The 60,948-nt window shown below is 37.7% G+C and overlaps 1 protein-coding gene and 1 pseudogene across 1 annotated transcript; one reads left to right on the top strand and one right to left on the bottom strand.

Annotated features, from left to right (window-relative positions):
• Positions 1-1,537: 1,537 nt before the first annotated feature.
• Positions 1,538-32,921, top strand: ZNF326 (zinc finger protein 326). Its single transcript, XM_049879842.1, has 13 exons — positions 1,538-1,754; positions 4,226-4,270; positions 6,878-6,913; positions 7,007-7,118; positions 9,208-9,613; positions 11,926-12,124; positions 16,755-16,866; positions 20,895-21,042; positions 22,200-22,299; positions 25,795-25,925; positions 27,279-27,374; positions 30,232-30,441; positions 30,541-32,921. Exons 1-13 carry the CDS (start codon positions 1,739-1,741, stop codon positions 30,664-30,666), a joined length of 1,737 nt encoding a protein of 578 aa, XP_049735799.1. The 5' UTR covers positions 1,538-1,738; the 3' UTR covers positions 30,667-32,921.
• Positions 32,922-57,353: 24,432 nt separating this feature from the next.
• The window catches only part of LOC126071372 (derlin-2-like), a 6,686-nt pseudogene continuing 3,091 nt past the window's right edge, over positions 57,354-60,948 (bottom strand).

The raw sequence follows: 60,948 nt of genomic DNA, 5'->3' as shown, positions 1-60,948 counted from the left end.
GAGAATGAGAATCTGAACTCAGGGAGTGGCCCTGGGGAAGAAGGACAGGTGGCGGGTTTAAGAAGTTTTAGGAGGTAATAAGCGGATGAAAGAAAAGACTTTAGTATAGATTTGGGGGTGGAGGTTGAGGGAGTTTTGACTGGATGAGCCCATGGTTTCTGGCTTGAATTACTGGGTGATTGCTCATGATGCCACCAGTGGAGATGAAAGAATACAGGAGGATGAGCAGGCTTGAGGAGGGAAATTATGAGTTCAGCATTCAACATGTTCAGTTCAGATGAACAGAAGACACATAAAGGAGAGAAAAAAGAAGGAAACAAGAAAAGGGTGGTGAATTAGAGTGGAGAAGACAGGTCAAAATCAAACCAAACCCATTGCCAAGAAGCAGATCACCAGGTCTTTTCTCTGTTGGAGCAGCTGGTGGGTTCCAACTGTTGACCCTTGGGTTAGCAGCCCAGTGCTTAACCACTGTGCAGTAATATGTGTACTATATCCAGTGAGTTTTTCTTCCCATTGTATCTCCAGGGGATGCCTTTTTGAAACTTAGTTCCAGCAACTTATGGGACTCAGAAGAGCAAGTAGTTGATTCATGTTTCCTTTCCAGTGATCAAATTATTGTCAACATCATTAGCGTCCTGGGTGGCACTAATGGCTAAGCTACTTAACTAAAATTTGGTCGCTCAAACCCACCCAGAGGCAGCTTGGAAGAAAGGCCTGGCATAAGGACAGCAGTTCAGTTCTACTCTGTAACACATAACTTTGCCAGGAGACAGAGTTGAGTAGATGGCAACTATTTTTTTTTTTTAAATCATCTGATGATCAATTAATTGTTGACACATTTGGTCTACTAATTTTTTTTTTTTTAACCTTTGGTTTTAGCTACTCCAGGGTCATATTGCCCTTTGGGTGAATAACTTTGCCCACTGTCCCCAACGCTATTTCCAAAGTGCCAGTAATACAGAGGCAGTATGTGTGTGTGTTCGTGCGTGGTCATCCTTCAAGTACTTAATGACTCTTGCTCCCACGTATCTCCCCTATCCGTGAATTTTTACAGTACTTTATCTTGCACTTTTAGAACATGGTAATAGCCTGTCTTGCATCATTCCCATGAGTGTTTCTTATTTAGCAATCTGTTCTCTGCTCACAGAGTTCTAAAAACGCCCGGACTTCCGTGTCTCCACCGCAGAAACTCCACAGTACTTTTTTCATTTTCTGAGCAGTCATTACTAGCCAATAAAAACCGAATGGTCGGCACTTGGTTTACTAGTTTGAGCAGGAGGAAGATATTCAAAATAGATCCTTTAGCTCTTGCCAGGATCAAACATGGCGGGTCGCAGCCAAACCTTTCAGAGCACTCGGCTCTCACTTTCCTCCTAGCCCTGCCAATCTTTAGCTCTATCAGGCTACCTTTACTAATCTTTGGCTTTCCTTCCTGTACCTTTCTTCCCCCTCGGTGGTCATGAGAGTCAGCACCCGGGAGAGTGACAGGCGCCCAGCTTCCCGCCTCCACGCGAAGGCCCGCCCACTAGCTCGCGCCAGCCAATCGCAGGCAGCGCTAGGGCGGCAGGCAGCGCCGGTCGGCCCCGCCCCCCAGCGTCTCTGTGGCCTGTGGCTTCCGAGCCCGTAGCGCAGCTGTCGGTCGTCCCGGCTGATCGTGTGGCAGTGCGGTTCGCAGGCTCTCGCCACCGGCCAGAACTCAGACCAGCGCCGCCAAGGCCGTCGGCTCCAAGCCTTCGCCATGGACTTTGAGGACGGTAAGCGCTGCCTCTGGCTGGTCGCCGTGTCGAGTGGGAGGTGGGCTGGCCTGCGCCGGGGGTCTGTTTACCGTCCCAAAATGGCCGCGTGGGCTTTGTTCTGCGGGCCCGAGGCCGCCCGCCCGCCGCGGGCCCGGCGCCCGGAGTCTGCCTCTTTGGGGACCTCCAAGCCCGGGTTTGTGCCGGCTGGGCCGGGGAGTTCAGTGCTGACCTCAGTGCGGGGAGGGACGCGCCCAGAAGGTGTAGGGCCTCCGGCCTCGGTGCCCGGACTCGCCCCTGGCGCCAGTGCGTGGAAATTACCCTCCTTCCCCCGCCACCAACTTCCCGGTCTCGGGCAGAGAGGCGAGCAGGGGCCTCCTCTGCCTTGTCTCTCTTCGCCCCTCTGGAGTGACCCAGGTCATCCATTTAGTTAATTAGTTAATCCTCAACCACAGATTACTTCTTGAAGGATTTCAAAGGCTTGGCCACAATGTTTCTGGTTTTCTTAGTTTAAGATGAGTTTAAAGGGCGTCTGTAAATAGTATGTATAGACAAGTATCTGTACAAAATGGAAAGCAAAATATTTCTGGTTAGCCAACTGGAATATTTATCTACCAAATTTACCTTGTCGTTAATCCCTATTTTGTAATACTTTTGTGAACCAAAGCATTTTTCTATGGGCTGTGTATGGATGGGACTTAAGTTAGTCTGAATTCTTGCACAGCAAGCGCGAAATGTCCTTCAAATTCAGAACAGTATGCAGCCGACCGGGCTGTACTTAGTGATTAAACAAACTGTATTTTTTTCAGTCGTGTCTCACACCAGCTCTTTAAGCCATTCTCACAGGCTCACAAAGTAAAATTAACTTCGTCTTCGCCTGCTCAACTTTTATAGGAATTGGTGTCAATGTAAAATGGTATGTAGTGACAGCATTAGAGAGACTTGGAAAAGGGCTTGAATGATTAAACTGGATTTAATCCTGAGTAACCAGACGTTTCTAAATAAAACCAGTTCACTAATTACCTGTAAGCCTCTAACCCCCACCAAAACAATTATCTTTAACGTTGAACGAGGTGTGATCTCAGCATGGGAGTCTTACTAAATGATCTGTTGGTCTTTGATTTGATTTCATGCCACAAAAAGTTAAAGCTGCCAAATATATGGGACTGGAATAATCTTTTTGTAGATATTTTTAAATTACTTTAAAGTAGGAGGAGACCTGGTACAGTGGTTAAGAGCTTGGCTGCCAACCAAAAGGTTGGCAGTTCGAATTCACCAGCAGCTCCTTGGAAACCCCATGGGGCAGTTCTGCTCTGTTCTATAGGGTCACTATGAGTCGGACAGCAACGAGTTTGGTTTTTGAAGTAGGAAGTTCAGCTATTAGCAGTAGCACTCTGGTGTTGTTGTTTGTTTTAGTTGGACTTTGTATCATTTTGATGTAGATAACCTTTAAACTACAAATATTTCAAGTGGCCAGAGTTGAGAGTGAACTTAAGAAATATATTGTTGTGTTTTCATGTTACAGTTTGATGACAGGACCAATACCTAAGGTATAGCAGACTCTGTCAAGGGATCTGGGGTCAGTGGGAGCCAGTCTTCTCCCACCCAGGCAATAACGGAATCCATAGTAGATAAATGAAAAACAATAACAAAACTTAGTATTGTTTGCTTTTATTACCACTAAAAAATTACTATGTGCTCACAATTCTCAGTAGTGTCAATGATAAAATTCTAAACAGTGTCAGTGATAAAATAGTCCCTCTCATTGCCCATCCCAGTCCCCACTGCTGTATTTGGGAGATGGAATTTGACTAACAACGTATCTAAATCTAATCCTGTGTAGTGTTGTTGGGTTCTGTTGTATCCAAATGACCACTGTATTAAGTTCCCTTTTTTTTTTTTTTTTTTAAGGATTTATTTGTAAAACCAAGTCCTTTATATTAACATTTATTAAATTAGTTTTGATGAGGAAATTGGCAATATTAGGTCTTCAGCTGTGCTACATCTTGAATCCATACCACACGTACATGTATGCACATGCATTTCTCCGATAAGATCTTGACATTTTCTAGAGGACAAATTAAGTAGTAAAAGAAACATTAACTTAAAAAAAGTAATATATTACATAGAATTGATTCTCAGCTGTCTGCTTTTTGCATTATTTGATACATAATTTAATCTATTTTGCTTTTGTTACTCTGTGTAAATCTGTACTGGGTCCCCTCTTTTAGTTGTTATTATTTATCAGGCGTTATCAATTAATCTTTATATTACCACAATTTGAATGATAAACCTGCCATTTGGAGAAGTGGTGAAGAACGGAGATGTATGTCTCCTCAAATGGAGTATTAATTGGTAATTTTTTGTACCCCATTTTTGCAGATAATTGAGTTACTGATGTTAAAATTTTTTTTTTTTCAGTAAATGGATTTATAGTTTTAGATACTTGGTAATATTGCACTGATTGTTTTCTGTTAAATGTGTTTTCATAGATTATACACATTCTGCTTGCAGAAATACCTATCAGGGCTTTAATGGTAAGTATCCTCTTTCATTTGCTCTTAAATTTGTCGAGGGAATATATTTCAGCTCTTCTCTTCACATCCATAATAATAAGGCACCAGTGTAAAAAACTAGTTCCTTCTTGTTTCAGTCATTGTTTTGGCTCTTGATATATCACTTCTCACTGCTAATGTTGTCGTGCTGTATATAGTGTTTGCACTGGGAATTTGGGATCCAAAAAAGTTAGGAGTAATTACAATTTGTTTGACTCTTGTCTGTTTTGTTTGGATTGATTTATTCCAAAAGTCGCTGACTACGTTCTGAGTGATGGATTACAAGAAACTGGCTGAGTTCTTTTTGTTGGTTAGAGATTTTGATACTGAATAATGTAAGTTAAGTGGAATATCAGCTTGGTTCTATGTTGTTTCTACCATAATACATTATTTTTTAAATTATTTTTTTATTGTGGTTTAGGTGAAAGTTTACAGAGCCCATTAATTTCTCATTAAACCATTAATACACAAATTGTTTTGTGACATTGATTACCAACCCCTCAATGTATCAACACTCTCCTCTTGCCCACCCCAGGCTCCCTGTTTCCATTCCTCCTGCCTTCTTGTCTTTGCTTTTGGGCTAGTGTGCCCATTAGTTTCCTATACATGACTGAACTACGAAGCACGTTCCTTACACGTGTTGTTGTTGGCCCTATACAAAAAAAAAAAAAACCTGTTGCTGTTGAGTTGATTCCAACTCAAAGCAATCCTGTGAGTTGGCTCTATAGACCTGTCTGATCTGGCTGAAGGGTGAACCTCAGGAGTAACTTCATTACTGAGTTAAAAGTGTGTCCGGGGGCCGTGTTCTCGGGGTTTCTCCAGTCTCTGTTGGACCAACAAGCCTGTTTTTTTTTTTTTTTTTGAATTTGAATTGATTCCTGAAGAGAAGTTGAACTTTGTTCTGTATTTCTTCTGCTCTGTCCAGGACCCTCTATTGTGATCCCTGCCAGAGCAGTAAGTGGCGGTAACCAACACCGTCTAGTTTTTCTGGGCTGAGTCGGGTGGAGGCTGTGGTAGTTGTGGTCCATTAGTCATCAGTCCTTGGGATCTACTGTAAGAATATTAAATGAATGCTGAAGAAAGGGAGCCATTTATATTTTTGAGCAGGAGAGTGACATGATAAAATTACCAAAGGAAGTTTAATTTTCATCTACGGGTAGGTTAGATTGAAAACTAGAAATTTACCTAAATAAGCTGTTTCATAAATTTAGGTATAAGGATTTAAGACTCCGAATTTGGGAGATGACAATAATAATAAAAGATGAAGATGTTTCCTAGAGAAAATAAGCAGAACTTGCAGGCGGACTAGTAATAGTTAGAAAAGTAAGAGGGATGAGTAAAAATGAATCTAGGATTTTAAGCTAGAGTAGATGGGACAGTGCTGTTGCCAAAGAGAGAGCAATTTGGAATAGTAGAAGGCCATGATCTCCACTGGGCTTTACTAGAGGGCTGGATTTAATATCAGAAGTTTATTTTGTTATTAGTGTGCAGTGTGGCAAAAACATCTTCAGAAATTTCTGTCATTAATGTTATTGATTTTTATTAATGTTTTCTCTTAAGGTTTGTGGTTCTCATCTGGGGTTGATTGTTAGAATCCCCTTGGGAACTTTTTCAAAGTGTATCTGTTCAGCTCATACCCTAGGCCTTCTTGAATCTTAATCTGAGGACCAATGATCCCTGGCTGTGTATGTTGTGAAAAATACTCGTTTGGGTTGCACCTCTGGTTAAAAGCCACTGCTTGATTACGCTGACGTCTGGGTGATTGTCTAAATTTTACAAATGAGGAACTTATGTAATTTCAGGGATATAATTTGATTTCATTCATTCAAATTTCTGTTGAGTGTTTGCTGTGTATCAGATATTCCAGGAGCTGAGAATACAGCAGTGAATAAAATTGACAATTTATCCTGTCGTATGAAATTTACAAGATAACTGCCCATTTTGTTCACTGCTGTATTCCCAGCTCCTAGAGTATCTGATACACAGCAAAAACTCAGTAGATATTTGAATAAATGAAATCAAATTATATCCCTGATTTTCCTTTTTAGAAATACCTATTTTGTTTACTGTGAACATGGCTAATTGAAAATGGCTATTTCTGAAATTTTTTGACAGTTTGAGAGCAATTAGATGCAGAAAAACAATACTTAATGACAAAAATTTTTCCTTTTGAAATTATGAAATGCTGACTCTTCTTGAGAATTGGGATTATGTTAATTATTTCTATATACCATGTGGTTCCTAGTACTTATTGCTAGTTCCATTGAGTTGGCTCTAACTCATAGCATCCTTATGCATAACACTTGTAGTTATCCCTTTGTTGAATAAATACTGGTTAAATTGAAAATAATTTAATATAGAGCTTTTTAGCTGGTGATATGGTATTCTTTAAAATTAGGTTTTATTAGCAAATTTTTCAGTACCTTGTCTTCTGTGTGCTTTTCCTTTATTGTTTAGAGTGAGTTTAACATAAATATTAATGATAAATTATTATCTCAAGTGAGTTATTTGAATATCTAGCTGTTTTACGCAAAGATTCCTGAAGGGAATGGTATGTTTTACACACTCTTTTTTTTGACTCTTTTTTAGGAATGGATCGTGATTATGGCCCTGGATCTTATGGAGGTCTGGCATTCAAGGATATTTATCTAAAAATTCTTCTTTTGAATGCCAGTAGAGGTGAGCATCATTTAATTTTTTTCTTTTTAAATCTTATAGGGATGGATCGTGACTATGGCCATGGATCCTATGGGGGTCAAAGATCCATGGACTCCTACCTAAACCAGTCATATGGCATGGACAGTCACGGTGGTGGTGGTGGGGGTAACAGGTAAATTGCTTCATTACTTGGCCAAGTAATTAGACACTTTTTTAAGATTGCGAGTATATTTTTTTAAGTGTTCCTTAGATATGTTATGATACTTGAACTTCGCTATTTGACATCGAATGATCACCTTAAATATTTGAAGGTATTAATTAAGGGGTATAAAAATTATCTCAAAATTACTGGGAGACATTATTTTACTAAAACCTCAGATAAAAGAAAGTATTCACTCTAGAAGTGAACTTTTTTTTTTTTAACTTCTTTTTGTCTCACCTTATCAATCAGAATGTCCTGACCACCAAATAATATGTAAATATGTTATTGGAAATATTATTTGTGAAGCTTTTTAAAAATGATTTAAAAAAAATTGCTAGATGTGGGGTAGTATGTAAAACAGCAAAGCAGTTTTTGACTAGAATGGGTTTAACTGCACTAGCCTAGCAATATTCAGTTTCTAAGAGACATTTAAGATAGATATTCTTTTAATTTTAAAGTGAGCTGGAAGAACATATTGTAATAATAAAAATGTTCTTTAAATCATGTCCAGGTTACTTATTGGTGGGTACTGCTTACACCAAAAGTGTGTTTTCTAGGCTAAGAGCATTGTATTAAAACCATGAATAATAATACCTTTGCTTATTTTAATGCACTGTAAATTGCATTTATATTTCACCGTCGATACTTTGTAAGGCTTACAGGCTTTAGTGTTGACCACATTTCAGGCGAAGGAGTTCTTTTTGAGGCACAGAGAATCCTACTGAATATAAGTAGCACTAGTTAGACATTTGAAGCTGTTGTACTTGTTCAGTAAATTGAAGGATCCGGATTCCTTAATGATGGACTGGATGATGCTTACTTTACTTCCTTCTGCTTCAAGTGTGCCACTGTGGTTTATGGTAGAGAAAAAATAAACAGTTATACTCTTGTGATATTTTGAAAACTGTAGTTGGAAAGAGGGATAATTTTTATATGGTTATTTAGGATTCAGAAGTAAATACTACCTTCTATTTAGTAATCTGTAAATAATTGAAGTGATATAATACATTTAAATGTTTTAACATATTCATTATTACCCTATTTCTTTGTAAATGTAATGTACATAAACTTTTTCTGTAGATGTTATTGCTTATATTTCATGTGTAATTGTGGGCCTTTATAAAATTTTGTCGTAAGATACCAAGCAAGTTTTGTAATTCATGGTTTCGATTTGTGAGAAATAAGATAATTTGTTTATTTTGTTGACTATAAAAACCATAAGGAGACTGTGTGCTCCTTTTTTTTTTTTTAGAATGGTTTTATGTGATAATTTCCTGCCAGGAAATAATGTTTCAAATAATTAAGGACGTTATAAAATGTATTCTTTGTCATCTGCCTTGAAAATTCATATGCAGAGGATATGTTGGTGATTTTTTACTTTTATGTTTAATTTTATGTGTTTATTCTTCTAGATTTGTTAGATTTAGTAGTTTATAAGTGAGAAGTAACTAAGAATTGATTATTGAACTTGACCAAAGTTTGGCAGTTTGTCACATCTTATAAGCAGAGATAATTCCCTAAATTTTGACTACTACACACTCAATGAAGCAGTTTTATGATATAGATTATTTGGGATGCAAAAGGATCTCCTCTGTTCTGTGTCACAAATAGCCTACATCTATGTAGTCTTCAATTTGTGTCCCTATCGAAAGCCAAACTATTGTAAATATTTTGTGTTTTGATATTAGAGGTGGATTCAAAGAAAGTTTCAGTAGCTCATGAACTTTAGCAAATGACCTTTTCCAAGACTAGCGCTGGGCTTAAATAATGATAAATTTTTTAAATTTTTAATTAAATAGAAAAGCTGCCAGAAAGCAGATTTTTAAGCTAAGATTTATAAAACTCAATTAATATATAGAAACTGACTCAGATAGCTTTCTATCTGGTCAAATGTTGAACCGCCCAGCCCTAATCAAGCGTGAATAGAATTAGAATTGTGCAAAGCAGTATGGTATAAATGAATTTTAGTTGGTAAATGTCAACTGATAATTTGTCTTTTGAATTGTCTAACACTAGTAAGCTTACTTTTGTTTTTTCCCTCACTGTGCAACTTTTCCAGGTTTGGACCTTATGAGTCTTACGACTCCAGGTCTTCTCTGGGTGGGCGAGATCTGTACAGATCTGGCTATGGTTATAATGAACCCGAACAAAGCCGCTTCGGAGGTAGTTATGGTGGTCGATATGAGAGCTCCTACCGGAATAGCCTTGACTCTTTCGGAGGTAGAAACCAGGGCGGGTCTAGCTGGGAAGCACCTTACTCCCGTTCAAAATTGAGGCCTGGGTTTATGGAGGACAGAGGAAGAGAGAATTACTCTTCCTACAGCAGTTTTTCTTCACCCCATATGAAGCCTGCGCCTGTAGGCTCTCGGGGGAGAGGAACGCCTGCTTATCCTGAAAATACGTTTGGAAGCAGAAACTATGATGCTTTTGGAGGACCATCAACAGGCAGAGGCCGAGGCCGAGGAGTAAGTACAACAGAATCTTTTCAGATTCTTTTCACTAGTCACTCTTTTAAACCCTTTCAAGACCATGGTTTTCAACTAGAATAAACACTGTTCATCCCAGTGTATTTTGAAGCAAAATCTTGAGTCATAAACATAATTTTAAGGTTGGCTAAAAGTTTTTCCAGCACCTCAGAAAATAAGTGGCGGTTTGAGATGATTGTTCGTGAAGTTTTGCCAAATCTCCCTTTATTATAAAGGTGTGGCTATTAGGTTTGGTCTAAAAGGGGTTAAAAGGAGTTGCATCTTTTTCTTGTGAACACTAGCAGTTTTGCTGGTGGGCAGTTCTTAGATTATTGTAAAAGGTAACTGAACCCTTTGAGCTTTTGAGTAGGTTAAAGGTGCAATGTATGATAAACGTTTATACTTTGCTGCTAAACTCTAGCAAGTAGGATTTCTTCAAAGCTCCGTATTTCATTAAACACAAGAGACTAAAAGTTGGTGATAGTTCAGGGTAGCTTAACCATGTTTACATGGTAAAGAGGTTGTATATAGCAGGTTGTAGATGTGTATAGCAGGTTGTAAAATGATTTTTTTCCATTTGATTTTGCTACCTCACCCTCTTGCAATATGTCCTATTACAGATTGTTTTATTTTTTCTTGTGTCACTAGCTTTACTATTGAGGAATAATTTTTTACCTGTACAAACACGTTCATGGCCTCTTCCTAGGAAGTAATATTTTGCAAATTATCGCTTAAATGAATACATATACTAGTTCTTAAGTGTTTAATTTCAGATTATATAGTGTGAAGATTATGCCCTATGTTCTTAGGTAACTCGACTGATAGGAAATTTTACCTAGTAGGTGTATGTAGTTTGTGAGGATACTATGTAGTTTGATTATATAAAGAATATTGTATCTTTGCTATAATGTAAGAAATTTTTTTTAAGTCAGTGGCTCTTAATATTCTCTTTGTAGAGGAAAGTACTTCTGATAAAAATGTAGTTGAGCACATGTTTTTGTTTGTTAACCTGTGTTACATCAGTGTAGTTTTTATACTTGTGTAGAAATTTTGCAGTTACTCTTATGTAAAATGCATTGCACCTTTAATGGATAGTTAATGAAGATTTTTCTCATTTGACTATATATATTACCAGGAAACATTTATTAAGGCCTACTAGATTTGATAGGTATTCGTAGGCATGATATACAAATACAAGCAACTGATATGTTGCTTCCCACCGTACTTTATTATTTATTGTAGGTTTATCAAAAAATTGTGGGGCAGTAGACTTTGGATTTAGAAATTGAAAACCCATCCCAGTTTAAGCATGTGGAAAACATTTTCCATACTGTGTATTATTTTAGGCAGAGGCTTTTTTCTTAATGAGACTTTATCAGTTTTGTTTTCATGATGGTAAAATAGGTTTTCCTTTACCTTGTATTCACAACTCTAGTCTGAATGGATTTTTCTTTATTTCTTCCTATTAATGAAGTAGATGAACTGGTAGGACTTTCTTTTTAATCTTCACTTGTACAATTTCCATTGGATCCTTCTCTTCAGATTACTTCTGAATCTTTATCTCCTAAAAGTAAGGTTAGCACAGTAAATTTCTGTGGACACGTGGCCTCTTGGTGTAGTGGTTTTGTTAATGACGAGAGAAGATGAAGGGACACAAAGTGGTTTGGTTGCATGACTCTTCATCTGTAAACTTTTGCTTCTTGAGCTTATGGCTCAGTATGTTTCCGTAGGTAAGAATGTGAATGGAACGGCAGATGCAATTATATAATCTGAAGTGTGTCTTGGAAGTTGATGCATGGTTATGTTTTAACTCTCCTATTTCATGCTAATGTTCCATCTAGCCTTCTTATTCCCTTTTCAACAGGCAGAAATCGTTTTTACTTTACAGATACAGTCTTCTTTGTGTATCTTGGTTTTAAGCCAGGTTTTAGTAAAATAAAGATTTCTTTTAAGGTCTTTTTCATGAGAAAACATCAATTAGGAACTCTGAAGAGGAGTTGTAAGAGAGTTGTACAAGTGGTAATATTTTGAGAGGCACATACGTTGTTTATGATCTCAAGTAATTTTGAATTGTAAAAATAAAATGTAGAAAATATGCATATTTGCTCTACTGGAAACGAAAATACTGATTCACTGGATTTGAGTTATGTAACGTACAAAGTTTTTCAACGTGTTTGTTCAGAGTGGACATGTAAAATTAAAGTCATCTGGGAATTCTCAGGTGAAAATTAATAGATAAGGTAAATTTTATATAAATTCATATTTTAACTTTGGAAAATATGCTAATCTTTTTTGATTTCACAAATTTACAGCATATGGGAGATTTTGGAAACGTTCATAGACCTGGAATTGTTATTGACTATCAAAACAAACCCACCAATGTGGCAGTTGCTGCTGCAAGAGGAATAAAGAGAAAAATGATACAGCCATTTAATAAGCCCGGTGGAACCTTTATCAAGAAGCCCAAGCTAGCAAAACCTGTGGAGAAGACGAACCCCAGCAAATCACCCAGTAAGTAAGAAGACATAATTATACTTGTTCAGGAATTTTTTTAAATTCAGTTCTTTTAGGTAATATTTTTCCTAAGTTTATATAGAAAAACTGTAAAATAATTGTAATTGTAAAAATTAGATCTGAATGAAATTTAGTGAGAACATTGAAGAGCTGTAAAATTTCTGGTTCGGTATCCAAAACTTCAGATGAAAAATTCAGGGCTTTCAGTTCTGCATCAATCTTGCAGGAGGATGTAATAACCATCTTGTTTCTAATTGTATTTTAATTTGTAGATAGTATCAAACACTGAATTTTTCAGCTACATTTGGAATACCAATTTATTTATTTACTGCTGTGTTACGGTTAATTTTTTGTATTGTGGTCAAAAGCAAGGGTCTGTGCTCCAAATCCAGCCCTGGCCTGTATTTGTACTGGCTTTCAAGCTAGTAATGGCTTTTATATTTTTACAGGATTATAACACAATAAAATGAGTATGTAACAAAGACCATATGTGACCTGCAAAGCCTAAAATATTTATTATCTGTTCCTTTACAGGAAAAATTTGCCAACTCTTGGTCTAAAGTGCTAGTTGAGAACGAAGGTGCAGTTTCATGGTTGTTTAGAATTCTGAATGATTAAAATTTTAATGTTATCGAAGGTCTGGTTTCTCTTTTCAAGCCTAAAGAATGGTTTGAAATGGTTTCTTTAATGAACTTATTTTTTGAACAAATATTTTTGAAGCATAACTCTTTAATAGTCAGCAGATAACTTCTAGAAATATATGTCTTAATGTCCAAACATTTGTAATGTTGTGTTTTAATTTGCACATTCCTCTTAAAATGCTAAATCTTTTAACAGTTTAAACACATATATGAGTTTTTATATAATTGAAAAGTCTTTCATTTCATTGCTCTAGTGTATATTGAGTTGTTACTAAGGATTCTGCTTTCTGGCACACAAGAATTGTGACATCAGTTTTTTAAGACAACCTGAAAGCTTAACTAACTTTACTTCTGTGTGTTTGCCTTTACTTTTTTCCTTTTCCCTTTGTTTGGTACAAGGGTTATTTACCTGGGATTCATGACTCCTCTAGTGCAGTGATTAAATTAGTTGTGAATATCAAAATTACCCAAAGAAGCTTTACAAGATCACATGCTCTGGTCACCCCTCGTCTTTTAATTCTGATACAGGGTGGGGACAAAACATCTACATTTTTAAAAAGTCTTTGTATATGATTTTAATTCAGACCTCTTTCTTGGGGTGTTGTATTTATCATTGGAGGTATTGTTGAAGGAGTATGTTCCATAAAATCCCTTTATGAAGACTCAGGGAAGAAATTTTTCATGGTCATTGTTATTGGTAGCTGTTGTTGAGTTGGCCCCTGAATCATGGTGAACCTGTGCACGATGGGACATAATGCAGCCCCATCCTGAGCCATTTCCATGATCGGTTGGGGATTGGATGTTGTGATCGTTAGAGTTTTTATTGGCTGATTTTCAGAAGTAGATCACCAGGCCTTTCTGCCTAGTCTGCTTAGTCTGGAAGCTCCCCTGAAATCTATTCGCAGTCATAGCAACGTGCAGGCCTCTACTGACAGACGTGTGGTGATTGTGCATGAGGTGCTTTGGCTGGGAATTGAGCCTGCATCTCCTGCATGGACGGGGAGACTTCTACCACTGAACCAAAAGCCTCAGAAAACAGGATGGCAAACACTGTTGTGTTTGATTGGCATCTTATGGTTTACAGATAAACTCCATGTATATTACAACATTAACCGGTGTAACAGTCTTGTGAAATGGTCAAAGCAGGGCTACAAATGCCAAATTATAAAAGAGGATACTAAGTGCAGATAGAATCCACTAAAAAAAAGAAAGAAAACTATTTCATTCACAATAGCATCAAATGAGTAAAATGGTTAGGAATAAATTTAATAAGAGAAGTGTAAAATGTATACCCTGAAAGCTCTAAAACAGTGGCAAAAGAAATTAAAAAGATCTAAACAAATGGAAAAATATCCATGTTCATCATTTGGAAGACAACATTGTTAAGATGGCAGTACTCACCAGCCTGATCTACAGAGTCAATGAAATCAGTCAGAATCCCAGATGACTTTTTTTTTAGTCAAGCTTGAGTCTAAGCAGATAAACTGATTCTAAAATGCACGTTGAGTTATAAGGTATCCAAAATAGCTAGTTGTGAAAAAGAAGAATAACGTAGAAGAATGACTTTGTGACTTCAGGATATACTACAAAACAATAATAGTCAAGTGCACTGCTGTTTATTGCAGTGCCATTCACAGTAGCTCTGGCAGCAAAGCTGAGCCGGCCCTTGACAGGCATATGCTATTAAAGCACATGGATATGACCACCCCGCCCCCTTTTTTTTTGTTTTTAACAGAACTTGAGAATCGCGTAACGTAGCTAAGGATGAAGCCAAAATTCTTTACGTCAGTGAGGCTATCACTGTCAGATATGAAATGGGCATTTTGAAGGATTCCTGCTAGTTTTTCAGGAAAAGACGTTTTGCTATACTGTAGTATTTTAGACTATTTGATTTGAAGAAAATTAGTAGGAAAAGAACCATATTCTGCCATTTGACTGGAGAGGTACAACATACATACAATTCTGGTTTTAGCATTTGAAAGGGAAATGAAGTCACTTCCTGTTTGAGGCAGTGTATAAATGGGTATTCTGCACACTCAGAGTTTGAATGAAACCTGTGAATGAGGATATTAAAAATGGTTAGTAAAATAAGAATATACATTTAAGCCCTTATAAAATAATGAAAAATAGTGTAGATACTATGTTTTAATGTATTGATTTTGTATAATTTTGGAACTCGTTCCCTTGTATACATTTAAAAGAAAAAAACCCCATCGTTTTTGAGTCAGTTGTGACCAATGGTGTCCCCGTATGTGTACATACCCAAAACCAAATCCATTACCATCGAGTCAGTTTCAACTCAGCGACCCTATAGGACAGAATAGAACTGCCCCATAGGGTTTCCAAGGAGCAGCTTGTGGATTTGAACTGCTCACTTTTTGGTTAGGGGCCAAGCTCTTAACCACTATGCCCCCAGCAGCCTTGGAAACCCTACGGGCAGTTCTGTTCTATTCTGTTGGGTGCTATGAGCTGGAATCAACTTGATGGAAGTGGGTTTTTTTTTTTTTTTTAATTTTTGCAGAAGCGGACTGCCAAATTTTTCTTCTGCAGAGCTGTCAGTGGGTTTGAACCACTGACCTTTTGGTTAGCAGCTGCGTGCTTAACCATCGTGCTGCCGGGGCTCGTATATGTATATGTAACCAAAAAAACCATTGCTGTCAAGTCAGTTCCAGCTCACAGCAACCCTGTATTTACTGTTGAGTTTTTTAGTTCCCAGGAATGATTTTGTACTAGGTATTTTTCCAGCAATAATCCAAAAATAATGTGTTACAAGAAAGAGCCAGCTCACTGTGAGATACTACTTCACAGCCAGTATGATGGTCATAATTAAAAAAAAAAAAAATAGGAAATAAATGTTAGTGAGGATGTAGAGAAATTGGAACCTCATATGTTGTCGGTAAGAATGTAAAATGGTGCACCTGCTGTGGGAAACAGTTTGGTGGTTCCTCAGTAAGTTAAACAGAATTATCATATGGCTCAGCAATTCCACTCCTAGGTATATATCTCCAAAACTTGAAAACATATGCAAACAAATACTTGTACACAATGTCTGTAGTATTATTCACAGTAGTCAAAAGGTAGCAACAATCCATATGTCAGTCAACAGATAAATGGATAAACAAAAAGTGGTATATCCATATCATGGAACGTTATTCAACCATAAAAATAAATGAAGCATCAGTACATGCTACAACATGAATGAACTTTGAAAACATTATGCTAAGTGAAAGGATCCAGCCTCAAAAGGCCACATGTAGTATAATGATTAGTTATATGAAGTATTCAGGATAGGCAAATCATAGAAACAGAAAACAGATTAGTGGTTATTTAGGGGCTGGGGGAAGGGGAATGAGTGTTGCTAAATGGGCATGGGGTTTCCATTTGGGTAATGAAAAAGTTCTGGAACTAGAGAGCGGTGGTGGTTGCAAAGCATTTTGAGTGTGCTTAATGCCACTGAATTGTATACTTCAAAATGGTTAAAGTGGTAAATTTTATGATACACGTATTTTAGCACAATAAAAAAACATTAAAAGAACCCACTCTTTTGGGGGAGGTGTTTATACATTTTAAGAGAGCTTTTACTAGAAATACATGAATTCCTTGCACCCAGGGCTCCAGTATTCATTGAACTTCCATTTTCATGCAGAGTCAGGTTACTTTAGTGTTCCTCAAGGTGTGATATGCGAGATGATTTTAGGTGATATGGATGTTAGTGCTTAAAATGAGGGTAAGAAAAATGTAGATTTAAAGAAAAATATGTAATAATCACAGATGAGAAGCAAATATGGCTAAATTCATGGTGGTGGTATTCAAATCAGTGAAGTTTTGGAATACTGGGTAATGTCAAATTCAGGTTTTCTGGTGAATTCACTTTGAATCATGATTACCAAGTAAATCCTATATGTCTGTAATTTATGAACTGGTGGTTTGAAAAGGAGAATGGGAAATTGATTTTTATTTCTGATCTTTAATTTGTCTTTTATCAGCAAAAACTGATTCTAAAATGGAAGAAAAAGAAAAACGACGAATTGAGGCTCGGCGAGAGAAACAGAGGCGCAGAAGAGAAAAAAATAACGAGAAATATGGAGATGGCTACAGGTTTGTGCTTATTAAAGTCAGAAAATTAGGCTCATTAAAAAATAATTTCCTAGACACATCTAGCTCAATTGGCATAACATAGTTTATAAAGGAAATCTTCTTCATTGTACTTTGGTGAGAAGTGTCTGGGGTTTTAAAAGCTTGTGAGCAGCCGTCTGGGATACTCCACTGGCCTCACCCTGTCGGGACAAGGGAGAATGAAGAGTAGAACTGTGCTCCATAAAGTTTTCTTTCATTCTTTTTTTTTTAAAACAATATTTTACTGTGTTTTCAGTGAAAGTTTACACAATGTTTAGGCTCCCATGCAACTATTTCTGGTTGTTGAGTGACACTGGTTATGTTCTTCACAAAGCGTGAACGTTGCACGTTATTTCCATTCTGATTGTCCCCTTTCCATTCATCTAGTTTCTCTGCCACCTTATATTTTCATCTTTGTTGTATAGTAATTGTTGACCGTTTGGTCTCGTATAGGTGATTTTTTTAAAGGAGCACAGCACGTATGGGTGATACTATTTTCTGAGCCAGTTTGTTATTTAGCTACAAGGTGATCTTCGGTTAATTTCGGTTCAAGGTTTGAAGAACATTCAGAAAAAGAAGAGTAAATGAGTAGGTACTAGCTTTTCTAGATATTGAAGTACGAGAAAACTATGATAGTTAAAAATATGTGTTAGTAGACAAAGCTAATCTGTAACAAAATTATTACCGTAGAAACAGATTGCATTATATGTAAAAATTAATATATGATTAAGAAGATATTACAGACAAAAAGGGAATTGCTTGAATGGCTGACCAATAATAACATGAAAATAATCAGTTTAAGATACTCTTCCCAACATCAGCTAAAATGAATTCACATGAATTAAAAAATCAAAAAAGGGAAAATTACAGAAAAATAAAGTGCAATTATTTTGACATCTGCAAAGAGATTTCTTTTTCCAAGTGTAAGAGTTACACAGTAAATTACAAAGGAAATGATGGGCAGATTTGGCTAAGTAAAAGCTTAAAACTTAAAAGGAGAGCAAACATGCTTGGAAAATATTATGAGAAACGATTAATGTCTAAATTAGATAAGTATCGCCCAATCAAATTTTTTTTTTAAAGTAAGAAAATGAAGATTCCCAATACATAATTTGGTGAAGGAATGCAGCTAGTTAATAGATTTGGGAGAAAATGTTCAAACTCACCAAGGTAAACTGAAAAGTTAGGCAATTAAATGCCATTTCATTAGCAAGGAGAAAAAAAATTGTTTTACTAACCAAGGTGCGATCAAAGGATACTTACGGTGTTCAGGAGACAATATATTGGAGAACAATTAAGCAGCTTTTTTTTTTTTTATGTGCCTTAACTTTTTTTATACTCATGATCTCCAAGAAAATAATAGAATAATAATATAGAAGAGTTTTATCTAAAAAGGTGCCCATTAAAACCAAACCAAACCCAGTGCTGTCAAGTCGATTCCGACTCATAGCAGCCCTTTAGGACAGAGTAGAACTGCCCCATAGAGTTTCCAAGGAGCGCCTGGTGGATTTGAACTGCCGGCCCTTTGTTTTGCAGCCGTAGCACTTAACCACTACGCCACCAGGGTTTCCAAGGTGCCCATTACAACCTTATTTATAATAGTTCCAAATGGAAAACAAATGGCAGCTGTAGAGAGTGATCAGCTTGACACATCCGTTTATGGGCTCTTAACCTATTGCCGTCAAGTCAATTGCAATTCTTAGCGACACCATAGGACAGAGTAGAACTGCCCCATAGGGTTTCCAAGGAGCAACTGGTGAATTTGAGCTGCCGACCTTTTGGTTAGCAGCCAAACGCTTCACCACTGTGTCACCAGGGGCCCCTATGAGCTCTTAGGCCACTGTGAAAAATGAAGATTATAAAACTTGATGTAACATGAAGGAAATGCAAGTAAAATAGAAAAGCATATATGTAAAGTATAAAAATACGTGTAAGGAAAAAAAAAAAAAGACTGCCTGGAAATATAACAACAACAAAATAATAGGGCTATAAATTGATAACATTTTTTGGTCTTTTTCTCTGAAATTTGCCCAGGTACTACCTTTGCAAAAAAAAAACCAATGTATTTCCTATTCATTATGTTTTTTGCTCTTTAAAAGTTAACTTGTTTTTGTAGCAAAAAGGGAATGAAATGTTTCACGTAAGTGAATTTTCTAGGTAACCATAACTTTATATTACTTCAAAAGATTTTCAGAGAAGAATTTTTAATCCCTTTGTTGGAGATGTTTTTAAAATGTATGAGTTTCCTTCCATATTAAGCAGATACTTTTTGTTATTACTTGGCCTTGATAGGCATGTCGATATTGTTTTATATAAAATGTAGTAAAAAAAAATTCAGTTGCATCTGAATTCCCATTATGTCTTGCTTGTTTGGTCTGTCTTCTTTGATTTTAGTCTGTTAAGTATTACTTGCGTAATATTTGTGTCTTACTTTAATAACTTCAGTACCCTTTCTGGTTTGTTGCTTCTAATTTGCTGGGATCTGAGAAACAATAGGATTAAGTTTATTATGAATCTTCCTGTAGATAGGGGTTCATTTTTAAGAGAGCAGCTATTTTCGGTCCTTGAGAGTGTATCTCCCACTCTTGATCTGATACAATTACTTTATTTGGGTAGGGATAAGAGGCTTAGTTACTTTGGTGTGGAAATAAAGTTTATTTCATTTGCGAAGTTTATTTAATTAACACTTTATATCAAATGTGCTAGGAATCTAAGGTGAAATTACATTATAGGACTCATTTTTCCATTTAGTTAACCTATGAATACTTTTCCCATTAAAAATTACAGATTTGGTTATGATATATCCATGTTGATATAATAAATGTTATTTGTAGTAAATGGAAGAACAGAATTTTCATGTAATGGTTTTCTCCATAACTCAAAATAGAAACTTGATGACAATAATCGAACATCAGTTCTACTAAATATTTTAGGATAAGAATTCTTTAAAATAGTCTAAAATTATTTCAGTATACAGAGCAATTTTGTTTTGCATTTGCAGGATAAGAGGTTGATAGCTGACTGTTGGGATGTGTTCCTTTTGGACCTTAGAAAACATTTAACATAATAAAGAGGGTGGAAAGGTCTATTGGGGGGCAGGACTTTGATCACCTAAAAGCTCTAAGGGAGTGAATTATACTTGTTTAGTGTGGTGCAGTGGTTCAGTGTTTGGCTGCTAACCAGAAGGTCAGCAGTTTGAATCCACCAGCCGCTCCTTGGGAACCTTATGGGGCAGTTTACTGTGTCCTGTAGGATCTCTGGAAGTCGGAATCGACTTGACGGCAATGAGTATGTATGCAGTGTTGTATCTGGTTTTCTTGATGCTACCGTAGTGGTTTGTTAACTTGAGGATGGAATAGTGTAAAATAAGTAGTGGAATTTTGGAATTTGATGTATCTCAAAGTTTTCCGTGGCTTTGTAGTCTAGGCTAGAAGTGGAGAACTCAGGACTAGATTATGTAGATCCACTTATTCCACCTTAAATGCCCAGAAGCTCTGGGATGGGCTAGAAATGCAAGGTGATGTAATGACTAAAAAAACCCCAGCTTTGTGAAGTCGATTTCAACTCATGCTGACCCCATGTGTTGCAGATTAGAGCTGCACTCCGTAGGTTTTTCAAAGCTGTGACTTTTCAGAAGCAGATAGCCAGGCCCTCCAAGGTGCTTGTGGGTGGGATTGAACCGCCAACCTTTCGTTTAATAGTCGAGTGCTTAACCTTTTGCACCACTCAAAAACCAAAAAAAAAAAAAAAAAAAAAACAAACCCATTGCTGTTGAGTTGATTCTGACTCAGAACACCACTCAGTGACTCCAGTACAATGACAGTGCTGCTTAAATCGGTATTTAACAGTTTTTCTGACTTAAGTGAAATTGAAATCAACCATAAGACAGAAAAAAGAATTATTTATGTTGGTAAACTCAGTTTTATTGGTATATTCTCATGATTTCTTTCTAAATAAATAATCTAGTGTATTATTCTAAATGGATGAAAAACTTCTATTTCACCTCACAGAACGGCATTCACATGTTCATTCTGTAAATTTCGAACATTTGAAGAAAAAGATATTGAACTGCATCTGGAAAGTTCTTCACACCAGGCGACATTAGATCATATTCAGAAACAAACCAAATTTGACAAAATAGTTATGGATTTTTTGCATGTAAGTATGTTTCTGAAGTGAGAAGTACCTTATAATTTTGTTTTTTCACAATTCCCCATCCCTCTTCCATTTTGTTTCTAAAATTTTAATTTACCATTTATTTAAGGGAAGAATTGTTTTAAAATAAGGCCAGTATTAGATGTGAATTCCTCTATGATAGAAATTGGATTTGTTATTTGAGAATACGTTTTACATTTTTCGGTGATTTCTGACAGAGATGTCAAAGAGGGAATTATTTAATAACTATTTAGTGATGCAGATTCAGCTGTCATCTTTTGAGAGTCTACTGGGTATCAGATTTTGTGCTAGATACTTTCATTTATTATTTCATTTGATCTGCCTAACAACTCATTTTTATGATCAAAGAATATGCTCAGAGAAGTTAAAGGACTCTGTCACTAAGTGGTAGAGTCTGAATTTAGAGCAAGGGAGCCTGGTGTCTGTTTCAGTGCCCTTTCAGTTATGGATGTGTGGCCATCAGTTCAACAGTTTTTTTTGAGTACCTGCAAAAGGTACTATGCCAGACTCTGAAGACACAGATACTACCCTCAGTGAACTAACAATAATTGGAAATAGGCTACATTCACACATAACACAGGTGACACTATTAAGTGCAGATGCCAAAGATGCATGGTACATACAGACATAATACGAGTTTGGGGAAGGAGAAGATCATTGAGACCAGAAATGCTTGAAGGAAGGGGCTTGAGCTAGATTGCTCATTGTGTGTGTACTTAATGTGGGCAGAAGAGATGGATTTATTAGACGGTAAGAACCATACTGTGATCGTTCACACCTTTATCCTTGCAGAATTGTATTTCCTAACTGAGATTTCTTTCTGTAATTTCCTTAACTGGTTCCTATCTGTCATTTAGAATTTAAACACCCACTTATCCTAAGAAAACCTATTGACTATTCCAGCTCTTGTAAATCTATCTTTCTCTACATGCCTAAAGTACATTTTGAAAAGTGAATATTTTTTACACTTTCCTAGTTTTTTATGATGGTCTTTTCAGTTAAACTGTAGGCTCCTTGAGAGTAGATACTAGTTTTTATACTGTATTTTCCATAGAACCAGCACGGTGCTAAGCATATCCTAAGCCCTCATTGAAACTTTTGGATTCTGATCTGTGAAATCTTATTATTTTGTTTTCTAGGAATGTATGGTGAATAAATTTAAGAGAACATCTATCCGTAAACAACAGACGAATAGTCTAACAGAAGCAGGCAAGATAATTGATAAAGATGCTATGGAAGGTAAATATTTAAACAAACTGCTTTAGAAATCACATGGGTATTTTACATAATACAACCTATTGCAATGTAAATGGTACTGCCTAGAGTCACATGTAATAGCCCTGAGTGGATAGCAGAAATTAACTCCTTTGACTTCCTGTTTTTGTGCTTACAAATTTGTCCCTACCTACCCTTGTCTCCTCCACTTCAGTTTTAGAGGAAAATTCATCCCTCCTGTTTTCCTCTGCCTCATCCCTTCTCATCTCCTTACGGATTTTTGCTCAAATGGTAAACTTGTCTATTCTGTTTTTCAGTCTTTCTTTCTCTCTTGGTTCCTTCTCTGAAGCATATGAGAAACTGGTTGCTGTCAAGTCAGTTCTGACTCACGGCAACCTCGTGTATCAAAATAAACTGTGCTGCATAGGGTTCTCAGTGGCTAACTTCTTGGAAGTAGATCACTAGGCCTTTCTTTCCAGGTGCCGCTGGGTGGACTTGAACCTCTAACCTTTTGGTTAGCAGCTGACTGTGTTAACTGTTTGCACTATCCAGGGACTCCCCAAAGCCTATAAACGTGCTCTTATTTAAAAAAACAAAATAAAAGGAAAAAAAAAGCAGACACTAGTTTTCCTAAAAACTCTGCTTTTTTCTTTTTTTCGGTAAACAACCAAGTTTCTTCAAATGTAGTCCACACTGGTTTCTGCTTCCTCACCATTTACTACTTTACCTACAATAGACAATCTTCGGCTACCATCAGTCTGCTCTGACAGAGGTTACCAACACTGACTTGAATAGGTTCCTTTGAATCATCTTTCTTCTGCAACAATTTTCACTGACAGCTGCATGCTTTGTGAATCTCTTTACTTTCTTGGTTTCTGTGTCTCCTCTCTGTCCTGATATTCTCTTTATTCCCTTGTCAGTTTAGTCTTTTGGCTTTTTTCTATACCAGTCTTTAAAAGTTGGTATCTACCAGTACTCTGTCATTAGCCTAGTCATCATCTCTTTCCTGATTAATTCATCCTTCATGATTAATTCATTTACTTGTAGTAATACGTATATGTTTACTACTTATATGATTATACTTATGTGTATACTTATATACTTATATGATTACTTATACTCACGTGTTGATTACTTACATCTTAGCACAGATCTTTTTCTTTTTTTTTAAATTTTCTTGTGCTTTAGGTGAAGTTCATTTCTCATTCAAAAACTTACACTGTTTCATGATACTCTGCAATTCCTGCAATGTCACAGCATGCTCTCCCTTTGCACTCTGGGTTCTCTGTGTCCATTCGTCTAGTTCCTGTCCCTTCCTGCCTTCTTGTCTTGCTTTTGGACAGGAGCTGCCCATTTGGTCTCATGTGTGTTATTTTTTGTTTTATAGCTTGTCTAATCTTTGAAAAGTGGGCCTTGGGGATGGTTTCATTTCTGGGTTAGCTGAGTGTCCAGGGGCCATAGTCTTATGGGTCCCTCCAGTCTTCTGTCAGACCAGTAAGTCTGGTCTTTTTTTGTGAATTTGACTATGTTCTGCATTTTTCACCTATTCTGCTCAGGGCTGTCTGTGGTGATCCCTGTTAGAGCGGTCGTTGGTGATAGCCAGGCACCATCTAATTCTTCTGGTCACAGGCTAGTGGAGACTCTGGTCATGTGGTCCTTTAGTCCTTTGGGCTAATATTTTCCTTATGTGTTTGGTTTTCTTTATTTTCCTTTGCTATGGGTGGGATGGGACCAATAGATGTATCTTAGATGGCTGCTCCCAACCTTTTGAGCCCCCAGATGCTACTCTCCAAAGTGGGATATAGAAAATTTTCTCTGTGAATTATGTTATGCCAGTTGACATAGGTGTCCTCTAAGACTGGTCCCTAGCCTGAGCTCCTCAGTTCCTTAGAGTGTTTGGATGTGTCTAGGAAACTTCTATGCTTTTGCTTTGGTCCAGTTGTGCTGACTTGCCCTGTATTGTGTGTTGTCCTTCCCTTCACCGAAGTTGACACTTGTCTACTATCTAGTTAGTGATTCCCCCGCCCCCTACCCTCGTAACCATGCAAGAATGGTTTTTCTGTGTGTAAACCTTTTCTTGAGTTCTTATAATAGTGGTCTCATATAATATTTGCCCTTTTGTGACCGACTGACTTCACTGAGAATAATGCCCTCTAGATTCGTCTGTGTCGTGAGATATTTTGCGGATTCATCATTGTTCTTTATCATTGTGTAGTATTCTATTATGAGAATGTACCATAATTTGTTTATCCATTCATCTGTTGATGGGGATTTAGGTTAGCACAGATGTCTTTTAAACTCTGGTCCCATACATCCAACTGCCTACTGACGTCTTTTCTATAGTCCCATAAAATCAACATATCAGAAAAATTTATCATCTTGAATGCTCCCCACCTTCTTAAAGAAAAAACAACAACTCAGCAAATATTTCCTCCATTTACCTTGAAAGGTGGCCCCACCATCTACCAAAGCCAGAAGTACGGAATTATTCTAGGTACAGAGTCAGTTCAGAAGACAGGCCTGGCGATCTGCTTTTCAAAGGTCCCAGCTTTGAAAACCCTACGGAGCAGTCCTACTCTGCGCTCATGGGGTCAATATGAGTTGGTGTCGACAGCTAACAACAGCATATCTGTAGCACTGTATGCTATCAATTCTCTTTTTAAAATATTTACCAAATTTATTTGTCTTCATTTTAATATTGCATTTGTTCACATCCATATCGTTTCTCTTGACAATTGTGTTTTCATAATTAGTTTCCTTATTTCCAGTCTTTATCTCCAATTCTACATGATCTTATTACTTAGAGTTTTGAATGGCTTCCCCATCACCTACAGGATAAAGTACAGTATGCACATTATCATCCTTTGTCCTTTCTTTATACTCCAGCCATACTGAATTACTTGCAGTTACCAATAAGTGTCATTTTCTTTCATACCTTTTTCCTTGCATGTATTAATATCTTTGCCTGTAATAAACCGCCGTCTCTTAAGATCCAACACATATTTTGTTCTTTACGAACCCAATTTTGACATCTTTTCCCCATTTCCTACCTACTTTTATTCATAATTATGAAAGTTCTTATTTTACTGTAAAATAATCCAACATTTCTTTTATGTTATATTTTTGGGGAAATAGACTTAAGCGTTAGAGCATGATAGTATAACATTACTAGGAAATATAGTGTCATTGCACCTTATGACTTCTAATCTGCTATCTGTATATCTTTATATGTGCAGATTTACGAGATGTGGTAGAAAAACTTAAACCTGTATTTTTACACAAACAACGCACAAATATGTTTGTGTGCCAACTGTGCCCTCCTCCCCATGAGGTATTTTCCTAAATGTGCTATGCTAATTTTTTTGTCCAGCAAAAATAAAAATATGGTAAATACTCTGGCGCTGTTTTTTAGAAGAAGGGTTGTATATAACTGTGGAAACTTCAGTAGTAAAAACACAGTCTGTCAGAAACAAGAATACGTAAATCTACTTTTTTTTAATAATAGGCTTTCTTATTTAGGTGTTACTGCAGATGATCACATGATGAAGGTAGAGACTATTCACTGCAATGCCTGCAGCGTGTATATCCCTGCTTTGCATAGTTTAATTCAACAACACTTAAAATCTCCTGATCATATCAAAGCAAAGCAGGTAAGTTTTGATCTGTCTTAATAAAATCATTGACTTATCCATCAGTCCTCTATTATCCTTTGGCCATTGTTTCACACCTACGTACTTGCATATAATTTCTCTTAATCTCAGATAACTATAAGGATATTCAGAGGAAGTGTAGCATTAGTGATTAACATCCTGGGTTCTGGAACAAGACTTCCTGGGTTGAATCCTGGTGCAGTACGTAACGTGTTAAACAAGTAAATTAACCCTTCTAAGTTTCAGTTTTCATATCTGTAAAATGGGGATGGATAATTATTGTATTCTTTTATGTGATTATTTAAGGACTAGATTAGTTAAAAAAACGCATAACCACCCAGTGCCATCGAGTTGATTCCGACTCATAGCGACCCTGTAGGACAGAGTAGAACTGCCCCATAGACACTTAAAATAATACTGGCACATAGTGAGCATTTAGGCAATCATAACTGTTGCTATCATTTTTTTTAAGTTGGTATAAAATGGTTTTGTGGGTATTTGTGTTTAAGAGCATAAATAAAGATTTGATTATAACTGTTACATTTTTCTGATGGTCTCGAAAAATATGAAAACTAAGATTACTGGTTACCATCTATTTTCACGTTTTTTTTGAGTAAAATATCACTGGAAAATTTACTATTTTCTTTTTGATTGGCATATTTTTGCTTCTATATTGGTTGGTTTTATTTAGTCAAATTTATTTTAAACAATATACTTGTTTATATTATTGGGGGTTAGTTTGTTTGAAATGAAAAATTTTAAACTTCAAAATTAAAGACTTAGGTTTTTAAACAGAGCATATACCTGAGTCTTAAATTCCTATTTTATGCTGAAGTGAAGCTCATTTAGCTCAGACTTTGGGCACTTCCAGCACATACAGTCTTTTCTTAGTCTTTGTTTTTTCCTCTTTCCTTTTTGATAGTTACTTGCCACCTTTTTGGCAACTAGACATTCCATATTATTACCTTTTCTCCTTTGCATAATAAAATGTTGTGATAATGACAGCCCAGAGGAAGACTCGTTACTCTTACAGTATGAAAATTATTCTTTCTTTTTTGATAGCATGAAAATTAGTAGTTGAAATAGTTGGGGCCTGGGGGGAAAGAAGAGAAAGCAACTCTCTAGTAGACCTTCACTTCTGTTATTTGGGAACTGGGTATTTTTTATTGAAGCTGATTGGTTTATAGTATTGTCATTGTTTTAATCCATAGATAATTTAGTTTGTGGTAACTGTAGCTTAATTTGCCAGAAAATAAATCATTTAAATCTAAGGGATTTGAGCATAAAAATGCTGTTTTAATTATATAAATATTTTTTACGGCAAGTACTATCAATGTGTCCTATTTTTCACAGGCTTATAAGGAACAAATAAAAAGAGAGAGTGTCTTGACTGCTACAAGCATTTTAAATAATCCAATTGTGAAAGCGCGATATGAACGTTTTGTTAAGGTAAGAGTTTAGGGTAAAGCCTTTTAGGTAATATTTTGGTATTGCAATAATTAAATTGTGACATAGTAGATCTTTGTTGTATTTAAATATGGTATACCATACTAGGAAGATCTTTTTCTGGAGACCTTGCATATAGGTAAAACATCTCTTTTCCTAATTGCTGGGATTTGGTTGAAGGGAGGAGGGGGGGCAATAAATGAGTCCTCTGTCTCCTTTCCTTTCCTGTAACTCAATGGAGAGATAACAGTGGAGTCGGATACTAGATGAAAATGGCAGCTTTATTCTTGATTTTAAAAAAAAAGAATAGCTTGGAAAATATGTCTTAGATGTACAGTTAACTGTGGGCTTTCTAATGTTTTACGCCTGTATAGATAGACTAACTTCCACCCACCCCTGTCGTGGATCCAGCTGTTCAGAACAGACTTCCCCTAGTTTACCACATGGCATAGAACAGACTAGAAGGTAATCTTTCTGTGGTTAGGAATTCACAAAAGAGAAGCCAAGGAACTGACGTCCACATGCCTAATTTCTTCTTTCAAGTACACTAATTGAATAAATCGTTTATCTTTCTTGGGTAAAAGTTGGAGGGGAGGCAGGAGGCACAAGGTCAGATACGTTGTTCCAGAAAAATCTCCCTCATGGAATCAGGAACCAGAAGAAAGGAGGTTTGCCCCTAATGTTAGGAAACCCAGGTTTGAACCATTAGGTATGCCTGGCTCATCACTCCTCAGGATTTTTCGCCATGTATTACTGCTTTAATCCTTCTTTACGCAATATTTATTATGAACATTTATTGCACAAACAAGAGCTTAGGAAATACACAGAAATAAATTTTAGAGGTTTTTGAGTCTTCGTAAAATAATACCTTACTTAAAATCATTTCTATACTGAAGAGAGCTCTTATGTCGAAGATGTACAAAAGTCTGTTAAACACATTAGTAACTGAATCTTTAAAATGAGATTGAAGTAGTTTTGTTTATTTTGGCTATTGTATCATAATAACTACTCTGTGAAGAAGCTTGTCATATTTAATGACCATTCAGTTAGCCCTAAACGAAGTGATCTCCATGTTGAATAATCTCATTTCTTTCAGCTTGTTCCTCAGGGGTCTGTTTTCTAATTTGTTCATCATATTTCTCACCATTTACTCCATTTTTGACACTACTTTTAAAGAATAATGCACCCCTGAATTAAATCTGGTTTTATGGGAGGTATGGAATCAAAATGAGGCACTGGCAGTTTAGTGGTAGAATTCTTGCCTTCCATGTGGGAAACCCAGGTTAGATTCCTGGCTCACGTACCCCATGCAGAGCCGCTCTGCCAGTGATGGCTTGCATGTTGCTATGATGCTGGGTAGGTTTCAGTGGAGCTTTCAGACTAAGATGCATTAGGAAGAAAGGCCTGGTGATCTACTTCTAAAAATTTAGCCACAAGGAAGCCCTGTGGATCACAGTGGTTCGATCTGCAACCGATCATGGGGATGGCACAGAAACAGGCAGTGTTCTGTTCCATGGGGTCACCATGGGTCGGGGGCCAACTCAACGGCAACTAATGACAACATGGCATAAAAAGATAAGAGCATCATAGCTGAAATCCAAAAATTAGATTTACATCTTGCTTTATCACAACCTTTTTAGAAGTTACAGTTTCTGCTGACATAGGAAAGTAGTTTTTAGTCAGAGAAGAATACAAATTAGAATTTCTATGTAAGGTTTTTAATCTACACATGAAAGTCACTTTGTGGATGGAGTGACATCTCTGATGTATTTTGCTCATGTGCATATTGTGGAGAATACTTGGACTGAGGAATACTCCTCTAGAACCTTGTTACTCTGCAAGTGAGACATGGCCTACAACAATGGTATCACCTGGGAGCTCAATAGGATTGCAGAATGTCAGGTCATACCCAGGCTTACTGAATACAAATCTTAATTTTAACAAGATGACAGTTGATTCATGTGCATGTTAAAATTCAAGAATCACTGATACAGAACATTCTGTCACATTACCCAGTGATTTTTCTTTGTTCAGCATTCCTGTCCACTCTGTCCTCTGCAGTCATTCCTCATCACATCCTCTGCTTCTGGTCAGCTCTGGTCATAACTTAAAACTCTTCTACCTTCAAGCTCTAAAACTCCTTACTCATTTGTTCTCCCACCACTTCCCAGTCCCTGGCACTGTGCCGTCTGTGTTTAGAGCTTTATTAACTGTGAATTTTGCCACTCCAGTTCATCCTGCATGTTCCTGCCGGGTTCATCTTAAAGTGTAGCACCAGTCTTAATACTTTCCTGCTTAAAAACTTTTACTGCCTCATATTTTTACTACATTAATATAGCGGTTCAGTTTATTTGAGATTTAATCTAGATATATATAATTTAAATATTAAAATAAAATGTTACCTATGAATGCTTAGTGAGTAAAAGATTTGTGTGCTTTTTAGAAGTACAAGTATAGGTATAACAAAGCACCTGGTTTTCATTTGTGTTTTAGAGAGATCTTAAAACAGTTGTGCATTGACTACTTGGGTAATCAAGTAGAACGTAAGTCTTTGCATCATCTACTTTGCTCCTACCAAAAATCATATATTTACTTTCTTATTATGTATATGATTTTAGAAGCTTAGTTAAGAAAATGAGGTCTTTAAGTAATCCAGTTTATGGAGTATAAGGTAATGACTTCAGTAATTGATATATCTGCATTGGTATGAAATAGGTACTCGCTAAATATTTTATGGGTATGTCATAGTTAAAATAAAAGGCTTCAAATAGCATTTATTCTTAATGATGTAGCAAATAAAAAGTTCACTGATAAAAAAAATGGATGTACCAATTTTAAAAGTTATTCCTCACGTTTTTAGGGTGAGAATCCTTTCGAAATGCAAGATCATTCTCAGGATCAGCTAATAGAAGGAGATGAGGAAGAAGAAGAAAAGATCGATGAAGCTATTGAAGAAGAGGATGATGAAGATGAGGAAGAAGAAGAAGAAGTGGAGGAAGTAGAGGAAGTGGAAGAAGCAGAGGAAGTTGGAGGAGTAGAAGGAGGGAGGGATGTAGTGGGAGTGGGGGAGGTAGGGGGAGCTGAGGAAATAGGGGGAGCTGGGGAAGATGGGGCAGTTGAGGAAGCAGGGGGAACTGGAGAGGTAGAGGAAGCTGCTGGGGAAGTAGAGGGAGCTGCTGGGGAAGTAGGGGGAGCAGGAGAAGTAGGGGAAGTAGAGGCAGTGAGGGAAATAGAAGAAGAAGCAGCGAAGGAAGAGCCTGTCAACTTCTCTGTTGACCAGCCTGAAGAAAATTAATTAGATTTAAATGGAGCTTTAAGTTTCTTTTGTGTTCTAATGTGGAAAAGAGTTAAGAATTTTAATAGCTTAAAATGAGTCAACACCCATGTTGCATGCCTTCCACACATTAAAATTTGTTTTATATAATTTCTAAATGTTTGGCATTTGTTTAATAAGATAAAGGTAGGACAGTTTTAGTTTGATTTTTATAGCTACAAAACTTAGATCTGAATAATTGTTTATATAATTTTTAAGCTTAATTTTGATTATTGCTGTTAAGGATAACGTGTATTGTTAGTATATCTATTCTAATCATTTGAACTTAAATGCTGCTCTTGGGAGTAAATATTCAAGTGTGCATTAATTTTTTTCAATACTTAGATAAATTGGGCAAGTGTTTTGTGCTCTGAGTGTGTATTTTTTTACCGCGTTGGACATTGAATAGTAATTTGCGTTAAGATACGCTTAAAGGCTTTTTGTGACCATGTTTCCCTTTGTAGCAATAAAATGTTTTTTATAAAAACTTTCTTCCTGGATTAGCAATTTTAAATGAAACAAGTTCAACAATTGAATGAGTATTAAAAAGAATTATTTCTCTCTTCTGTCTTAGTTTTATGGCTCATATGCTTACATACTCAGAAGAGAAATGAGATTGATAGATGGTCTTCTCTTAAGTCATTTATATTCAGATGACCATCCAGCTATGTCACTGAAAAGCAGTGCTTTTATTTCTTTAAATCTTTACTCTGGCTGAGGTGTGGTTGACCTTTTGAGAGGAAGACTTAAAATTTTTATTGTGCTTTAGATGAAAGTTTATAAATCAAGTCAGTCTCTCCTCCAAAAATTTATATACACCTTTTGCTATGTACTACTAGTTGCTCTCCCCCTAGCGAGACAGCACACCCGTTCCGTCCACTGTCTATTTTCGTGTCCATTTGGCTAGCTTCTGACCCCCTCTGCCCTCTCATTTCCCATCCAGGCAGGAGCTGCCCACGTACTCTCACGTGTCTACTTGATCCAAGAGTGTCACTCTTCACCAGTATCATTTTCTGTCCCATAGCCCAGTCCAATCCCTGTCTGAAGAGTTGGCTTTGGGAATGGTTCCTGTCTTGGGCTAACATAAGGTCTGGGGACCATGACCTCCGGAGTCCTTCTAGTCTCAGTCAGACCGTTAAGTCTGGTCTTTTTAGGAGAATTTGAAGTCTGCATTCCCACTGCTTTCCTGCTGAGAGGGAGACCGTTCTAATGAAAATTAGCTTCTTAAAAATTTGGATCAATATATGGCTATATTAAGTAATTTTAAGGCATTAAATGGATGAATGAATGTATAGGCATTTTTAGAATGTCAAAGATAATTTCTCTTTTTGCATACAAGACTTAAAACTAGTTTTTCAAGTCTAATAAGGGTATTGTGGTTGGCTAGGTTTGTTTTAAACTGAGAAAATCCAGTAGGCACTTATATTCAGTTATAGGAATTTGGAGCCAAAACGAACAAGGTTTGTTGAAGACTGGAGACATTTGGATCCTATCTAAGAGTCTCTGTTTACTTAAACAAGCTTCAAGAAGTCTTTTTGCTCAGGAGGTTCAAATTTTAAGGATAAAAGGACTTGATCAGCCCTCTTGTTTCCGCCTTTATTTTAAAATATTTGTGGAAGGGCTAAGGTAAAAAGTAACAGATTCCTTTGGGTTAGAAGGGAGCTCCGGTGATACAGTGGTTAAAGCACTCAGCTGCCAACCAAAAGGTCAGTGGTTTGAACCCACCAGCTGCTCTATGACTCTTGTAAATATAGCCTTAGAAACCTTATGGGACAGTTCTACTCTGTCCTGTAGGGTCACTTTGAGTCGAAATTGACTTGACAACAGTGGGTTTGGTTTGGTTTTGGTTGGGTTAGAATTAGAATTTGGTTATTTTGACACTAAGTAGAGTTTTTTTTTTTTTTTTTTAAGTGATAATCTGTTTAAGATGCTAAAATTTTGGAAGGAATCCTGTGTAACAATCTGTAACAACTTTGAGTAAATGTTTTAGAATGAGAGAGGAAAGAACATTTAAATAGTAACTTTTCGTGGATTCTTCTTTCAGGGTCTATAAAAACAAAAGTAAAACCTTTTATACCTTTGACTAGTAAAGTGTATTTTCTTGTATATCTTGCTGGATAATTTGCAGGTGGACAGTTTAGTTTGCAGGCAGATTAATTTTTGTGATCCTTCGTGTTTATATTCTCAATCTTTTGTAATAAATAAGGACTTATGTAAGATCTTCAAGAGCCTTCAGCTTGTTTTATCCGAGTATTATTTATTTCTTAAAAAGCTAAACATATAGTTCTGATAAGCCCAAAAAATGAATTTACAACCTATCCGTTGCCTTTAAGTTTATCCCGACTCATGGCGACCCCAGTGTGTCAGAGTAGAATTGTGTTCTGGAAGGTTTTCAATGGCTAATTATTTGGAAGTACATTGCTAGGCCTTGCTTCCAAGGCATCTCTGAGTGGACTCGAACCTCCAGTCTTAAAGTTAACAGTTGATTGTGAATGACTAGGGGCTGTCCTATATTCTTCTCTTTTTATTACCCCCTTCCTCTAATCTATCCGAGCCTGTCTATTTTGCTTCCAACATTTATCTGTCCACTGTTCCCACCTTTGCTCTACCAGCCCAGTCCAAGTTACTCTCATCTTTTTCCTGGACTATTGAAGTAACTTATTAACTAATTTTGTATTCACTGTCAAGCTGTTAGACTCAGTTTTCCAAGCAAAAATTTTTAAAAATATATTTCAAATAATGCTGTTCTCCTGCTTAAAACCCTTCATTGGCTTCCCTTTTACCTGTAAACTTTACGGATGAGCCTGGCCTAGTTTTCCTACTTTATATCGTGTTATTCTTTCTACCAACCATGCTGTCAGTTTTTTGACAAAGTTATTCTGTACCCAGATCTTTGCATTTTCTCTAGCATATACCTATCAGCTTTCTTTGTTCAACTCTTCTATCCTTCAGATCACGTTAAATGTTAGAAAAAGCTTTTCTGTGGAAACTTTAAGAAGTAGTTCTTAAATTTGTATACAAGTGAGGATTTAGAGTCACCATCCCAAACTTATGGAAACCCTGGTGGCATAGTGGTTAAGTGCTATGGCTGCTAACCAAAGGGTCGGCAGTTCGAATCCACCAGGCGCTCCTTGGAAACTCTATGGGGCAGTTCTGCTCTGTCCTGTAGGGTCGCTGTGAGTCAGAATCGACTCGACGGCACTGGGTGGTTTTACCCCAAACTTACTAGATCAGACTCTTTGGAGGTAGTGTATTTTCTTTTTAATTAATTTTTGGGGAGATGGTGTATTTTTAACAAGTACCCCAGGTACTTTTGATGGTAGTGGTCAGTGATTAGAACACTGGTGGCACAGTGGTTAAGGGCTCAGCACTAATCAAAAGGTCAGCAGTTTAGCTCCATCAGCCTCTCTTTGGTAACCCTACGGGACAAGTTACACTCTGTCCTCTGAGGTCGCTATGAGTCGGAATCGACTCAATAGCCAGTGGGTTTGGTTTTTGTGGTTGGTCAGTGATTGCACTTTGAGAGCATTGTGCTAGGGCCCTCAAAGTTCTAGTGCCTCCAACTCCCATATCAAAGTAAGAGCTTCTGCCCTTTTGAAATCAGGCATAGGTTTGGGAGATTCTCCATAATGTTTTACTAAAGCATTAGAATAACATCCAGCAGGCGCCTCTGGAAGTCAAAAAACTGGGCCTTTTTTTAAAAACCCATTAGATATTTAATTCTGCAACCATATTTGTGAAGTCATAATAGCAGTAATAGTAGTTTACCCATATAACAATCCTTTTTGTCATTCCCCTACTTGAACTTCATCGGCTCTCCATACTAATCAGGATAATGTCCATATGCTTTTAGTGTAGTGTATGTGGCTTTATGTGTTTTTTTCATGCCTACTTATCCAGTCTTTAACTCATCAGTCTTGACATGTTGATCTTAACTGCCTGGCCCTGTGGTCATTTGACTTTATGATCCCCGCTGCAAGAAAGAGTGGTTCCTAGAGCTGTATGGTTTGACTGGATTTTAAATATTATATTTATTATATATTTTATAATATATAATATACCTGTTCTAAGAATAAGGTAAAAAAAAAAATGTCCAGAGAAATTTGTGTATCAAAAGTCATGGCCATATAGAAAAAAGAGCTGCAAAGGCAGATGTTGGTAGCGCATGTTGAAACATACATGAGAATTCTGTTTTTGTTTTTGGCAAGATTGTCTTTATTGTAGAGGTAGATACTATCAGGTTATCTTAGGCTTGTGTTATTTAACATTTGAATTACCTACCAAATTTTTCTTAGTTTGAATACACTCAAACTTGTGATTATAGTTTGGTATCCATTGTAGTTCTGCTGATGGATAAAAAATAGAATAGTCATGCTGGCAGAAGTGTTGCAGTCCGTGTGACAGTTACAATTCATATTATGAATTAACAGTTTGACTTTCTTATTTGGTAGTTATAGTTCATTGAGCCAAGGTAAGCTGATCCTGCCCTGGTAATAGCTGGACCCCTATTTGGCATGAAGGCAAAATTAGGGAGCCTGCAAGGCTAGAGGGCAAATTCTTGGCAGTTGTAGATTCAATAGTCACCCATACCCTGTGAGGCCTCCTGGGAAACAGCCATACTAGTCTCTTAATACTTTCCCTTCCCCTGATGTTCTGAGTTTTTGTTTGTTTGTTTTTTTCTTTAAAATAATTTAAAAAATTGTACTTGAAGGGTAGGAATGAAGTGGTGTTGATGACAGTGGGAGTCATTCTGTTCAGCTGGAGGTGCTTGAACAGGGAAGTGTGAAATAGCATGGAGTGTGGAGGGGAACTGCAGGCAGCTTAGCTCTTATTTAAAATGAGTAGAAGATATGAATCAGAGTTTCAAATCAAGGTGACATAGTGGTTTCAAGTCATTATCTTCTAAAACTCTTAAAATTATAGAAGAATTAGAATGATAAAGTACAGGGAGTAAGATAAATTCACAACCATGCTAGGACAACAAGGGTGCTATGAAGCATTTCTAGAAAATATAAAACAAGGAATCAGATCTTGGTGAAACCAGGAATTCTATCTTCAGTTCACAGCTACGTGCGGATGAAAACCAAGGATTTGCCCCCATTTTCAGATGCAGCTTTAAGAGGGAGGCCACCTGGGTAGTGAAATGGTTAAGTGCTTAGCTACCAACCGAAAGGTTGGCAGTTCGAGTCCGCTCAGAGGTGCCTTGTAAGAAAGGTCACAGCCTTTGAAAACCCTATGGAACAGTATTACTGTGACACACATGGAATTGCGATGAGTCAGAACCTACTTGAAGGCAACTGATAATAAGCAGAGATAGGCTGTAATGTGGTACGCGAGATTTTTAAAGGACCATTTAATGATCTGCTGGTCCGTAGATTCCTCCAGGCTAAAGCCAAGGTACAGCTTTCTGTTTCCCAAACAGTGTGATACTTCTGATATGGTAGACTCCCAGAGCATATATGTAGGGGCCATAGAAGTATGGTAGTGCTCCAGATGTTTCGTGGATACCGCAAGGGTCTGTGATTTCCCACATTAAGAAGACAGGCAAAAAAAAACAAAAAAGTGACCCTGGCTATTTTCCATTTTTCTTACTGACTGCTCCTCTCCATTCCTCACACAACTGAAATGTTAGATTCCCTCTAATCAAAATCTGCCTGGGAAAGGGAATTTTTTACTCAAGCTGAGAAAATAAACTTCAAGTAACAATACTGAAAAATCTAGAGGTTGGCAAACTACCATCTGCAGGCCTCCCAGGCCTTTTTTTTTTTTTCTTAATGGATTTTATATTTTTAAAGGGTTACGGAAAACAAACTATGTGACCATATGTAGACTTCAGAATCAAAAATACTCCCTGGCCCTTTACAAAAAAAGTTTGTCAACCCTCAGGCCCTCATTTGCAAATAATATACAAACAATGAAGAAGTAACAAAACATTTGAGGAGAAGAAGACGATGAAAGGCAGCAAATTTAACAAGCAGAAATAATTCATGGGGACACGAGAAAAAGGTATGATTAGTATTTTATGTAATCCTTATGACTTATTACATGTCATTTTAAGACATTTGAAAGGATATTGCACTAATTAAAACATGCAAACTGAAGAACGTCTTGGAAATAAATAGTTGATAAAGTGAAAATATTGTAGACTAATTAGTTGAATAAACATGACTGAAAATCAAATTATTGAGCTAGAATTTTGAGCTGAGGAATACTCCCAGAATCTTTCACAAAAGGTCAAAGAGCTGGAAGTTACAGGAAAAAGTTACGAGCCAGAAGATCCAGGAGATTCCATCCATTTAAAAGGAAACTTGGTGAGATTCAGAGCCATAAGCATAGAGAATTCACCTTTGAATACCCTGCATATATCACAATGCCAGGCACATTATAAGTGCTCAATGAATATTTTTGAGTGAGTGAGCTTCAAAAGGTCAGAACAGAAAAAAATGAAATAATAGAAAAAAAATTCTTCTAATGAATGACTTCATATTGAAGTGCCCAACGTGCTGTGCAGAAACAATGAAAAAGGAGACATACACTTGGATAAATTCTGATGAAATTTCTGTAATCCCATGGTGTGTGGGGTGGGGGGTGGGATGGGGAGTGGGAAATCTCAACCCATTTCAAGAGAACAAATTTACCTCTAAGGGGACAAGAACCACATTGGTCTCAGACTTCTCATCTGTAAATTGGGCTGCTAGAAGACACTTTTAAAGTTATGAGTGAAATTTTAGAACACGCAAGGATTCAGAAATTAACACTCATGAAACTTCAGAAACAGTAGCAAATTATGTGAAGAAAAACCTGGATAAATGAGAAATGACGAACATGCAGGCATAGCTGAGTTTGAACACAGCTCTGAGAAATTATGAAAGAATTCAAAATTGAAACAATCAGATTTATACAAGTCACAAACTTTAATAGTTATAAAGCATTTCTTTTCAAATACTGCTAAAATGTGATCGTGAAGCAGACAACAAAAATTTTTTTTGTTAAGTAGAAATTATATAGGCCCCATCCTGTCATCATAGTGCAATAAAACTGAAAATTAACAAGTGAATCGCAATAAATTAATAAATCTAATCAGATGTAAAAACACTCCTAGTGCTTGCATTTAAAAAGAAAAACTTACTAGACCTATTCAATGTACTTGAAATGGTAGATAGTCTTAAATATAAACATGTCAACACAAGCAAGTTCGTAAGTAAACCAAGCATAAATTCATGAATCTAGCAAAGCAAAAATAAAAAGAAATTAATAGAGATGAAGTAGATCTTGAAGAAAAAATTATGTTTTAAAGCTGTTCCAGATGATAAAAAATACCGAAACATCTATCAGTTTGGTCTCTGAGGCTAGCATAACCCTTACTCCAGGAAAATTGTCTATTAAAGAAAACTATAGACCAATATCACCTAGGAACAAACTTGTAATCATTGGAAATAAAACAGCAAATCAAATCCAAAAGAATAATGTGCCGTGGCAAAGTAGAGTTTATCCAATACTTTAGAAAATCTGTTATTATAACTTAAAAAAAAAAACCAACAGATTAAATTGGGAAAAAATTATGCAATAATTTTAATAGATATTAAATTATTACATACCAGAAAGAAAAAAAAAAGAAAAACCAATTCCTAGCGTGTAACCCTCATTCCATTTAAATCTTGTCAGAGAATAATAGAAGGAAACCTTTTTAACTTGGTAAGGATGTCTACCAAAAACGTTCAATACACATTGAACCTAATGATGAAATGTTCACATTCAAGTCAGGAGCTAGACAACAGTGCCTGTTGTCTACATAACAATCACTTAACCCAAAGAAATAGAAATATTAGGAAAAGACAACATAGTCATTATTTTAGGCCGTGTGATTGTGGAGACAATACATTCAAGAGAATCAATTGAAAAGCCATTAGAAATAAAAAGCTTTGTTTAATAGTTCAAAATACAAAAATCTATAGCTTTCTATAGAATAGCACCGACCAACTGGAAATGTAACCTTTACAATCTCATTTGTGATAAAAATGTGGTCTGTATAAAAACGCATTGCCATCGAGTTGATTCCAACACATAGTTGGACCCTATAGAACAGAGTAGAACTGCCCCATGGAGTTTCCAAGGAGTACCTGGTGGATTTGAACTGCTGACCGTCAGGTTAGCAGCCATAGCATTTAACCACTATGCCACCAAGGTTTCCCATGGACTATATACTAAAAAAAAATATATATATATACTACCTAGGAATAAATAGAAGTGCAAGATCCATATGAGAAAAATTACACATTATAATGAACGTTATAAAATACCTGAATAAACAATTCTATGTGGTCTTATTCGTGAAGACTCAATATTGCCTAGACGTCAATTATCCTCAAATTCATAAAATAAGTGTCATTCCAATGGCATTTTTGTTACTTAGGATTAGTGGTAGCTGTAAAAGTTAAAGATAACAGTGGCTTAAGCAAACTGAAGTGTAATTCCCTCCTACAAAAGATCAGGTGGGCAATGCAGGGCTTGTGTTGCACTTCACTGTGCCGTTTTCAAAGACTTACCTCCAGTCATCCTGTCTACAGTCCAGCAGGTGGAGAGGAACAAAGAGAAGAAAGTCGCTTGCCTTCTCTTTAAGAACAATTCCCAGAAATGGCGCCTACTTTTCCATTTTCATCTCATTCCTTAGAACAGTCACGTGAACATACCTAGCTGCCAGGAAGACGGAATTGTAATTATATGGCACGTTCCCAGCTAAAAACAGAGGTTCTATTAACATAGGAGTCCCTGCATGGTGCAGTTTGCCCTCGATTACTAACTGAGAGGTTGGTGGTTCAAACCCACCCAGCAGCACTGCAGAAGAAAGGCCTTGCAATCTGTTTCTGTAAAGATTGTTGTAGTTTGCCATTGAGTTGATGTCAACTCCTAGCAACTCTGTAAGACACAGTAGAAATGCCCCATAGAGTTTCCAAGGCTGTAATCATTACGGAAGCAGATCGCTAGGCCTTTTCTCCTGTGGAGCGGCTAGTGGGTTTGAACTGCCAACTTTTTTAGTTAGCAGCCGAGTGCTTAACCATTGCAACACCAGGGCTCCCTGTGGAACTCAGTTCTACTCTAACACGTGGGGTTGCCATGCTCAGAATTGACAATACCAGTTAGTAGTATCACAGTAAAACCTGTGAAAGCTGGAACCAGTATAAGGCAGATACCTGTCAGAGAAGGAAAAGTAAAATATTTTCCAGTAATAGAGAGTGATAGAAAAGTGGTAAGACTACGCCCTGTCAAAGGCAAAAAACTTGCAAGACCCCAAAAAACAAGGCAGTCCTGTCAAGTTACAGCTCTCACAAGTTTAACTGTATAGGAAAATGTATATTAGAGTACTATGAGTTGGAATTGACTTGATGACAATGGGTATGGTTTTAATGGGTTTCTCAGTATCTGGCACTTGAGCTGATTCAGAAATTCATACACAAAGTAGATAACCAAGAAAAAAAGCTATTAAAAAAACCAGTGAGGGGAACTTGGCTTATGTTTTTTCACTACAAACATACCACAAAACTACATTAATAAATAGATCAATAATTGTCTTAGTTGTCTAGTGCTGCTCTAACAGAAATACCACAAGTGGGTGGCTTTAACAAACTGAAATTTATTTTCTCGTGTTTTAGGAAGCTATGAGTCAAAATTCAGGGTCCTGGCTCCAGGGGAAGGCTTTCTTTCTGTGGGCTCTGTTGTAGGAAAGAAACATCACAAAGTTCAATAAAGCAAAAAGAAAGTTTTATTCGGCATACATTCTAAAAAGGCAAAAGCGGGCAGCGGACAAGCATCCTGCCAGAGCTAATGTCTGCCCAAGTCCAAGGAAATATTACAGAACAGACAAAAGTGGGAAAACGGACCAGTAAGCTACTAGAGCCGCGTCTGCCCAAATCCAAAGAATATTGCAGAGTAAGAATGGGAAAACTGAGAAGCATGCTGCCACAGCCATGTCTGTCCGAGTCCAAGGAATATTATAGAATAGGCGAGAATGGGAAAATGGACAAGCACGCTGCCACAGCCATGTCTGCCCAAGTCCAAGGAACTATTACAGAATGACCAGTATATATTGACATTACAAAACGGGCAAAACGATTGAAAGAGTCACCTTTTCACAGATTGGCTAGAAACGGTGATCCTACATTTTGAATTATCTTTCTTAACAATCATTTAGGCACAAGTTTCAGTAAGGACAGTCAGGAGGAGGGTCTTCACTAGTGTGACAAATTTTCTATTCACTAAATACTAACAGAAAAAGATAAGAGTGGAAAGTCTAATGTGTTCTGTTCAATTGGCTTATGTGAAAAAAAAGGTTCCCTAAAAGATATTTTCCAAGATTATCCTAGCTATTGTGTTTATGGAAACCCTGGTGGCATAGACGTCAAGTGCTATGGCTGCTAACCAAAGGGTCAACAGTTCAAACCCACCAGGCGCTCCTTGGAAACTCTATGGGAGGCAGTTCTACTCTGTCCTATGGTTGCTATGAGTCAAAATCAACTTGACGGCAGTGGGGTTTTTTTTGTCTTTATACCTCAGGGTCCAGTTGATGTGTCCGTGTGAGGCCTTGTGAGCCCAGCTCCAGCTGGGTCACGTTGTCTATGCTCAAGGACATGGAATAATGATTCCAACATTATTTCCTAAATCAGCTCTGGAGGAAGGTCCTCGTCTCTTCTGAGCTTCTGCTCCTGGGCAATATTGATGTGGCTTGGCTTGTCTCCTCTCGTCTCTGCTTCCTTAATCTCCTCCTTTTACGTTTTGTAAGAGATTGACTCAAGACATACTTTACACTAATCCTGTCTCATTAACATAACAAGGAAACCTCATTCCCAAATGGGATTATAACCACAGGTATAATCCAAAAAACCAAACCCATTGCTGTCAAGTCGATTCTGACTCATAGCCACCCTGTAGGACAGAGTAGAACTGTCCCATAGGGTTTCCAAGGAGTGCCTGGTGGATTCAAACTGCTGACTTTTTGGTTAGCAGCCATAGCTGTTAACCACTGCACCACCAGAGCTTCAAACCACAGATATTATTCTAAGGGAAAATCATCACAAAGTTATAGTACAGCAGGAACAAAGGTTTATTCGGCATATGTTCACAAAGAGGCAAAAGTGGGAAACAGGTAAACATGCTGCCAGAGCCATGTCTACCTGAGTCCCAGGAATATTACAGAATCATCAGTATATATTAACATTACAAATTGGTAAAATCATTGAAATCTTCACCTTTTCACAGATTGGTTAAAAACTGCCAAATCACCGTGATTCTACATTTTGAATTGTCTTTCTTAATAATCATTGGTACAGGTTTCAGTAAGGACAGTCAGGAGGGTCTTTGTTAGGCCAACAAAGTATGTGGGTCTTTGTGCTCTGTTTAATTAGTTTATGTGAAAGTTTCCATGAAAGATGTTTTCCAAGATTGTCGTAGCTATTGTCTTTATACTTCAGGGCCCAGTTGATGTGTCCTTGTGGGCCCTTGTGAGTCCAGCACCAGCTGGGTCACGTTCTTTTTACTCAAAGACAGGGAATAATGGCTCCACGATTATCTCCTAAATCAGTATAGAGGTTAGGATTTAGAACACATATTTTGGGGGACACAATTCAATCCATAACATCCCATCCTTTGAAAAAAAAAAAAAAAGCCAAACCCATTGCTGTTGAGTCAATTCTGACTCATAGCGACCCTATATGACAGAGTAGAACTGCCCCATAATGTTTCCAAGGAGTTTCTGGTGTATTCAAACTGCTGACCTTTTTGTTAGCAGCCAGACTCTCAACCACTGTGCCACCAGGGTTTCCGGCCACACTTTGACCCCGAAAATTCATGTCTTTGCCACATGCAAAATACATTCACCCCATCACCAAAACCAAAAGTCTTAAATCCATTCCAAGTCCAAAATCTCATCATCTAAATCAAATCAAATATGGTTGAGACTTCAGGCATATTCCATCCTGGGGCATAATTCCTCTTCACCTGTGAACCTGTGAAATCTATGATAAAGTTAACTGCTTCCAAAGTACAATACTAGAACAGGCACAAAGTAGACATTTCTATTACAAATGGGCGAGATTGGAGGGAAAGAAGGGAAAACAGGCATCAAACAAGTCCAAAACCCAGTAGAACAATTTACATTAGCTCTCAAGCCCTGAAAATAATCCTCTGTTCTTTGAGACCATCTGGGGAATGGCCCTGCCTTCCAGACTTTAGGTTTTCGCCATGCCCTCAGGATTCTGGGTGGAGACCCCTCAGCCCTCACCTTCTGCGTGGCCTTCGAAGACCAACTGGGATGGCAATTCTGCTCTGCTTGCTTTGAGTGGCCCCATTCTTCTCGTCCATCTGAGTGGAAGCCCTACCCTCTCGGTCCTGGCAGGCCCTTTGCTTCTTCTGGCCTTCGAGCACAGCAGTCCTGCCCAAATAGGATTATAACCACAGGTGTAGAAATTAGAATTTACAACACATATTTTTGTGGGACACAATTCAATCTGTAGCAATAATAAATAGAAATATAGATGAATGAAACACAACAGAGGTTAAAGAAGAGACATGTAATATGTGCATATATAGTATATGATAAGGCACTATTTTAAATCATGAATAAAAGATAAAGTAGCCTATAAATGGTTTGGAGACGGTAAGATAGCTGGAAACCCTCATGGCGTAGTAGTTAAGAGTTCAACTGATAACCAAAAACTTGGCAGTTTCAATCCACCAGGTGCTCCCTGGAAACCCTATGCGGAAGTTCTACTCTGTTCTACAGGGTCGCTATGAGTCCGAAGTGACTCAACAGCAATGGGTTTTTTGGAAACCCTGGTGGTGTAGTGGTTAAGTGCTACGTCTGCTAACCAATAGGTTAGCAGTTCGAATCTACCAGGCGCTCCTTGGAAACTCCATGGGGCAGTTCTACTCTGTCCTATAGGGTCACTATGAGTGGCTGCTGCAGTATATCAACAGGGAACTGCCAGGAATTCAAGTTGGATTCAGAAGAGCACGTGAAACCAGGGATATCATTGCTGATTTCAGATGGATCCTGGCTGATAGCAGAGAATATCAGGAAGATGTTTGTTGTTGTTGGTGGTGTTGTTGTTAGGTGCCATTGAGTCGGCTCCGACTCATAGTGACCCTATGCACCACAGAACGAAACACTGCCTGGTCCTGCGCCATCCTCACAATCGTTGTTATGCTTGAGCTCATTGTTGCAGCCACTGTGTCAGTCCACCTCGTTGAGGGTCTTCCACTTTTTCACTGACCCTGTACTCTTCCAAACATGATGTCCTTCTCCAGGGACTGATCCCTCCTGACATGTCCGAAGTGTGTAAGACACAGTCTCGCCATCCTTGCTTCTAAGGAGCATTCTGGTTGTACTTCTTCTAAGACAAATTTGTTTGTTCTTTTGGCAGTCCATGGTATATTCAATATTCTTCGCCAACACCACAATTCAAAGGCGTCAACTCTTCTTCGGTCTTCCTTATTCATTGTCCAGCTTTGACATGCATATGATGCGATTGAAAATACCATGGCTTGGGTCAGGCCCACCTTAGTCTTCAGGGTGACATCTTTGCTCTTCAACACTTTGAAGAGGTCCTTTGCAGCCGATTTGCCCAATGCAATGTGTCTTTTGATTTCTTGACTGCTGCTTCCATGGGTATTGACTGTGGATCCTAGTAAAATCAAATCCTTGACAACTTCAATCTTTTCTCCATTTCTCATGATGTTGCTCATTGGTCCAGTTGTGAGGATTTTTGTTTTCCTTATGTTGAGGTGCAATCCATACTGAAGGCTGTGGTCTTTGATCTTCATTAGTAAGTGCTTCAAGTCCTCTTCACTTTCAGCAAGCAAGGTTGTGTCATCTGCATAATGCAGGTTGTTAATGAGTCTTCCTCCAACCTTGATGCCCCGTTCTTCTTCATATAGTCCAGCTTCTTGTATTATTTGTTCAGCATACAGATTAAATAGGTATGGTGATAGAATACAACCTTGATGCACACCTTTCCTGACTTTAAACCAATCAGTATCCCCTTGTTCTGTCCGAACAACTGCCTCTTCATCTATGTAAAGGTTCCTCATGAGCACAATTAAGTGTTCTGGAATTCCCATTCTTCGCAGTGTTATCCATAGTTTGTTACGATCCACACAGTCAAATGTCTTTGCATAATCAATAAAACGCAGGTAAACATCCTTCTGGTATTCTCTGCTTTCAGCCAGGATCCATCTGACATCAGCAATGATATCCCTGGTTCCACATCCTCTTCTGAAACCAGCCTGAATTTCTAGAAGTTCCCTGTCGATACACTGCTGCAGCTGTTTTTGAATGATCTTCAGCAAAATTTTGCTTGCATGTGATATTAATGATATTGTTCTATAATTTCCACATTTGGTTGGATCACCTTTCTTGGGAATAGGCATAAATATGGATCTCTTCCAATCAGTTGGCCAGGAAGCTGTCTTCCATATTTCTTGGCATAGACGAGTGAGCACCTCCAGCACTGCATCTGTTTGTTGAAACATCTCAATTGATATTCCATCAAATCCTGGAGCCTTGTTTTTTGCCAATGCCTTCAGAGCAGCTTCGACTTCTTCCTTCAGTACCATTGGTTCCTGATCATATGCCACCTCTTGAAATGGTTGAATATTGACTAATTCTTTTTGGTATAATGACTGTGTATTCCTTCCCTCTTCTTTTGATGCTTCCTGCATCATTTAATATTTTCCCATGGAATCCTTCACTACTGCAACTTGAGGCTTGAATTTTTTCTTCAGTTCTTTCAGCTTGAGAAACGCCGAGTGTGTCTTTCCCTTTTGGTCTTCCATCTCCAGCTCTTTGCACATGTCATTATAATACTTTATTTTGTCTTCTCAAGAGGCCCTTTGAAATCTTTCGTTCAGTTCTTTTACTTCATCAATTCTTCTTTTTGCTTTAGCTGCTCGACGCTCAAGAGCAAGTTTCAGAGTCTCCTCCGACATCCACCTTGGTCTTTTCTTTCTTTCCTGTCTTTTCAGCTACCCCTTGCTTTCTTCATGGATGATGTCTTTGATGTCATTCCACAGCTCGTCTGGTCTTCTCTCACTACTGTTCAATGCATCAAATCTATTCTTGAGATGGTCTCTAAATTCAGGTGGGATATACTCAAGGTCATATTTTGGCTCTCGTGGACTTGCTCTGATTTTCTTCAGTCTCAGCTTGAACTTGCATATGAGCAATTGATGGTCTGTTCCACAGTTGGCCCCTGGCGTTGTTCTGACTGATGATATTGAGCTTTTCCATCGTGTAAAAAAAAAAAAAAAAAAATTTTTTTTTTTTTCTTTCCACAGATGTAGTCAATTTGATTTCTGTGTGTTCCATCTGGTGAGGTCCATGTGTATAGTTGCTGTTTATGTTGGTGAAAAAAGGTATTTGCAATGAAGAAGCTGTTGGTCTTGCAAAATTCTATCATTCGATCTTCGGCATTGTTTCTATCACCAAGGCCATATTTTCCAACTACTGATCCTTCTTCATTTCCAACTTTTGTGTTTACTGATGAAGTAATTATCAATGCATCTTGATTGCATGTTGGATCAATTTCAGACTGCAGCAGCTGATAAAAGTCTTTTATTTCTTCATCTTTGGCCCTAGCGGTTGGTGCATAAATTTGAATAATGGTCGTATTAACTGGTCTTGTAGGCGTATGGATATTATCCTATCACTGACAGAGTTGTACTTCAGGATAGATCTCGAAATGTTCTTTTTGACAATGAACGCAATACCATTCCTCTTCGAGTTGTCATTCCCAGCATAGTAGACTATATATATGATTGTCCAATTCAAAACAGCCAATGGCAGTCCATTTCAGCTCACTAATGCCTAGGATATCAATGTTTATGCGTTCCATTTCATTTTTGATGATTTCCAATTTTCCTAGATTCATACTTCGTACATTCCAGGTTCCGATTATTAATGGATGTTTGCAGCTGTTTCTTCTCATTTTGAGTCATGCCCCATCAGCAAATGAAGGTCCTGAAAGCTTTACTCCAACCACGTCATTAAGGTTGACTCTACTTTGAGGAGGCAGCTCTTCCCCAGTCATCTTTTGAGTGCCTTCCAACCTGGGGGGCTCATCTTCCAGCACTATATCAGACAATGTTCCGCTGCTATTCAGAAGGTTTTCACTGGCTAATGCTTTTCAGAAGTAGACTGTCAGGTCCTTCTTCCCAGTCTGTCTTACTCTGGTTACTCAGCTGAAACCTATCCTCCATGGGTGACCCTGCTGGTATCTGAATACCGGTGGCACAGCTTCCAGCATCACAGCAACACGCAAGCCCCCACAGTACGACATACTGACAGACACGTGTTTTACTGACTACGCTAAGGCATTATTCGACTGTGTGGATCATAATAAATTATGGATGACATTTCAGAGAATGGGGATTCCAGAACGCTTAATTGTGCTCATGAGGAATCTGTACATGCATCAAGAGATAGTTGTTCAAACAGAACGAGGGGATACTGCATGGTTTAAAGTCAGGAAAGGTGTGCATCAGGGTTGTGTCCTTTCACCATACCTATTCAATCTGTATGCTGAGCAAATAATCCAAGAATAGGGCATCAGCATTGGAGGAAGACTCATTAACAACTACGTTATGCAGATGACACAATCTTGCTGAAAGTGAAAAAGACTTGAAGCATTTACTGATGAAGATCAAGGTCTACAGCCTTTGGTATGGATTACACCTTAACAGAATGAAAACAAAAATCCTCGCAACTGGACCAATAAGCAACATAATGATAAACAGAGAAAAGATTGAAGTTGTCAAGGATTTCATTTTACTTGGATCTATAATCAATTCCCAAAAAAAGCAGCAGCCGGCTTTGGGCAAATCGGTTGCAAAAGACCTCTTTAACATGATAAAAAGCAAAGGTGTCACTTTGCGGACTACGGTGTGCTTGACCCAAGCCGTGATGTGTTCGATCTCCACATATGCATGCGAAAGCTGAACAATGAATAAGGAAGACCTCAGAAGAACTGATGCCTTTGAATTATGGTGTTGGTGAAGAATATTGAATGTATCATGAATTACCAGAAAAATGAACAAATCTGCTTGGGAGAAGTACATCCAGAATGCTCCTTAGAAGGACAGATGGCGAGATTATGTCTCACATACTTTGGACATGTTATCAGGAGGGACCAGTCCTGGAGAAGGACATCATGCTTGGTAAAGTAGAAGGTCAGCAAAAAAGAGGAAGACCCTCAAAGAGCTGGATTGACACAGTAGCTGCAAAAGCGAGCTCAAGCATAACAATGATTGTGAGGATGGTGCAGGACTGGGCAGTGTTTTTTTTTTTTTTGTCTTACATAGTGTTGCTATGAGTCGGAACCAACTCCAAGACACCTAACAACAATATATATATATATATGAATGCGTATACAGTGCATATAAATATTTTATGCATATGCCTAGAGATACACCTATATATGCACACCCATATACTCATGTATCCTTCCTGTACAACGTCATGGATTGAATTGTGTCTCCCAAAAATATGTGTATCAATTTGGCTAGGCCCTGATTTCCAGTATTTTGTGATTGTTCACTATTTTGTCACCTGATGTGATTTTCCTATGTATTGTAAATCATATCTCTATGATGTTGATGAGATGGGATGAGCAACAGTTATATTAATGAGGCAGGACTCAATCTACAAGATTGGATTTTGTCTTGAGCCAATCTCTTTTGAAATGTAAAAGATAGAAGGGAGCAGAGAGACATGGGGGCTTCATAACACCAAGGAACAAGAGCCAGAAGAATAGTGTGTCCTTTGGACTTGGGGTCCCTGTGCTGAGAAGCTCCTGGACCAGGAGAAGACTGATGACAAAGACCTTCATCCAGAGCCAATAGAGAGAGAAAGACTTCCCCTGGAGCTGTCACCCTGAATTTGGACTTCTAGCCTACTAGACTGTGCGAAAATAATCTTCTGTTTGTTGAAGCATCCACTTGTAGTATTTCTGTTATAGTAGCACTAGATGAGTAAGACATACACGTATATGCATATGTGTCTACCTATGTAAACACAGGCATTTTTTTTGGATGTTATTATTGTTGTTGCAAAACTGTATGTCATAGCATTTACCAAAACTGGCCCTTATTCTTTGTACTTCTTGGTGTCTTCAGTTACCTTGGACAAGATGTGCAGACTTCACCCATATTGGGTATTGCCTTTCCCATCACCAAAAATAACAAGTGTCTACCATCTAGAAAGTGACTCCCCCTCCTCCCCCCGGTAACCATCAAAGAACGTTGTTTTCTGTCTGTATACTTATACTTGACTTTTTATAAAAGCGAGGCCATGCAATTATTTGTCCTTTTGAGATTAACTTATTTCACTCAGTATAATGCCCTCCAGATTCATCTATGTTATATTTTGTAAACTCCTTGTTATTCTTTATAGTTCATAGTATTCTATTGTATGTATGTACTACAATTTGTTTACATATTCACCTACTGACAGGCATTTAGGTTGTTTCCATCTTTTTTGCCACTTTGAATAATGCTTCAAAGAACATAGGTGTGCATGTATCTATTTGTGTCACTGATCTTATATCTCTAGGATATATGCCTAGGAGTGGGATTGCTGAATCATATGGTATTTTTATTTCCAGGTTTTTGAGAAAGTGCCATATTGTTTGCCATTATGGTTGTACCATTTTACAATCCCACCGCCAATGTATAAGAGTTACAGTCCCCCAGAACCTCTCCTGCATTTGTTGTTTTCTGTTTTTTTAATCTTTGCCATTTTTTTGCAGGGATGAGGTGATATCTCGTTGTAGTTTTGATTTAATTCTCACTAATGACTAATCCCATAGACTGCCAGAAGAACGAACAAAACTGTCTTGGAAGAAGTACAACCAGAATGCTCCTTTGTACTTTGGACATGTTATCAGGAGGGACCAGTCCCTGGAGACATCGTACTTGGTAAAGTAGAGGATCAGCGAAAAAAGAGGAAGACTCTTAATGAGATAATTGACACAGTGGCTGCAACAATGAGTTAAAACATAGCAATTATTGTGAGGATGGCACAGGACCAGGCAGTGTTTTGTTGTTATACATAGGATCACTGTCAGTTGGAACCGACTCAATGGCACCTAACAATAACAACAAATGGCTGATAAGTGTGAGCATCTTTTCATCTATTTTGGCTGCCTGAATGTCGTCTTTGGTGAAGCGTCTGTTTATAGCTTTTGCCCATTTTTTGATTGGATTGTTTGTCTTTTTATTGAAGTTTTTAAAATATATATTTGAGATTAGACCCTTATTAGTATGTTGTTGCAAAGATTTTTTCCCAGTCTGTAGGTTCTCTTTTTATTCTTCTGGTAAAATCTTTTGATAAGCACAAGTATTTAATTTTTAGGAGGTCCCAGTGTTATCTTTTGTATGTACATTTTTAGCTTTGTTTGATAGTCTATTTATGTTGAAAATTAGGTCCCCCAGTTTTGACCCTACGTTATTTTCCAGGAACTTTATAGTTTTAGCTATAACATTTAGGTCTTTGATCCATTTTGAGTTGATTTTTTTGCATGGCATGAGGTATGGATCCTGATTAATTTTCTGCATATCGATATCCTGTTTTGCCAGCACTATTTGTTAAAGAGATTGTTTCTTCTCCACTGAATGGACTTTGACCTTTTGTTGAAGATCAGCTGCCTGTAGATAGATGAATTTACTTCTGGGTTCTCAATTCTATTCCATTGGTCTGTGTGTGTGTCATTGAACAAGTACCAGGCTGTTTTGATTACCGTGGTTGTATATTAAGTTTTGCCTACTTTGTTCTTCATTATTGCTTTAGGTTTTCAGGGCCTCCTTCCTTTCCAAATAAAGTTGAAGATTAGTTTTTCCATTTCATTGAAGAATGTTGTTGGGATTTATGCTGGAATTGCATTGTATCTATAGATTACTTTTGGTAATATTGACATTTTCAAAATGTTAAGTCTTGCAATCCATGATCATGGAATATTTTTCCATTTATGTTGATCTCTTTTAGTTTCTTGCAATATTGTTTTATAGTTTTCTTTGTATAAGTCTTTTACACCCCTGGTTAGGTTTATTCCTGGGTATTTTATGCTTTTGGGAGCTATTGTAAATGATATTGATTTCTTGATTTCATTTTCAGAGTTCTCGTTAGTATGGAGCAACTCAACTGATTTTTGTGTATTGTACCTTGCCCCTTAGCTGAATCCTTCTATTAGTTCCGATAACTTTCTTGGGGAGTCTCTGGGATTTTCTATGTATAGGATCATGCCATCTGCAGATAGCGGTAGTTTTACTTCTTCCTTTCCAATTTAGAGATCTTTTATTTCTCTTTCTTGCCTTATTGCTCTAGCTAGAACTTTGAATAAGGGTGATGATAAAGGACATCCTTGTCTCATTTGCATTCTCAAAGGGAATGCTTTCAATCTTTCTCTGTTGAGAATAATGTTGGCTGTTGGTTATATATATATATATATACACACCCTTAATTATGTTGAGGAATTTCCCTTCTATTCCTATTTTCCTAAGAGTTTTTAATCAGGAAAAATTGTTGGAAATTTACCAAATACCTTTTCTTCCTTTACTGAGGTGATAATGTGATACTTTTCCTTTGTTCTATTTATGTGGTGAATTATGTTGATTGATTTTCTAATGTTGAATCCTTGTTCATATAAATCCCACTTGATCACGATGTATTATTTTCCGGATATGCTCTTGAATTCTGTTGGCTAGAATTTTGTTGAGAATTTTTGCATCTATATTTATGAGGGATATTGGCCTGTAATTTCCTTTTTTAGTGGTGTCTTTGCCTTTCTCTGGTATCAGAATTAGGTAGTATTCCTTCCTTTTCTATGTACTGGAATAGTTTGAGTAGGACTGGTGTCAGCTCTTCTCTGAATGTGTGGTAGAATTCTCTGGTGAAGCTGTCTGAGCTGGGGCTTTTTTTTTAATTTTTATTATTTTTATTGTGCTTTATGTGAAAGTTTACAAACCAAGTCAGTCTTTCATACAAAAATATATATACACCTTGCTATATACTCCTTTGACTCGACAGCACTGGGTTTTTGGATATATACTCCTAGTTGCCCTCCCTCTAATGAAACATCACACTCCTTCCCTCCACTATTTTTGTGTCCATTCGGCCAGGTTCTGACCCTCTCTGCCCTCTCACCTATTCTCAAGAGCTGCGCACATACTGTCATTTGTCCGCTTGATCCAAGGAGCTCACTCTTCACCAGTGGCAGGATAATATTTTTGAGATACGAATTTAATTTTTAATTTTTCTCTGTATTTCCACCGTTTCCCATCTCTCCTCATTTAAGCACATAGTGGGCCCTGTGCTCCTAGTCTCAGGGAAGGGATGGGTCAGGGTACCTTTTCTGGATCCCAGTGTTATGTCAAACTGCCAGGGCCATTAGGTAATCTGCAGCCCAGAATTTGCCTTTCAGTTTAGCTGCTTACAGGTGAGGATCTCACCCCACATCTAGCTTATTCCAAACCAAGGCCAGTAGGCAGTTTAGGCTTCCCTTTGAACACCAAGAAATAGTGAGTGAAGCTAGTGAGGAGTGGGGAGTTCTACCAGTGTGTTGCCTAGGGTCTTTTGGATCATTCCTGAGTAAGCTTCTTGGTGGGCAATATTTTCCACTAAATGACTCCAGTACAGTTGTCAAAAAAAATTAATATTGTTGGTTATATTTTGCCACACAAACAGCAATCCCTTAATTAGTTCCAGCTTTAGTTCCATCCCCCAAAACACTGTCCTCAGAGCTCTAGGGTTTTATTTCTTAGGTTGTAAGATCTGCTTCCAGAGTCCATCTAAGGCACACCATCTCTATGCAGTGGACCACTCACTAGTGATAGTTTTTGCTACTCCCGTGAGTACTCATGCCTGCGGAGTAAGCTTACACCTTCCCACAAGCAGGCTCCTTCTTTCCTTTCTGCTAGTGACTGTAGCTCTAAAACTACCCATTGAGCTCTGCGCCAATCCTCCTTTGACATCTGATGAAACAGTAATCATTTTAGGATTATTTAATTCATAGTTGCGACTTTCAGGATAGCCTTTCCAAGATAGTATCTCTGTGTAGTATGAAGGGCATATTGTGGTTATTAGGTGCCGTTGAGTCAGTTCCAACTAATAGTGACCCTATGTACAACAGAACAAAACACTGTGCAGTCCTGCTCCATCCTCACAATTGTTGTTATGCTCAAGTCCATAGTTGCAACCACAGTGTCAATTCATCTCGTTGAGGATCTTCCTCTTTTTCTCAGACCCTCTACTTTACCAAGCATGATGTACTTCTACAGGGACTGGTCCCTCCTGATAACATGCCCAAAATATGTGAGACGAAGTCTTGTCATCCTCCCTTCTAAGGAGCATTCTGGTTGTACATCTTCCTAGACGGATTTGTTTGTTCTTCTGGCAGTCCATGGTATATTCAATATTCTTCGCCAACACCACAATTCAAAGGCATCAATTCTTCGGTCTTGTTTATTCATTGTCCAGCCTTTGCACATGTATGAGGAGATTGAAAACACCATGGATTGGGTCAGGTGCACCTTAGTCCTTAAAGTGACATCTTTGTTTGAGCTGGGGCTTTTTTGTTGAGAGTTTTTTTCTTTTCTTCTTTTTTAAAAATGATACCTTCAATTTCTTCTTTTGTTGTAGGTTTGTTCAAATTTTCAACCTGTATTTGTGTTAGTTTAGGTAGGTAGTGTGTTTCTAGAAATTTGTCCATTTCTTCTAGGTTTTCACATTTGTCAGAGTACAATTTTCATAGTATTCTGTTATGATCCTTTTTATCTCAGTTGGTTCTGTTGTAATGTCACCCACCTCATTTCTTATTTTGGTTATTTGCATCTTCTCATTTTTTTTTTTTTTTTTTGCTTTGTCAATTCGGCCAGTGGTTTGTCAATTTTATTGATCATCTCAAAGAACCAACTTCCAGTCTTGTTGATTCTTTCTATCGTTTTTCTATTTTCTATTGCATTTATTTCTGCTCTAATCTTTATTATTTCCTTTTTTTCTGGTGACCGTGAACTTCTTTTGTTGTTCCTTTTCTATCTGAGTTGTAGAGATAAGGTATTGTTTTTGGCCCTTTCTTCTTTTTTGATGTGTGCATTGATTGCTATAAATTCTCCTCTCAGCACTGCTTTTGCTGTGTCCCAAAGGTTTCGGTGTGTTGCTTTTTCATTCTCATTTGAATCTAAGAATTTTTTAAAATTTCATTTTTACTTCCTTCTATTACTCAATAGTTTTAAAGTAAGGTGTTATTCAGTTTCCAAGTCTTAAAATTTTTCTTTGTTCTCTCTGTTATTGATTTCTAGTTTTATAGTGTTATGATCAGAGAAGATGCTTTGTATCATTTCAATGTTTTTGAATTTATTGAGGGTTGCTTTGTGGCCTAATATATGTTCTATGCTGGAGAATGATCCATGTGCATAATGTGCTGTGCTGCTTTTGGGTGGTGTTTTCTGTGTATGTCTATGAGGTCGAGTTGATTGATTGTGTTATTTAGATCTTCTGTATCTTTGTTGAGTTTCTTTCTAGTTCTGTTTATCGTTGAAAGTAGTGTGTTAAAGTCTCCTACTATTATTGTAGAATTGTCCGTTTCTCTTTTCAATTCTGTTAGAGTTTGTTTTATGTATTTTGGAGCTCTGTCATTGTGTACATAAATTTTATTATGATTATGTTCTATTGGGGATTGATCCTTTAATCCTTATCTAATGCCCTACCTTGTCTCTAATAATGGATTTTGACTTAAAGTCTATTTTATAAGAGATTATTATTGCCACTTCTGCTCTCTTTTACTGTTTGCACGGTATATTTTTTCCATCCTTCGATATTTAATCTATTTATGTCTTTGTATCTAAGTGTGTCTCTTGTAGACAACATATTGGTGATCACATTTTTTTTAAATCCATTCTGCCACTCCCTGTGCATTTAAGCCATTTACATTCAGTGTGATTATCGATAGGCATGAATTTACTGCTGCTATTTTGTTATGCTTTTTATTGTGTTATTAACGGTTTCTTTGTTCCGCTTGACTTTCTGTGCTGAGTTCTTTTTGTTTATGGATTTTATTATTGTTTCCTTTGTTGTTGTTGATTTTATGTGTGCTGAGTCTTTTTGTTTTCTTCTGATGAGTAGATTTGTTAATTTTCTTTGGGGTTACTCTAAAACTTACCTTTCTCTTCCTAAATTTAAAAGTCTGTTATGTCTTGATATCGCCTTGACTTCCTCTCCATATTGAAGTTCTATAACTACACCATTTATTCCCCCCCTTTTTTTGAAGTTGTCATCATTTACAGATTGATGCCTCTGGTTCCCTCTTTTCAGTTTTGAGGCTTTATTTTGTTTTTTGAGGATTCTTTATCTGGTTTGGTATCTGGGTGATGTTGTCATGTGTCTTCATTTCAGGTTGTTGTCTGACGTCACTGGTTCTCTGTCCAAAGGACTCCCTCTAATGTTTTTTGTAATGTTGGTATGGTTTTTACAAATTCCTTTCATTTCTGTTTGTCTGGGAATGTTACAGTTTCATCATTTTATTTGAAAGGCAATTTTGCTGCATATATGATTCTTGGTTGGCAATTCTTTTATTTCGGGATTTTATGTATTCCTTCACATTGCCTTCTTGCTTGTATGGTTTATGTCGAGAAATCAGAGCTTATTCTTATTTGTGCTCCATTGTAGGTGATATTTTGTTTTTCATGAGTTGCGCTCAGAATTCTTTCTTTGTCTTTGGTTTTGGAGAGTTTGATTATGGCATGGCTTGGAGACTTTCTTTTGGGTCTGTCCTGTATGGAGTTCATTGAGCTTCTTGGGTGGAAACCTTTCATGATATTAGGGAAATTTTCTACAGATAAATCCGCAATAATTCTCTCTGTGCTTTTTTTTTTTTTTGTCTCCTCCTCTTCTGAAATTCCAATTGTGCATAAACTATTCCTTTCACTAGTATCCCACATAAGTCTTAGGTTTTCTTCTTCTTCTTCTTTTTTTTTTTTTTTGAGTGTTCTTCAAACAAATTAGTATCAAGGAATTTGTCCTCTATTTCACTGATTCTTTCTTCCATTGATTCAATTCTATTTCTATGTCTTTCTATCAAGTTATCTACTTCTGGTATTTTATTGTTAAACTTCTGGATTTCTAGTTGTTTTTGTATGGTTTCTAGTTGTCTGTTTACTTTGTCTTTTTATTCTTGAGTTGTTTTCCTGAATTCTTTTAGCATTTTGTCTGTGCTTTCCTTGACCTCTTTGAGGATCCATATATAAGTCTTTCGAATTCCTTGTCAGGTAGTTCTATTACCATTTCATCCTCAGGAAGGTTTTCTGCCCCTTTATTTTGCTCACTTGTGTGAGCCATCTTATCCTGTTTCTTCATATACTTTATTATTGTCTGCTGTCTCTGAGACATTAAGTTTGGGGCTAGCAGTTAGTGCATTCTCTGCAGGTCAGGGCAGGATGTCTCTGCATCCACTGTGAGGGAGTGCTACACAAATGGATGAGGCAGGCTTGTTGTGCATGAACAAATTGGCATCTCAGCAGGTGGGGAGATATCAAGGGGTTTCAGTGGAAGCACAGACAGCCTATGGGAACTGTTTTGGTGTGAAATGTGTGTGGTTGCAGCCGAATGGACATTAGATGAGGGAACTAGGATCTCCTGCTCTTCATTTGGCAGAGGTGTAGCCGGCACCTGTTGGGATGTGGCTGGTGTTGCTGATTAGGTGATGTATGTGTCTGGTGAGTCACCTGGGCATAGGTGTGGGTGGCGTTCTCACTAGTTGCCGGGTTGGGTGCTGTGTGTGTGTGCTGCTGGTTGCTGGGTAATCAGGGCAAGGGTGCCAGGTCACTGGTAACTGGGTGTGTAACACAGGAACTTGCACCGTTGGTTATTGGGTGGGTAGAGCAGTGCAGGGAGTGGTCAAAGCTAGTGAGGACAAACCTCCATTGCAGGTCCAAGAGTGCATGAGTGTGCACCACTGATCACCAATGGGCGTGGCTGTGCAGGGATGGGCTGGGGCAGATATATGCCTCTGTTCTCAGGTCTGATGGTGGGGGAACATGTGTGCCATGGATCACTGGGTTGGGGGAAAAGGGGGTTCACTGCTGGTCACCAGGAGGGTGGGGGAATAAGAGAGGGGAGCATGTTCCCCCAGACTCTGGAGTGGGCACCAGGGCACTCCCCACAGAGTAGAGCTAGTGATTAGGACCTGGCCCCAACCAAATACAAGGGGGGGGAACCACCCAGAGTCCAGTCAGGTGGAGGATCTCTACCTGCCACTCCAAGGATCCTCCACTCTACCAGCAGCTCAAATGATCAGCAGCCAATGCTGATGAGTTGTTCTGTCCCTATTTTCTGGCTCCTTCCCTGCTCTGTGGTCACCTGGATCCCCAGAGCTCTCACCTGCCTTTTTGCACTTTCCCTCTTTAGATCCAGTTTATGTTCTGCTTACCTTGCTTTGCTCAGGGTAGGTCTACACAGTATCTTTTTCTCTTATTGGGAATTTGTGAAGTTGTCTTTATTTACTCTTCACCCAGGAATGCTGCTCACTTTGTCTCAAGATGGCCACATTGCCCTGGCTTGGCTGGCAGGGTGCCTGCAATCTGTAAGTCTCTTTGTTCACTGTTTTCATTTAGTTTTCCCTTCCCTTCAGTGTTCAATCTAATTCTTCATTCTTCCATTTGCTGTTCTGGGTGCCCAGACTGTCATCTGTATCTGTTTTACTTGGTTTCTTAGTTCTTTGCTGCAGGAGGATGGCATGGTGTGTGTGACTAAGCTGCCATCTTGGGCTATCTCCAGTTCTCTCCATCTTGGGCAAAACATTTAAATTGAGAAAAACTTCAATTTTCTGATCTATAAAGTGAAGATAATGTTGCTTTCCTTGAAAGATTGAAGTGAACACCTAATTCCTTCTTAGGCACTTAATTGGCTCTCAACATGTAAGTTTTAGAGTTTTCCTACAGTTACTTAAAAATCAGAGCTAACTTTTTGTTTTTTATTAGAGATAAAAGAGAAAAGAAACTATTGGCTTGTTAAATCCTAATATAAAATTAATACAGAATTTTAGTTTTTTTTTTCATTCATTTTAACCTAGTTTTGATCTTCCATAACTTGTTTTAAAGATCGCATTACATTTACTTATTTCTCTTTAAGTCTTACATAGACTTTTGGTCAAAATTAACAAAATCATGACCTGATAATTTAATATAATTGAAGTGAAATAATTCAGGAATGTCTCATATAACAGAATTAACCATAGTTTCTCTCAGTGACTTTTTTCTTTACCATCAGAGGTCCTTAACTGATGAGGATAATAATAACCTGCTGATATTAGAGCTCCAGAATCGCCTACCCTCAAAGGGTTAAAAAAAACTCTCCTCAACTGAGATGTGAATTGCTTGTCAGTGCTGAGGTCACTATCACTGTTAAATGACAGATGTTTTCCTGAAAATCCCTTGTATCTCTTCTTGTGATATAAAGTTCAGTGCCTGCAACAACAGGGTGGTGTTCTTTAATAACTGTTAAATTTATTCTTTAGAGATTTTATGAAGATGTCCTATTGCTCTGGAAGGACTCCCTTGACACCCAACTCTGCATTTTCTTTTTGTATAATGTCTACAATTTAGAGTCACCAGGCTCCCTGTTGTATAGCTCCTGTATCCTTGGTTCAGTATAACCAAAATACTCGTAAATCACCTTTCCTTCCAGTAGCTTTCTGCAGCAGCTGCGGTACGACAGTGATGTCCCTGATCTGTAATTCCAGACAGCCCTCGGGTGAATAGAAAGACCAATCCAGAGCCACTACGTCAGATAAAATGATGTTGTTTGCACAACTCAGTGTCCTCAAGAGGTAGTCATGTAATACTCTCAATTTGTATTCTGCATAAAACTCTTTTTACAAGTTATAAACTTCCTATAGGGAACAAACAGATCCAGCTAAAGGATACTGAACATATGACTATGTAATGTAATTTTAAACTCAAAAGGAATGGGCTAAGGCTTTTTCATCTTAGAAACTGAAAGCTATAAACAACTAAAATTTCTATGTAAGTATGACATTCTTGAATTTGGAATTTCAATCAAACAATAATTTTTTTGGAGACACTGGTTTTGATGTAATGCTAGGAATATGATGGATTAATATAAATATTTGAATTGTACGTATCATGAGACTTAAATATTTCATTCATAGTCATCGCAAAAAATTTGTGATTGTTTCATTATTTGTACTTTAGTGATTCACCCTTGAGGCAGCTAAGTAAATTGATTTCTGTGATCACATTAATTGCATTAGAGGAACCTTGACTAAATGATTTATTTGTGTTTTTATTTGCATGGTACTTCATACTTCTCTCATTCTAGATGGGGGTTCCTCAAATATTGACATCTTGGATGAATAATTCTTTGTTATGCGAGTCTGTTTTGTGCACTGTAGGATGTTTAGCAGCATCTCTAGCCTCTACCTAATAGATTCTGATAGCACCCCCACCACCTGCCCCCAGTTGTAACAATAAAAAATGTCTCCACACACTGCCAGATGTCTCAGGAGAGGCCTCAGTCAACAATCACTACTCTAGATATATTAAAACAAGTTAAGTGTGAAATTTGAACTCTAAATGTGCTATTTACAGTTACTATGATTTATTTAAAATACACATATAAAATTGCACTCAACTACTAATCTAAAAGTTGGTGGTTCAAACCTACCCAGCGGTACCTTGAAAAAAAGCCCTGGTGATCTGCTCCATAAAGATTACAGCCAAGAAAAGCCTATGGAGCAGTTGTACTATGAAGCACGTGGGGTTGCCCTGAATTGGAACTGACTTGATGGCAACGGGTATGTATATGTGTGTGTGTGTGTGTGTGTGTGTGTGTGTATCCTCCCTTAAAACAGCTCTCCTTTGACAGTAATCCCCCACCCCACCCCCAAGAGTGATTATTTTACCAGAGTATGTGCTGTAGATATTTCTCTCTTCACTCTAGACTGTGAACTACTTGCCTCCCGGCAACGCCTTTGCTTTCAGCTTCTAGCACATAAAAAAACCCAAAATCCCTTGCTGTCAAGTCAATTCCGACTTATAGCAACCCTATAGGACAGAGTAGAACTGCCCAATAGGTTTCCAAGGAGCGGCTGGTGGATTCAAACTGCCTACCTTTTGGTTAGCAGCCAAGCTCTTAACTGCTGAGCCACCAGGGCTCCTCTAGCACATAGTAGATGCTCAGTATGAATTTGCTGAATGAATGAATGTTATAGTTATTTATCTGTTAGATGTATATATATATAGGTCACATAGCTACTGGACTTATTTTTTTTAATAGATGTATGTAGCCATTTTATTTTGGTTTATGGAATCTCTTTAATATTTAGAATTATGTAAGACTTTATTTTCATATTAAGTGCTTACTATGTGCCAGGCACTAATGCTAGGTACTGAGGATACAGTTATGAACAAGACAGACATAATTCTTGCCGTTAGGAATGTCACAGGAGTATACAGACAATTAAGACACAATTACAATTCAGGAATGACCTACTACTTATCCAGGTCAGTCCGATGACATTGCTCTCCAAGCAAACCAAACTTACGTAAGGCCCAGGAACCTCCTGTAGATATATGACACATTAGAAACAATCCTGCAGACTTCATTGGTTTCCTACTGCTCCAGAGATCCCAAATGATTTCTTCAAGCATTTGCTAGGCTTGAAGAAATCAAAACCAGAGAGGAGGACATTTGGGGTCAACAGCAGTGGGATTATCATTAAGAAGTAATAAGGAGGCTGTGCTCTGTTCTTCAACTTGACTTTTCCCCACAAGAGGCCTTCCAGGAACCTATAAAGACCACATTTCAAGAAAGCAGAAGAGGGGGCAAGGCCAAGATGGTGGAGTAGTCAGATGCCAAAGACCCAAAAAAACAAGTGAATTGATTATATATGACAAGCTTAGAGCCCTGAACATCAAGGGCAAAATCGAGGAATCAGACTGAGCAGCAGGAGGAGGGAGGAATCGTTCAGAAACAGTGAGATGTTGCCAGACCTGACCTGGTGGAAACTGGCACCCCACAGCCCATTCCGCTGGTGTGAACGCAGTGAGGCAAGCAGTGACGTTCGGGATGTGTTTTCCACACTGAGATAGAATGAGCGGTGGAGAGTCTGCTCAACCCTCCAGAACAAATGAGAAGTGGCCCTTGATCAGCAAATAGATAAGTACCTGCATTTAACCTACCTCGAGGATCCAAAAACACTCCTTTGG

Source organism: Elephas maximus, chromosome 3 (assembly GCF_024166365.1).
Source record: "Elephas maximus indicus isolate mEleMax1 chromosome 3, mEleMax1 primary haplotype, whole genome shotgun sequence".
Lineage (NCBI taxonomy): Eukaryota > Metazoa > Chordata > Mammalia > Proboscidea > Elephantidae > Elephas > Elephas maximus.
This window is presented reverse-complemented; position numbering and strand designations above follow the sequence as displayed.

Bases quoted from the DNA above. Each gene is read 5' to 3' on its own strand.
- ZNF326 (XM_049879842.1), top strand. The intron at 9,614-11,925 runs GTAAGTACAACA...ACAAATTTACAG, and splicing joins GCAGAGGCCGAGGCCGAGGA to CATATGGGAGATTTTGGAAA. The intron at 12,125-16,754 runs GTAAGTAAGAAG...GTCTTTTATCAG, and splicing joins GAACCCCAGCAAATCACCCA to CAAAAACTGATTCTAAAATG.